General features: G+C 33.2%; 8 protein-coding genes, 3 long non-coding RNA genes, 1 other non-coding gene and 1 pseudogene across 15 annotated transcripts; 7 read left to right on the top strand and 6 right to left on the bottom strand.

Moving 5' to 3' along the window:
- LOC106426992 overlaps nt 1-2,167 on the bottom strand; it is a 4,070-nt pseudogene extending 1,903 nt beyond the window's left edge.
- A 1,670-nt stretch (nt 2,168-3,837) lies between these two features.
- On the bottom strand, nt 3,838-6,897 carry LOC106426982 (GDSL esterase/lipase At2g03980-like). Its single transcript, XM_013867713.3, has 4 exons — nt 6,532-6,897; nt 6,041-6,171; nt 5,723-5,947; nt 3,838-5,375 (listed from the first exon to the last, which is right to left on the bottom strand). The coding sequence occupies exons 1-4, from the start codon at nt 6,812-6,814 to the stop codon at nt 4,917-4,919; spliced, it is 1,098 nt and encodes a 365-aa protein (XP_013723167.2). The 5' UTR covers nt 6,815-6,897; the 3' UTR covers nt 3,838-4,916.
- An 11,636-nt stretch (nt 6,898-18,533) lies between these two features.
- LOC106428772 (putative auxin response factor 14) lies at nt 18,534-22,846 on the bottom strand. Its single transcript, XM_013869527.2, has 13 exons — nt 22,804-22,846; nt 22,631-22,719; nt 22,409-22,504; nt 22,244-22,300; nt 22,014-22,157; nt 21,858-21,942; nt 21,453-21,615; nt 21,256-21,369; nt 21,110-21,182; nt 20,880-21,018; nt 20,515-20,810; nt 20,073-20,257; nt 18,534-19,998 (listed from the first exon to the last, which is right to left on the bottom strand). Exons 1-13 carry the CDS (start codon nt 22,844-22,846, stop codon nt 19,860-19,862), a joined length of 1,623 nt encoding a protein of 540 aa, XP_013724981.2. The 3' UTR covers nt 18,534-19,859.
- A 4,066-nt stretch (nt 22,847-26,912) lies between these two features.
- LOC125578307 lies at nt 26,913-27,483 on the top strand. Its single transcript, XR_007316395.1, has 2 exons — nt 26,913-26,963; nt 27,221-27,483. It is a non-coding gene; the product is annotated as an uncharacterized LOC125578307 (long non-coding RNA).
- Nucleotides 27,331-33,273, bottom strand: LOC106426989 (protein GOLVEN 6). Its single transcript, XM_013867718.3, has 4 exons — nt 31,428-33,273; nt 31,245-31,315; nt 31,083-31,143; nt 27,331-30,673 (listed from the first exon to the last, which is right to left on the bottom strand). Exons 1-4 carry the CDS (start codon nt 31,534-31,536, stop codon nt 30,555-30,557), a joined length of 360 nt encoding a protein of 119 aa, XP_013723172.1. The 5' UTR covers nt 31,537-33,273; the 3' UTR covers nt 27,331-30,554.
- Nucleotides 33,274-33,506: 233 nt separating this feature from the next.
- LOC106426955 lies at nt 33,507-36,840 on the bottom strand. Of its 2 annotated transcripts, XM_013867690.3 has the most exons (7): nt 36,608-36,840; nt 36,275-36,332; nt 36,009-36,057; nt 35,080-35,172; nt 34,278-34,978; nt 33,904-34,187; nt 33,507-33,818 (listed from the first exon to the last, which is right to left on the bottom strand). In XM_013867690.3, exons 4-7 carry the CDS (start codon nt 35,087-35,089, stop codon nt 33,716-33,718), a joined length of 1,098 nt encoding a protein of 365 aa, XP_013723144.1. In that variant the 5' UTR covers nt 35,090-35,172; nt 36,009-36,057; nt 36,275-36,332; nt 36,608-36,840; the 3' UTR covers nt 33,507-33,715. The 2 variants fall into 2 exon arrangements, with proteins under 2 accessions (XP_013723144.1, XP_013723145.1); XM_013867691.3 differs by lacking the exon at nt 36,275-36,332 and having other exon boundaries at nt 36,608-36,780.
- Nucleotides 36,261-37,103, top strand: LOC111200988. Its single transcript, XR_002654471.2, has 2 exons — nt 36,261-36,489; nt 36,671-37,103. It is a non-coding gene; the product is annotated as an uncharacterized LOC111200988 (long non-coding RNA).
- A 1,562-nt stretch (nt 37,104-38,665) lies between these two features.
- LOC106426967 lies at nt 38,666-39,783 on the top strand. Its single transcript, XM_013867701.1, has 3 exons — nt 38,666-39,048; nt 39,097-39,148; nt 39,250-39,783. Exons 1-3 carry the CDS (start codon nt 38,666-38,668, stop codon nt 39,781-39,783), a joined length of 969 nt encoding a protein of 322 aa, XP_013723155.1.
- Nucleotides 39,784-41,105: 1,322 nt separating this feature from the next.
- TRNAV-UAC lies at nt 41,106-41,178 on the bottom strand. Its single transcript has one exon. It is a non-coding gene; the product is annotated as a tRNA-Val (tRNA).
- A 12-nt stretch (nt 41,179-41,190) lies between these two features.
- Nucleotides 41,191-42,999, top strand: LOC106427009 (translin-associated protein X-like). Of its 2 annotated transcripts, none has more exons than XM_013867740.2 (7): nt 41,191-41,368; nt 41,435-41,541; nt 41,767-41,846; nt 41,915-42,056; nt 42,128-42,277; nt 42,355-42,556; nt 42,634-42,999. In XM_013867740.2, exons 1-7 carry the CDS (start codon nt 41,284-41,286, stop codon nt 42,729-42,731), a joined length of 864 nt encoding a protein of 287 aa, XP_013723194.1. In that variant the 5' UTR covers nt 41,191-41,283; the 3' UTR covers nt 42,732-42,999. The 2 variants fall into 2 exon arrangements, with proteins under 2 accessions (XP_013723194.1, XP_013723196.1); XM_013867742.3 differs by having other exon boundaries at nt 41,205-41,368; nt 41,441-41,541.
- Nucleotides 43,000-43,234: 235 nt separating this feature from the next.
- Nucleotides 43,235-44,602, top strand: LOC106427008 (cytosolic sulfotransferase 12-like). Its single transcript, XM_013867739.3, has one exon. The coding sequence runs from the start codon at nt 43,488-43,490 to the stop codon at nt 44,466-44,468; it is 981 nt and encodes a 326-aa protein (XP_013723193.2). The 5' UTR covers nt 43,235-43,487; the 3' UTR covers nt 44,469-44,602.
- Nucleotides 44,603-47,014: 2,412 nt separating this feature from the next.
- Nucleotides 47,015-49,213, top strand: LOC125578305. Its single transcript, XR_007316394.1, has 2 exons — nt 47,015-48,051; nt 48,393-49,213. It is a non-coding gene; the product is annotated as an uncharacterized LOC125578305 (long non-coding RNA).
- A 10,052-nt stretch (nt 49,214-59,265) lies between these two features.
- Nucleotides 59,266-60,599, top strand: LOC106426979 (cytosolic sulfotransferase 12-like). 2 transcript variants are annotated; one of them, XM_013867710.3, is made up of 2 exons: nt 59,266-59,658; nt 59,779-60,599. In XM_013867710.3, exons 1-2 carry the CDS (start codon nt 59,433-59,435, stop codon nt 60,402-60,404), a joined length of 852 nt encoding a protein of 283 aa, XP_013723164.1. In that variant the 5' UTR covers nt 59,266-59,432; the 3' UTR covers nt 60,405-60,599. The 2 variants fall into 2 exon arrangements, with proteins under 2 accessions (XP_013723164.1, XP_013723165.1); XM_013867711.3 differs by having other exon boundaries at nt 59,271-60,599.
- The last annotated feature ends 9,487 nt before the right edge of the window (nt 60,600-70,086 follow it).

Raw genomic sequence — 70,086 nt, 5'->3', positions numbered from 1 at the left:
CCCAAGCTCTCCATCAAAGTCATCAGAGATAAACACGCGCTTCACGTGGAGACGAATGTTCTTTGTTTTCGGGTTTGTAACGTCCTCATTGTTAAGTGGACCCATCCCAGGGATGTATAGAATGCTCCTGAACTCAACCTCACCCTTAAAAGTTACAAACGATAAGCATCATCAAGACAAAGGAGTGATTAAGCGATATGCATAACTTCAAAAGTATAAGCACCTCGGTTGTGAAGTGTGTATGAGCGAGTGGATCCAAGAACTCATTGAAAGCTTTCTTGTAAAACTCATTGTACTCCTCCTTTGACACTTCCTTCGAATTGCGCATCTACTCAGAGACAAAACAATAACCAAGTGAGTATATCAAACATTATAAAGGATGAAGAACAAAACACACGTTGAAAGCCCTCAACTCACCCATAACGGTTTTGTTTCGTTGGCTAGTTCCCAATCCCAGTACTTCTCAGTTTTAGTAGTCTTCTTCGTCTTCTTTGGCTCACCCTGGATTCAAACAAGTGACAAGGTCTTGTCACTCAACAGGAGAAGTATTTGGTTTCACACGAAAAAAAATTAAAAAACACAAGAGTTTACCTCTTTCTCTTCTTCTCCTTCCTTAGCTGGTTCTTCCTCTTCAACCTACAACGAGTTAACAATGATAACACACTCTTTCTAATTGCAATCATATGCACAAAATGCTATCCTCACCTCAACAGTCCTTGATTTCTCCTGCCATGTGTAGATGGGAAACCCAACGAACTGAGAGTAGTTCTTAACAAGGTTCTTGATTCTTGTAGACTCCGCAAATTCGTATTTATCATCCTCCTGCAGCCAGGAATAAGCAGTCAAATAAACCATAAGAGATCTCAAAAGGGTTGACTATAGAAACATACCCTTAGATACAAAGTTATTTGCGTTCCACGGCGAAGAAAGTTCTCAGGGTCTGTTTCTTCTCTGATCACATATGAGCTACTGTCAGCTACAGATTCCCAAACGTACTGCTTGTCAGATTTTGGGCTCTTGGTGGAGACAACAACCTGGAAAGCAGAGACAACTATAAGGCCACACTCCTCTTCAGAGATAAGAGTAAGTAGAAGACGCTAAATGACTTCACCTTTTCAGCAACTAAGAAGGCAGAGTAGAACCCAACACCAAACTGTCCTATCAAACCGTTGTCAGCACCAAGGTCCTTGTTTTCCTGAAATAAAGATACATAAACAATGAAGCTTAACATTGAGATTGATTTTCTAACAACAAAGTTCAAGAGAGGAGAAAGTAAAAAACCTTAAGAGCCTTAAGGAATTTAGAAGTACCACTCTGAGCAATAGTTCCAAGGCAGTCTATAAGTTCTTCCTTTGTCATCCCAATTCCAGTATCACTGCAAATTCACATCAATCTCTTTAAGTAATCATTTTTAAAAACTGTCAACACTCAACTTAGAAAAGAATTTGAGTATTTATCGTTACGTAATGGTGATAGTGCCGTTATCAGGATCAGGCTTGATCCGAATCTCAAGCTCACCACCATCTCCAAGCAAAGCAGGCTCTGTCACACTCAAGAACCTCAGCTTATCGAGCGCATCACTCGCATTACTAGAACATAAAAACACACAAACTCAAATCAGTTTTTCACCAAATCAAACCGATTCGTATCATAAACATACCTTACAAGCTCCCTGAGGAAAACCTCCTTGTGACTGTACAAGCTATGAACAATCAAATCCAACAATCTGCTAACCTGCCAACGAAAGGCTCAAACTTTCACCAAATTGAGAAGTACCCAGAAATAAAAATCGAAACTTTTTTGAAGAGGAACGAACCTCGGCTTGGTACTCGAACTTCTCGCCGGACCCTTCCTCAGCCGTCTCCTTCTCCGCCACGGCGGCGTCGCACTTCACGGCGAAGCGGCTGCATCTCTTCTCGAGGCTCCAGCTACATGAAACGCTGGTTCTTAGTCCAGCGTCGGCGCGAGGGAGAAACGCGGTTCTGAGAGGAGAGAGACGGGTGGGGGTGAGTGGAAGTGAAGTCAAAGGAGTCGTGTGGAGGCTTCGACTCAAAGCAGGAGCCATTTTAGATGATTACAGAGAAAACCCTTTTCGAGGTTTAAGGAGAGTGAGGAGAGAGGTTTCTAGAAGAAGGCGCAAAGAGAGCTTCTTTGAGATTGTGAGGTCCGTGAATCTCCCATTATCCCTTTGTTTCACACGCGCCTCAGGTGCGACTATGTGTAGTTACGCAGCCTATTGGGCCATGTTTTGTTACAGATGGGCTAAGAAACAAATTTGATTTTATTAGAGAACCAGGGGCATTCAGCGTCAATGGAGTTTTCGGTTCGGATTCGATGGTGAATTCGATTCCGGTTCAGGTTTATGAATTTCTTAATAGATGCACGACTTTATAATATATAGAGCGATTTGCAAGTAAAATATAGAAAGATTTAATAATTTGCACATATGAAAAAACTGGTGGCCCAAACCCCAGATCCATTTCTTGCCAGTGAAAAAATACTGTGATACCCCGATACCTTCTTTCTTTAACTTTACGAAGTGAGAGGAGGGAGGGAGTTGCATAATGATTACATTCATGTAATCATGAGTAAAGCTATACACACACGACCCATTTGTATGTGTAGCATCTCTCTCTCTCTCTCTCTCTCTCTCTCTCTCTCTCTCTCTCTCTCTCTCTCTCTCTCTCTCTCTCTCTCTCTCTCTCTCTCTCTCTCTCTCACTCACTCTCTCTCTCATTGTATTCTTTATCTTTTACACATTCTTGTTTATCTCTTTCTTCTTTGCATGTTCAATTCTAAGTTTTTTTGTAAAAGAAATTCAATTCAATCCAAAAACTTTTGTTTTTCTTCAAAGTGTTCACATTCGTGGTACGGCAGCTTGTGTGTGAACTCGTCTTTGGAAGAAGCGGGTGAACCATTTTTGTTTCCACATACAAGAGCTGTTACCAAAAGGAACAATCAAGGATCGCTTGGGATCATGAACTTAGAACCTGTCGTCTCTTCCATTGCTCTCCATCAGTTTCTTAGGTTTATGGTAAAACAAAGCCCTTTTTCACTTCATGCTCCAATAAATGCTTACTTTCTAACCATCACCATCCATCTGTATTACCGTCGTCAAGTACCATCTCCGGTGGGTCAGTTTAGAAGACAGAGTTGGTTAAAGGTAAAGTACTGGAGTCGTGTTCTTCTTCTTAGTTGTTACCATAGTTACTGAAACAAATTCCACTTTTCTTTAATGATGTAATTTGTGAAATAACCGGCTAATAGATTTTATTTATCATTTTTTGTTATAGTTAGCCGGTTACGCAAACAAACACATGAAGTATCATAATTCCAAATGCATTGTATTTATTTGGCTACATTGTATACCAAACTTATAATGTATACCAGTTATCTGGTTATCTCAAGTAGTTGCTGGTTATTTAAGTTAGTAGTCGGTTATCTTTTGTCTCCAGTAATATAACACATATGTGTCTATTGATATAATCTATAAACATACAATTATTCGGTTATTTCCAATAGTTTCTGGTTATTTAAGTTAGTAGTCGGTTAATTCTAATAGTGGATGGTTATTTAAGTTAGTGGTCGGTTATCTTTTACTTATAATAATATGACATGTATGTGTCTCTATTGATATAACACATGTGTGTTTGTAATAGTTGTAGTTATCTATAATGGTTGTTGGTTGTTATTCAATTATCTCAGTTAACATATGTATTGGACGGTCACTATTAAATTATACTTAGGAAGTATACACTAATTATCTGGATATCAATACTCTTAGCTAGTGTTTGTAATCAATGGCCGGTTAACACTATAAACCCAAAACAAAAGATCTTTCGAGTAATTAATGTAGTGTTTATTGCTTCACTCAAAAGAAAAAAATACATTCAGCGCAATATAGTTATCCGGCTATAATCATATATCAAACAGAAAGACCAACTACAGTTTTGTCCACATATGATTTTTCATATAGTAAACAGACAGGCCATTCGTCTGTCGTCATCTCCGGAAGCCTCTGTTCTTCTGTTCTTCCTCTTCATCCTCTCTCATCTTTTTATTTCTTCTCTCTCCTCTTTTTTTTCTTCCTCCTATATAGCATCCTATATCATTCCTCACCATATTGAATGAAGACGAGCTGTTGCAAGCGTGAGGTGACGGCGTGACGGTGAGCTCGAGCAGAGTAGAGGTAATTCTGTGACAGCAAGCTTGAACAGATGTAATGGTGTGATGGCGTGACGATGTGACGGTGAGATGGTGCAACGGTGTGACGGCAATAGCAAAGAAGAGAACTTGATAAATTTGAAAAGAGGAAGAGATGAGAGATTAAGAAACATAGAAAATTTAAGAATTTTAAAGAAAGAGTTAAAATGAGAGAGGTGAAATATGTCGACATAGTAGAAAGAGATAAGAGAGGAGAAAGGAAAGAGGAGAGAAGAGAGATGGGATATTGGTTTTAGGTTGTAGTATTCGAAGAATAGGGGTAGAAGGGTGATTAAAAAAAACACATAAGCAAAAAAGACAAAAGTATATGCATGCAAATTAAGCAGTTATGTTTGTATATAAGTCCCAATTTCTCTAATATAAAAGGGAAATATGTTTGCTTTGTTGCTTAATTTGCTTTTGTAGTTTCTTTTACGCTGCAACGCCTTTTAATTAATCGTTACATGTTTACCCTTATTTCGAAATTTTGAAGCTTTGTATGTACTTTATATGATTTTCCTAATACATTAAACGGGGCCATAAAAATGGTGTTGATTTTTGGAGCGATTTCATTAAGCGATTTGATCAAAAACGAATACATATGCATTGATATGGTGTTCAAAAACAAAAAAAAAGGTGAGTGGCATTGATACAATCATCATGGAGACATTAGTTTTTTTTCAATTTAAAAAAGGGTAATCAGACACTGAATCTCACACAACCTTACAAACTCTTCTCTCCTGGAAACACCCAATCGCGTACATGAAATTCGCCATCTGAGTCGGATGAAATGGATCAAAGAAAATATGTGAATCTGGCACCTTACATGCTATCGAATCTGGCGTGCAGCTTGTGTATTGCCCTCCATCATAAACGCTGGGGCAACATGGGCTCGTCGAGTCCATAAGATTTGAACTAGCTTGATTGCTTGAAGGTCCTCTAAGTCCCAACATGAATTTGAAGTAATCTGAGTACAAGAAGGAAGTGTAGGCTAACTTTTCCTTGAAATGAGCCAGGGCTTTCCTTAGCTTGGTGTTGAAAATGGAAATCAGAAGGTTTGCACCTTCGTTGCAGCTTCCACTTGGCACGTTACGAGCTAAAGTGTTTGGGTAACATCCTAGTGGCTTAAGGTTGTTGATGAAGAACTTCCTTGCTCCTAATCTTTGCAATCTCTGCACGCAAAAATCAAAATCTTCAGTAGAATGCACCTAAACTAATTAAACATGAAAACAGCTTTAAGCTGAAAACAGACTAATCCATTGAATTATTCAACCAAGTTCTGGTCTAGGCTCGTTTCTGTAGTTGCCAATGTAAATAAAACTAAAAGTTTATCAAAAATAGGTTTGATAGTTTTAATTTTAGTTTAATATTAAACTATATCTTCAGCATTTAAAGGATATATTATATTGATTTAGTTTTGTCTGAAGTTTGAAAAAATAACAATTTTAAGATTAGTTAATATGTTTGATTAATTTAGTGGTCAAGGAAAAAAATGGTGGGAACCTAAAAAATGTTTTACCTGAATTTGCGTCATATATTCATGAAGAAGCTTGTCTGCGAATTCATTTGGATCGATTGTCTTATTATATAAGAAAACGTAATCGTTAATTCCGATAGCAATCATGAACAACGATTTGGCCAAGTGTTTACTGAGCTCTTGCTTCGTCTTAAACCTTTTCTTCAAATTCTTGTCGATGGTTTCTTTGAAATAATTGACTTGGACATCCATTGAGAGACATTCTCCCTTGTTCATAGAAGGAAACAAATAAAAATCATTAGATTTTTTTTCCGAAACCTCTAAGAGCCTAAGGTCATTTTGTAGGATACTGAAACTTACGAGTTGCTTTCCTGTGGCTGGGAAAACCCCACAGCTAGCAGAAGCATAGTTAATACCAGTTGATATATTGTTCTTTTGTCCTTCTGATAATCCCATGTAAGCAGGAGCCAGAGGAAGCCCATAATAAATAGCTGAAAAACATAACAAGACAATTAGACAATGTTTAATCTCAATATTTAAATGTTGGCAGCTAATTGTTTAGTTGTTTTGTATACTTAACATATAATTAGAACAAGTAACCACATTCATTTTTTAAATCCCTATTTAAAATAATTTACCTTTCTTAACTTTTACTATTTTCTTTTTTTATATAGATTATAATTTTCGCAAACTACTAGTCATATATACCTTTTAACCCGATTATCTAAAAGCAAAAAAAAAAAAAACAATTACTAACTAATATTATGTTATTTGCATAATTCATTACACGACCTGTAAAACATTTAAACACACAAAATCAGGAGAGAAATGCAACATTTGCAAGTTCTTACCAATGTAATCAGCAATAGTTTTGCCATTGCTAAAACGGCCGGTAGGTTTGCCTCCTTCAAAGTCAGAACCATAAGGTGCGAAATTCGATTTGACTTTCGTCGAAAGATAATTGTTGTTCCCTGAATCAACCAATGAATCTCCTATAACGTACAAAGCCTGAAAGTTCCCTCCAAAAAGCACATCTTCTTGTTTTAATGACTGCGAGATAATGGTGGAAACATTGAGAAGACAGGAGACAAAGAGCAAAAGAAAGCATGGCTTTAGAGAAGAAGGCAACTCCATTTCTATCTTCTTCTTTTCTCTTGATCAGAGAACTAAAGAAGAAGATAGAAAATGAATCTTGCAAATTGGAAACCTCAACAATGGGAGGTTATATATAAGCGGTTTGGAAAGCATCATACAGCTTTCATACTAAAACGAACGGTAAAAACTATCATTAACTATTGTTAACTAATTAAGCCTATATATGACCTGCAAAATAAACTTTATCGACCACTTAAAATAACTAAGCCTATGTATAGAAACTAAAATTCATTTTTAGTTTTATGTAACTATATTCTTTTTTTTAACTGTATGTATACTATATTCTTTATTTATTTTTTAAAGTAACTATATTTTTTTTTGCTAAAAACTAACTATATTCTTAGACTTGAATTTAAATGTATTTCTCTGTTTGCAGTTTTGAATGTTTACTAAATATGATTAGTTAACATTATATTTTCACATTACTTGTTTATTATATCATTGGTATAGAAAAATATATAATCAGTCATAAATTTTATTATACATTATCTATTTTTATTTAATTAAAATTTTGAAAACCTGGTGAGACTAGTTGAATTATTTAACCGCTGATTCTATTATACTATCGAATCACGATTTGGTCTGTTTTAAAAAAAAAACATTAGTACTAAATAAATAAAATAATCAAAGGATAATGAAGCAGGATATATAAAAATAATTTGCTAAAGTAGAAACTCGAGTCAGTATATGACCTTAATTGGTGTTCGAAACATATATTTTAATGTAAATGTTAAATTTTATATTAATTTTACTAAACAGTAACTAATAGCATACTAAGAACTAAAATACAGAAAAAAAAAAGAAAAAAAAAGAGTAACTTCTAGAGTTTTAGCACACAATATAAACAAATTAACTAAAGAGTTATTTTTGACTTCACCCCAATAACCAATAAAAATTTGACAAGTCACTTGACATTTCTAAAAAAACAAAAGTTATTAATAATTACCAAAGGAAATGAATTTTTTTCTAATGTTACTAACATAATCAATCAATTAAACTCTAAATCTTAAATCCTAAATATTAAACATTAAACCTTAATTTTTAGATAAACCATAAACCTTTTGAAAAACCATAAACTCTTGGATAAACTTTAAACCCTAGAAAACACTTACATTCTAAATCATAAACACTAAACATTAAATCCTAAACACTAAACACTACATCTTTGGATAAATCCTAAATCTTTACGTAAATCTTAAACCCTAAAAAACACATTAGAATTTATCCAAAAGTTTTATCTAAAGGTTTAGGGTTTAAGATTTAAGGTTTAGAGTTTAGTGTTTAGGATTGAGAGTTTAACTGATGGTGTTAACAACATTTAAAAAATCGTTTCTTTTGGCAATTACTACTATTTTTTATTTTCTTTTATTTTACTTCAAAAATACTATGTGATTTGACATTTTTTTATTGGTCACTAGATTATAGGTGAATTTCTAGAGCGATGAATCCAAGAATAAGTCTTAACTAAATAGAAAAAAAAGAAAAACAGCTTCGCCTAGAGGTAAGTATAAGACCATACGAAGCTATAATACACTTAGAAATGATTCCCGTGATAAGGATCATCATATTGTTGATAAAATTGGTGATACTAGGAGGTCCCTCTGGTTGTGTTCACTGGTTATAATTGTAGTCAGAGTTGAAACCTCTGCTGTAATGATCAACCGGCCAAGTCAGTCTTTGATTCAGGGAAAAAGCCATGTTAAGGAAAGTGATTGCTTGCGTATGAAGCAACATGTACTGAGCTCTGACTGCGTTTTTGTCCTCTGGAAGCAGGTTTGCTCGCAGAGGAGGAAACAGCTTCCGTTGAAGGTTCCAAACGTGTGATGTTGCTGCTCCTGACAGGAACCAACCTCTGCTAATAAACTTGGTGGTTCTGCCGTATCAGACACGTGTTTTCTAAGATTCAAAAGTGACTTGATCCTCTCCTCTAGATCTCCAATATGGAACACTCTGATTCTAGTTTGTGACAAGATAACGCATCTAATGCCGGCTCTTAGGTATCTAATCTGTCTGTATGTCTGTCTATGGCAGCAACCTGTAAAGTCTGCGTTCTCTGCAGACTCCTTTGTAATACTCAATGAGTCGTTTATAATAGCGGAAACAGGATGGACCTTATAGACCATAGCAAAAGAGTATATGTAGTTAACTGCCTTGAGACGATGGCCAGTCTTTAAGTAAGAGTTTTTGAATGAAACCTGTTCATAAAAGTTCAATACTATGCTTAGAGAGATTCACAATAGTGGGACAGAGTAAAGAAGAAGGAATCACCACCTGTCCAGCCCTAGAAACTGGCAAAGATCAGGACATACAATTTGCCAATAAGGGTTTTCTAGTAAACCTAGAAGGTCACTGGGTCTCTAGCCAACAGTGAAACCAGTGGCTCAAGTTCACCTATCAGCTTAATGCTGTATTCTCTCCCTCTCTCCTTCTCCATTATTGACTTGATTCTCTTTGTAAAGCCCTCAAACTCTTCGAAATGCCTTTGGATCTCCTTAATTCAAAACACAAGTTTGGGAGGTGAATCACTATAATGTGTTTTTGCAGATGAAACTATAAGTATTAAATAATAGAAAATCTTTTATCAAAAAAAAAAAAAAAACTTAACTTTCTAAACTTTTGTTCATTATCGTTTTAACATTTTTACAATAGTGATAATAATACCTTATTTCATGTTTAGGTGGAAAGATTCATTCTTCTTGCAAAAGAAATCAGATTTATTGTCTCCAGCGTAATCTCCCTATTGGAGAATGGATGAGATACATTTAAAAATTTAAGGTTACTGGAACTTCTGGAAAATATCATCCGACTGTAGCACCTTACAAAGTGACTTTCACAAGTGACACAGTGATAACTTCATCGGAGTTTCAGGACGACAACCCCTTTCTTAGCTTTGCGAGTTTTGAAAGTCTTGGTAAATTGAATAACTATATCCTAACAGGTATGATCCTAATTTTATTTGTGAATCTATATATTACTTTATATTGTTAATTTAACAGAAAATGTTTATTTTTATATGATATTTACCTCGATTTTTTTACAGATGCATGTCATTGGTGAAGTATTGACCTTCAAGGAATACAAACAGTGCAAGTTCATCAAAAGAACAGAAAGAAAATTCAGTTCCGTTTCGTGACACAAAGTAAGCCTAATATGTTTTTGATCTTTTATTATTAATTTATTGTATGACTTTAGACATATTTTTCACACTTGCGTATATGACTGTATGCAGTGGTCATGTTGTTGCATATTGCTTGTGGGAAAAGTATGCCTAACCATTTGAATCTCATATTGAAGATAAAAAAGATGAAACCATAATCTGTGTGATAAGGTTTGCGAAAATCAGATCATATCGAGGTTTTAACATGTAAATAAAATTTGATCTTGAAAATGAATTTGTGTTGAGCAAAGCGTGCATTAAATTAACTCTGAATGTGAACATAGGTGTTATCAGGGCCGGATCTGGGGACAGCCGAATGAAACATTGGCCTCAGCCTCCAAAATTTTTAGAGGTTTTTTTGCATAGGTTTAAGTCCCCAAACATTGACTCTGGCCTCCAAATTTTTTAGAGTTCTTAAGAAATGTTTTAAGCCCCCCCAAATTCTCAGATCCGGCCCTGAATGTTATACAAATCACAAATGCATTTGATGCTTCAGTTGTTACTCTCAATCTAAAGCTGAAGGAAGCAGTCAACTTTAGGAACAAGTAAGTGTTGATTTTACATATTATCTAATAAGAAGAATCATATGATTTTCATTGTCTTGGTTATTGATAAATGTTAATTTTGTTTTCACACTACAAGAAAACGTAGTTTAACGAGGATAATTAACGAGGAAAAATAATCTTCGTAAAAGTACGTTGATTTTGCGAGGAAAGTACGTGGAAAAAGAGAAGCATCGTTATTTCGTCGTAAGGTAACGACAAAACAATTTCGTCGTAAAGACGATGTAAATTGACGTGGCTTTTACGAGGAAACACTATTTCCTCGTAAATACCAAGTAAACTTCGCGAGTTCTTTACGACGAAATACTTTACATGTACTTAACGAGGAAGTTTTGAATCCACCAACTTGGTAGGTAGCTCACGTTTTTTTTGGCCATCCAATTAATTTTCGTCGTAATTTCACACGAGGCTATACTTTTCACACATATGAGTATGGTAGACAGCGGGCGACCAGTAACTATGGAATATGTGTGAAAGGGGAAATAGATTTCTACGGGATCTTGACGGAGATTATTGAAGTCGAATTTCCAGGAATATTGAAGCTGAAATGCGTCCTCTTCAAATGTGAATGGTTCGATCCCGTCGTCAACAGAGGTGTTCGGTCTAACAAATTCGGTGTAGTTGATGTCAACGGTGGACGAAGGTACAACAAATTCGAGCCTTTCATCTTAGCTTCACAAGCAGACCAAGTTAGCTTCCTTCCATACCCTCGAATGAGAGATTCAGGTATAAATTGGTTAGCTGTGATCAAAGTTACACCTCGAGGACGAATTATCAGTGGAGAAGAACCACCATTGCAAGAAGAACAGATAAATGAAGTCGAGGAACCTGAACAAGAAATTGATGACATCCTTCTCATTGATCCGTATAATCACGAGTACGAAGATCTTACCGACGATGCCACAGACGAAGCTGTTGAAGACGAGTTTAATGAAAATGATGATGTTTCTAGTGATGACGAGAATGTTGATGTATCCGATTGATGTATTTGATTTTATGTAGTTTGTTTTATGAATAAGATAATGTGGGAGTTTGATTTATGAATAAGGTAATGTGAAAGTTTATTTTAATTATGAATAAGGACTTGTGGTTTGGGGTTTGGAATATATTATAAATAAGGTTTGAGGTGAAAGAATAGATTGAGGTTCAAGGGTAGATGGGTTTGGGGTTTGGAATATATGAAATAGAAGATAAAGAAGATGGGGTTTGGGGTTTCGGATTTTAGGGATTTAAACGTAATACTAGTTAATTCCTCGTAAGCCAAAATCGTCGTAAGGTTGTCGTAAGGCCACGAGGAGTTTACGACGAAATTAAAAAAAATAAAGAAAGCGGGGCACGCTAATTCCACGCAAGCCAAAATCGTCGTAAGGTTGTCGTAAGGCCACAAGGAGTTTACGACGAAATTAAAAAAAAAAAAGAAAGCGGGGCACGCTAATTCCACGTAAGACTCTCTGAGTGAATGAAAATAAGGAATTGTGGTTTGGAATGAAAATAAAGATAGGGTTTGGAATATATGAAGTAGAAGATAAGGAATATGGAGTTTGGGGTTTGGGGTTTCGGATTTTAGGGATTTAAACGGAATACTCGTTAATTCCTCGTATGTTAACGTCGAACTTACGACGAATTCCTCGTAAATACCACGTAGGACAGATTCGTCGTAAATACCACGTAGGAGAGATTCGTCGTAAATACCACGTAGAGTAAATGATGAACGCGGCCCACTTTAATTCCACGTAGGACGGAATCGTCGTAAACACCTCGGAACCAAAATCGTCGTAAACACCTCGTACCGTAAAAACTAAAAAAAAAAAGAAAAAGAAGAAATATACTGGATTTACATGTGGCAAGACTTCCAGCAATTATATTACTTAAGTCTCACCAACATAAATTCCAATATCTTATTCTCTTCCTTTTTCTCAAATTTTTATAATTTGAATAGGATTGGATTTGAGAGTATGAAGTGAGATAGGGTGTGATTTGGGAGTTTGGGTGTGGGTTGAGAAGGAGAGTTACGGGTATATTTATAGGGAAGCTTTCCTCGGTAATTCCACGTAAGCAAAATCGTCGTAACGTCCTCGTACCTAAAAAACACGGGCCTTTGTAATTCCTCGTAACTTTCTCGTATAATAAAACGCGGGCCTTTGTAATCTTTCGCTGTTTCGTCGTAAAAAAAACACGGGCCTCTGTAATTCGTCGTAAAATTACGAGGAATTTGCGACGTAATGTAATCTTATATATACACCCCGAGCGCTCACTCTTTCTTTCCTCTCTACTTCCTCTCCACTTCCTCCCTGTTTCGTTGCAATGGTAAGCCTCTCTAATTCCTCTCTAATTTGGTTAGTTTAGGTAGATTAGGTGGTTAGTATAGGGAATTTAGATAAGTTTGCGGATCTTATGTTATTTAGTGTTGATTAGGTGGATAATGTTAGAAAATATACTGTTGACGGAAATTTAAAAAATTAATTTTTTTTCTCAGGTTCGAAAAGGTAGACTTACTGCCCATTACAGAGAGATGTTCAGTGAGCCGGGTAGTCACCAACCGACGACTCACATGCCGAGGCGGATGTAATGGCGAGGAGTGATGAATTCTACCGGGCGATTAACGATCCTTAGTTCTTTTTAATTTTGATTCTTGTATTATGAATTCAAAACTTATTTATATATAAAATATTTTGGTTTTGATTTTTTTAGAATTTTAATTTTATTAATAATTTAAATTATTTAAATTATTTTTTTAATTATAATTTTTTTTATTTCTGTAAAATAACGAAACTAAGTAAATTCGTAGCTATTTTGCGACTTCTTTACGTGGAAGCTTAACGAGGTTTTTACGAGGAAATGTTTACAAGGAAATAACGTGGAAAATTCACGTGGTCTTTACGAGGAAAGCTATCAAGGTATTTATGTTTACTTTACGAGTATTTACTTTCGAGTTATTTACGTGGCTTTAACGAGGAATAGCTTTCGAGGTATTTACAAGGAAATTTAGCGACGTCCTTACGTGGAAGCTTTACGTGGTCTTTACGACGAAATATTCTTCTTCGCTTTTACGACGAAATTATTTCCTCGCTACGTTACAACGAATTAGCGAGGATATATGCGTTACGACAAACGTATAACGACGAAACGGGTTTCCTCGCTAATTCCTCGTAACACTGCTTTTACGACGAAGTCACGAGAAAAATTGTCCTCGTAAAACTTGTGTTTTCTTGTAGTGTCAGACTCCATCAAAATGATCTTCCTCTTGCTATTATCGACCAAAAGAATGATTAAAAATTAATTGACCAAGCAGCAACACGAAGATTGGAATGATGTCGAATTCAGATCCATTACTGAGATTTTAACCGCAATAAATGTTATATTTTTGTTTTTATATCTCACTAACATCTATTTTTAGTGATAATTAGTGATAATGTGGCCATGTATTGCAGGTTCATAGTTGCAAAATTATATATGTTCAACTGAATCAATTGACACAGACTGGGTTGTTTCTTCTTTGAATGTAATGCGTGTAATAGACTAGGATTGGTAGGAATGTCACTACTTTGGAGAAACCACTGTGGCGTTGTGAGAAATGTCACTAATGTGTCCCCAAATAAGTGTGCATGCATGTTTTTTATAGATATAATAGTCGATTTTTGGTTATTATTGTTGACACCAGTATTTGTTTTTTCACTATTAATCAGGTACAAACTGCATTTATTTGTGAAAGATGATAGTGACTCATGCAAATTGATGATGCTTGACACTGTTTCCAAAACCATTATTTGGAATACTGCTATTGAACTTTGGGATAGTTCATATGATGAGGCAAGCCTATTTCTTAATAATCAAATGCATTTTATTAGTTTGATATAAATTGACTGTTTTAAAATTTATGTCAAACTAATAAAATGCATTTGATTATTATGAAATACTGCAATTAAACCATTATTGGGAATACTGCAATTAAAATTTTCAATATGTTGTTAAATTTTGAAAAAAATGAACAAAAAAACAAGTGGTTAATATATGATTAGTACAATTTCATTGAAAACAAAAACTGCACAAGTTATAAAATTTTTGAAACAAACTTCACAAGTTATAAAATATTTTATATAATATTACGTACAAATATTTTTTTTTTGAAATAATCTAATAATAATGTTTCATTTGTGACAAAAAATAATTTAATTTTCTTTAATTACAAAATCAGATGACAAGTACATCAAAGTATCCGTCCGAATATGATTCATTTTTTTGGATATTGTGTTTAAGGATTTAAAATTAAACAAATATAATTTGAATAATATAAATTTTTGAGGAGATTCGAGTCGGATCATCCTCGGTATTGGTAGGTTTGTAGGAAACTAAAAATATGTAAATAATATATGTGTTTAAAATCTTATTAAATAATTTATAAAACGAAAAAATATTCAAAACTCGCGCGGACGCCAAAATCTAGTAATATATTATAGTATATGTTTTATAAACAGTTTATTTGTCTAATTTATAATAAAATTTATTTGAAATATAAAATTGTGTATACTGTCATGTGTACTCCATAATTTATATATATATATATATATATATTCGCTTATTGATCTTTTAGATGATTGTAAGGTTTCCTAAAATATTAAATTTTAAAAATTATATTACTTATAAAGTAACCCACACATCATGTATGATCTAAATAAAATTATAATAATTTTTTCATAAATCTATTTAAAGTGTTTTATACATTTATTTTAAATTTAATTTTAGTTACAAATTTTTTTAATAATTAAATCCATTTTATTTTACTAATTTGTATATATTATTTATTTATTTATGCACAAATAAATAAAATTTTATAATAAATATAGAATCTGTTAAAATCCGTGAATTCAGCTTAGTAATATATTTTATGATGATTATAAATGGTGATACAATTAGTAATTGTAAATACAATGATATATTATATGACGAATTTTAACAGTGGAGGTAATGAATTACATCATAGCCCATTTTAATAATATATGATTTGATGATGATTTGTTTATATGTTGTACTAGTTATACTAATTATACTATTTTTGGAAAAAAAAACCATCTTCATTTTTTTCCCAAAGCCAAAGAAACTATGCGGAGCTGAAAGAAGTTGCAGCAGAAGAGGATCTAGAAGATTATATTGCATAAAATTGTGTAGAGGCCATCATGAGTTCGAGAGGATGCACAAGCATTCGTATTTGGTATTTGGATAACGACAACAATAGCCTAAGTGGCACAACTGGTTTAACTACGGTGGTAATTTTACTAGTTTAATTGTGGCAACAATTGAGTTGTCTTATTTTAATATTGGGTGGTAGGCTTCTCGCCTCAAAGTCCATTATCTTGATATACACATGAAAATAATATAAGAGATATACCATTGTAAACACATATATAAGAATAACATGGTGAAACTTGCATGTTTCAATATATTTGCATAAAAAGCAGTGAAAAGTGATGATATATATGATTTTTTTTTTGTGCACCAAATATAATATGATTTTCTATGAGATGTTGCACATGTATTTTAAGATTATCTATAGAAATATACTTCCATCAAGAGAATGAAAGCCTATAAGACACACTATTAGAAAATATAAATTATGTATGACACGTATAACTGGTACAACTTGCACAACAAAGAAAAATATAAGCATGATTAGTAACTGGTACAACAAAGTTATTTTAATAATATGTAGTTGTACCAATTTTGAGTTTTACCAGGTAAAACGTTACTTTGGTTGTGAAATTAAAAAAACTTAGTTGTACCATACATAAATTATATGTGCATCAATTGTACCACTTAATTATGTGTACATACTATGTCTAACATAGATGAAATCATAATTTAAAAAAACAAATTTGGTGTATAATATTTCAAAATAATGTGACTAAACACGTAAACAAAATATTTAAAGTATAAGGTAGATCATGTAAACTTATGGGGTTCTATAATAATTTTTTTTTAAAATTGTAAAACTTCAAATAAATTAGCAGAAAACTTTCTAATCACATACCAATTTGGATATTTGATTATTTTTCTCATATGAAATACCAAATTGGCTATGTTAATTTCTCAAACGTCAAATTTGTACCAGTTGTACCAGTAACACCAGTCTAATATACAAAGAAAAGTTATACAAATTATACTAGTTGTTTATCTTTTTTAGCTTTTAGGGGTTGTATCAATATCTTTCACAAAATAACTTTCGTAAAAATATGTTCTATGTTTTCTTTTCGTAATAATATGGTTAATCTAGTAAACAAACATTACAAGTATGAAGTATATATGTAAATTTAAGAGTTTAATGTAATAATTTAACCAAGATTTGAAAACATCAAATAAAATAGAAGAAAATTTGTCACCATAGATCAGTTAGGATATTTATTTGTCTAGTCATGCTAGTTGTTGTAGTTCGATATTGTACATGAAATATACCATTTATATACTAGTTATACCACTTGTTATCATGTTTAGTTGTATGAGGTATACTACTTGTACCTAGTCGAAAGAAATACGAGAGAAGAGAAATAGTGTGCCTGTAATTGAACAAGAGAATAGATGATCATGTGGTTAAAAGTAAAGATGAAACTAGATTCAGACCCGCACTGTTGTGCGGGATTACTTATATTTGTATTTATAATTTACGTTTTAAAACTAAAATTGTATGAAGATTTGATGATATTTTATAAATTTTGATTCACGTTAATTTATTGTTTTAGTTTTCGGTTTAGTTACAGTTCGGTTATGGGTTTTGATTTTGGTTCAAAATATATAGTAATAGTTCGGTTATTTATGAATTTGAGTTTTGTTATTTTAGTTTTTGGTTTGGTTAATCTAATTTTGCAGTTATACTTTATCTATAGTGTCTGTGGGATTGCACGGATTATTTTTTTTATTTTGAATTTATATGTATAATATATGATGTTTGTTGTGTATTAATTACATAATAGTGGTCTTAATTTGGTGTCGATGTATAGAACCACAAAATTTTGAAAATAGAAGCTATTATCAAAATTACCGAATATTCATTCCAACCCGCGATTATAGCATAAATTTGAAATATTATAATATATTGTTTTGATATTGTTACTAATATCAAATATTTGGTATCAATGGAAGCTGGTAAATTAAAATTAAAAATGACCTAACAAGTGATCTACTCGACATGAAAACAATAACACAAATCACAGTCTGAACAGAATTCATAGATGAATCAAAACATGAGTTCAGAGAAGACTCTGAATGAGTTATTTATAATCTCTCCACATCTAAAAAAAGCTTTGCTTTCAACAATGGGTTAAAATTAGTACAAATAGGTTAAAACATATTCAAGGACTCTTGTGCAATACAAGAAACATTGTGCCAACTTTCAATTCTTGAAACTTCATTAAATCACTAGTCGGGTGTTAATAGTTTGGGTGTCGTTCGGCATCCATGTATTTTTGCTCAACACCACACCAGAATTTCAGCAGCTTCCTCTCGCGAGTCAGACAGACCACTCTTCAGTAATATGCGCATAAATTTTGATCTAACCGATGGATCAACCTCAAACAGGCGGAATTTAAAAGCTAAATAAGTTTTATATCTTTTGTAAAATTATGAGCTTCATCCATTGGTGAGAAGACCTCCATCTGATGCCAAACCTCTGACACATCTACACAGTTCTGCATTTCAAATTGCTCCATAATCTCCAAAATGACCCAAAGTATACATGAACCTGGAAAGATCATAAAATGACTCCAAAACACATAATATATACTTTAAAACCGGTCTTATGCCATGGTTAAAATTCATAAAAACCAAGGTATATCAACTGTTTACTTTGTCTGGGAAGGAATAAGGAAGAAAACAAGATAATGAAAGATTTCTGAAAGAGATAAACTCATATCTCGACAAATAAAGAAAGATGGGAGAAAATTGAAGATATGGGTATACAGGAAAATTGCAACACGTGCGACCTTGAAGGTGTATATAAACAAGGCCGGGACAGAGAAGAAAGGGGTAAGAAACTTAGCTATCAAAACTCTCTGCAATTAGAAACCTTAGGCTTTATTTTCGTCTTTTGCTAAATGAGTTGCGACTCATATAGATTTTCTTGACATAGGTGGTTACTCTATTGAACCTAGATTATTTTTCTGCCTTTGTTATTAGATTTATGTTGTAATCTCGCTTCCATACAAACTTCATGTACGATTCTGTCTCTAGAACGCTCATACGAAAACTCAAAATAAAAGTCTTTTGTTTTGAAGATTGTTTTTCGTATTATATTTTTTTTTCGTTTCCGCATCTTTTTGATTACTTGTCATTGGCTTTGCAGAAATTCTGAACCCCCATAAAAGCTTTGTTTTCTTCCCTATTTGATTGTGCAAATTTTGACTCCCCTAGTTAACTCTTTGCCTCAACTAGATTAACTTGCTTAATTGTTTGGTATAATTCTAAGTTGTTGATATAGTGAGCTCTGTGCTATTCTGAGTAGATTGTCATTGCTTGTGATAGGTGTTTAGTTTAATCACCTAACTGCTAACTTATTTCCTTGTTTCCTTCTTTAGAGTGTGCAGACAAGCAAGGGAACAATTTATAGGCTCGGTGGAGTTCATTACAAAGACTGCACTCCTTCTCAATCTGTTCCTCTCTCCCTAAAGGACAATCTGGAAATGTAGATGCACCTTACCGGCTTGGATAACAGCACTAATGGAGTTTGGACGAGAAGAAAGACCAAACCTCAAAGGAATATGAGCAACCGGAAAGATGTGCTGTATGTTCTCTTGGTGGCTTGCGCAAAGAAGAATATCCGAGGGAACATTGAGACCCCAACCCCTAGCCTATCCATGCTTGGCATTGAGCTTTTGAACGAAACTGACTGATGCCATTTAACACAGGAAGCTGAACCTGAAGATGACTCCAAGTCTCTGAAGCTGTGAAAGTAGTTTTGGGAGTAGCATTTCCAATTTTTCTCATATAAGTCATATTCACCGATTTATTTATTCATGTTACCTTGTCAGAGAGTTCTTGAGAAGAGTGATTACACGCCACTATCAAATGCCAAAACATGCCATAATATATGTAATACCAAAAAGACATACACGCACAATACTAAAAAAGTGAACAAAAGATTAAAAACAAAAAAAAGAAGAAGATATTTTCTTCATTTATAACTTCAACTGCTAGACAAGACACCAATCATCAAATACCAAACACTCCATAATATATTTTTAAGTTACACAAGATTCAAACCCTTTTATTTAATATATAATAAAAATAAGCAACATTTAATTTTTAAAACCAAAACTCTCTAATTGTTGTTGACATCTGGTGGTAAGATTGTTGTTGTTAATGTTGGATCACCTTCAGAGAATCTATTATCTGCTATCCCTATCTTGACATCCTTTTTTGAACATATGAATATTTCCTTCGCCATATAACAAAATTTGCTGCACAGAAATAAAATTACTCACTAAATTTTGCAACTAATAAGAAAAATAAAATAAAAGAAAGCAAAACTTACGTCCAAGGATCATCTCCAAGAATCATCACATCTCCATCATCATATATGAAAAACATTTTCCATTTATTGTGCATATGCAACTCGCCTTTGATATCAAAAAGTCTTTCTAGTTCATCGATCAACTGATTGTATCCATCAAATATAGTTAAATCTACAGTCCTTTCTATGACACCTTCCATATGAACCTGGGAAAAAACCATATCAAGAGCATATGAACTTTATAGTCATCTCAGTCTATTAAAAACTAGGCAATTTTAATCAAAATCTAATATTCGAATAAAACTGTGGATGAAAGCATATATATATATTAAATTTACCTTATGTACAAGATAACCTTTTACTAAAACCTACGTCTTCTAATTTTTTAGTTGTACATAATAAATCGTTTTAAACTTGAATAATAGGTAAAAAAAAGAAAGAAGATGGTGATCTTTTTTCTTACCTTAGTATGACTTCTAGCTTGGACATGGTCAATCTTTTCATCCTCAAAGATTTTAGAAATCTTCAATTTTTTGTTTGAGTCAATAGGTTCCACTGGATCCTTTGTTGTAGCGGGATTCACTAGATCAACTCCAAACAGTCTGCAGCTAGTAGTTGCGGTTGTGGTTGACGTTTCTTTCATTGCTTGAGCCATTTGCTCATTGTACATGGTAGAGAATGAGTATCTCATGGAAGATTGTATGCTTGGCTGTCCCGATTCTTGGCCTTTGGACAAGGTAGGAGACCACATTTTTGAACCTATACACATAATTAGAATGATAACTGATTCACATAGAAGTTTTAACTTATTGAGAAATGTTTACTTACCAAATTCATATACGTCGATTTGACGTTTATTTTTTAGATAATCTGACTTGGAAATGTTTGATGACTGTGTTAGCATCTCAATCTCCCATGGAGATACCTTATCAGGTCGTGGAATTGTTGCAGTTCCATCCCATTGCACCTATAAAATAAAGTTATTGGATATTATATATTACTCTTTTTACAATATATTCTAAAATAATATATGTAAATGGAACTAATACTATTCTTACTTTTAGACTTCGCCATTCTGAATCCTTCCAATGAGTGGAGAAATCTCCCACTCCTACTATTGTTCCATTGTATCTATTGTAGTATAATCATTTGTGTAAGTAATCATATTTTGGAAAATAAAGTAAAATAAATGTTTAATATTTACCTTGTTTCATTTAAATCTTTTCCTTCGAACTTCATCGAAAATTTGGAGCCTATACTAAACTTATTATTCACTCTATCTACAAATTTATCGAAGTTGACAAGGAATTGGCTCGATCTGATATCATCACATCAAACAAATAAAATTATATTTTCAATACACTATTTACATAAGGTTTAATTAGAGTAAAAAATTATTACCTTGGCTTATAGAACACAACAAACATACATTTGTTTTTAATAGTATTCAGTGCAGTAGCAACTACACCATGGTGCATACTCTGTTTTGAAATTGAAGATGTTGGTATGTTGCGTTCCTGATGAGCTGCTCTACTGATACCAACTCGTGATTCCCCATTCTCTCCTCTAGGATAACAAATAGTTAAAATACAAAATTCAAGGAACAAAAGAGATCTAAAATGGCAAAAGATATATATACCGAAGGAATACAAAAGAGTCTCCAGCAACCAATTTTTTTCCTTTTGCAAACTCATTCCAACCACATGTGAAAAGATGTCTTTTTGGTGTACCTAGTTGATTGTTTTTAAGAACTATAGATCAGTAATAAATACTCACAAATTTTGAAATGAAATATAGAATTGTCACCTCTTAAAGTGTGTTTAAAACTCCATTCGTGACCATGAATATCTTTAGCAATTATCTCTTGACTTGGGGTTAGCTGAGACATATCCTAAGAACATTAAATACAAAATGTTATATAAAGATTTACAGTTTGAGTTAATGTAATCCTAGGTTAATTACCAGCAGGGGAAGACATTCCATGGCATGTCGTTTATACAAAACAAAACCACCAGTTTTGCAGGTATCAGAAGCACTTAACACCTTGGTGAAATAGTTAATGTTTTGTATGTTGTTTTTGTTTTTAGGAATAGGAATTTCAACATCCTGAACATAAAATTAATTAAATTATTTAAAAGAGATTGTAAGAAGAGCTTATATTAAAATAAATAAAATCTTATTTTGCTACTCACAGATGTATCAGGCAACAAAGCAACCTCTGCATAAATGTCATTAGTATTGTTCTCTACCTAAGAACATACATAAAATATACCCAAAACAATATCAGTTATAGTCTAAGTCATTTTAGATAATGTGTATTTTATAAATAAGAAACATATATAATCAAACAGACATACCTTAAGGTTGATACTAAAAACAGTACAACAAATTTTTGAAGAAATATCAAAAATTGGTTTTAGTTGACAAAGTTCGTCGTTGATAGAAGTAACTAGCTGGTATTACAATCAAATTTATGAGTAAGTCTTACCAATCAAAACATAAGTGAAACAATATAAAAGTGTACAAGAAGATTAAAAAAATATTGCCTGCTCTATATGCCCTTGAGGAAAGTAATATACTTTCTCTCCAACTTTTGGAGTATCAAACAGAGGTCCAGCACATAACTTCAATAATTGACCGTTCAAATAGTTATTGGTTTCATCAATATCTAGAAACAAAGAAAAATTATTAGGGATATATGTTTTTCATCAATCGAAAACCAAACTCGTATCCAATAATTTCTCACTTATACCTAAAACTTCAGGTTGCACATGCATGATTTGATCACTCGCCATCAGCTATTTTTCCAAACACTTGGTGAAGACTTTGATCTTTATTTTCGTTTGAACTAGTTTGTTTTTCTTAACTTGTAACCCTTATATGTATAAAGTATATATTTATAAGTGAAAATATTCAAATCCTTCATTAATATTTTTACGGATATGAGTTTTGACTAATAACTTTTACTAGGTGCCAAAGTATCTGGTCAAAGATGTATCTTTAGAAATATCGAATGATCTTTAATATCAATAAATTATGTTTCTAGATATATAATAATAGTGCAATTGAGTACATGCGCCAGTCAGGACCAACTTAGAGGGAGGGACAATGAGTGCACCGCCCCGGGGCCCACAAGGTAAAGGGTCCATCAAACAAATTTTAGTTAACCATGTAATTATTTAAAGTGTTGACATATTTTTTTTGGACTCATATGCATTGTGCGTGTGTTTAAAAAGAATATACATAGCCACGGGGTCTACAAGGTAAGGGCCTATTTAAAATATCAGTCACCTTGTAAAGTGTCGACATATTATTTAGGTTTTTTTTTTTTCGATTAACTTGTTCTTACAAACCTTTCATCTTCCTTCCCTAAATCTCAGAAATTTCTTTTTACATCAAATACATGAATTTTATCAACCAAGTCTCTCTGATAAGATTTCGTTTTTAGATATTGATCTATGGTATGTCATATATTTTTGTGTTCACATGATTTTCATTTGAAAAGTATCTGAGAAAAAATCATGTTTTTATGATACAATTGAGTAAATTAGCTCAATATACTAACAAAGGTGGGATATCATTGAATGGGGGGAAAATGGTAAAGATGGGGAGAAGAAAATTGGAGGGATATAGAGTATGGAGTGCAAATAGGAGAAAAGTGGTGTGTAGAGAGTACAAATTCTCTGCAATTTATACTTTGTCTCCATTTATTTGTATCCACATCCACCGTTCCTATATATCATTTCAATCATTGACGAAATATATAATTTAGTGTGTGAAATGTGAATGGTCTAACTGAATTTTCAAGGTTTTTTCTAATTTCAGGCTCACTCATTTTTCTAGGAAATTCATAATATAAGGTGGAATAATCTTGATGATAAAATGAAAGATTTGTTGGTTGAAAAATGTTTAAAAATAAAGGAATCTTGTGTTTTCCTTAGGTAAGAGTTCTAGACGTTTTTAAGCTTATTATTATAGGAAAATGAGTAATTGGGAAAAAGAAATGAAAGATTTGTTAGTTGTTAGTATATTAGTTGTAGTAACAGTTTTATAAGTATCATGTTTTTATATGTTGGAGGGGCCTACTTAAATTTTTTCCCCAGGGTCTATCAAGTGTCTAATAAGATGGATTTTCTTTTGGAAAAAGGCCAAGACAATGTTCTTCCGTAAAAGATGTCAAAGATAAAAGTTTATGGATCCTCGTCTTGAGAACCAATGCATTTTATCAGCCTTATCATTAACTGAATAATCACAAAGCGTGCATTACAAGGGATTATGGAGAAGTCCTTTCTCACATCACTTACATATTTGATTAAAAATAACTAAAAAAAGTCATATGTTTCTACGACCTACACAAGTGTATATGCAGTGACCAACAGATCCACAATTTACCTCATCACTGCCGCCCGGTCTCTTCGAAACACCACTGTAAGCTACTAAGCTCCTTACACAAATCACTGGCATCAATTAAATCAAAGACAACATACATCCACCTTAGAAGAACAAAAAAAAATTCTCTAGCCAACCACTGAAAGGAAACTTCATGGAATCCTCTCTAGGAAATCTTGTCAAGGTAATAATGGGTATCAAAGAACTACTCCCACAAAAAAAAAAAAAGGTCAATCTCAGTGAAATAGAAAGAGGACAGACTATATGCAGCCAGAACTTGATTCATATAAACATGTGGAAAAGAAAGAGAGAAAATATTTGATTATAAGTAAAGAAACTAAGTCAGTAGTACCCCCTAAATATTATTTGATAAGTGATTTGCCACATGTCTTCTCTAAAATCATTTTCATTAAGAAATATGACATGGTCACAAAAATTGATGACATGTATTATGGCTAAATATGACATGAACAATTTCTTAGACATTATTTGGGAAGTGATCTGACACATGTCTTCTCTAAAATCATTTTCATAAAGAAATATGACATGGTTACAAAAATTGATGACATGTCTTATGACTAAATATGACATGGACAATTTCCTAGACATTATTTGGGAAGTGATCTACCACATGTCTTCTCTAAAATCATTTTCATAAAGAAATATGACATGGCTACAAAAATTGATGACATGCCTTATGTATAAATATGACATGAAAAATTTCCTAGACATTATTTGAGAAGTAATCCGTCACATGTCTTTTTTACAATCATTTTTCTTAAAAAAAATGTGACATGGCTACTAAAATTGATGACATACCTTATGAATAAATATGACATGGACAATTACATTAATTGTTGATGTATATTTCTTTGATTATTACCAAATCAACATGCTTTAGAATTATGTATAAGTAGGGAAACTAGAGTTAAATTCCTTTTTTATAAATAGAAAAAAATAATATCTTAACAAACAAAATTCATGATTGATATTTTACATCAGTGTGCTCTAATGATATTAGAATTTTACTAATACTAGGTAAATACCCGCGCTACGCCGCATACTTTTCTACATTGAAGTTTTATTAAAATGAGTTTAGTTTAGTAATTGTTATTTGTTTAAATTTAATATTATTAATATTTTGTAAAAATTTGTGATTAGTTGATATATAGAGTTTGGTTTTGAATTTTAGTTTTTAGTCATTTTATTTTAATATTAAGGATTTTTATATATTTGTTAATTTATAGTTTTGTTGTGTAGGGGATTTTTTGTAATATATATTTTTGTTTTGGGCATGATATAAAAGTTTGTTTTAGTTTTGATTTTTTACTATCATATTTTATTTTGGAAAATACTTTTGTTCACATAATCCGACTTTAGAAATAATAGTGTACTAAAAGGGAAGAATGAACAAAAGTGGATCACATTTTATTGGACGTCTTTGGTTGTCCCAACAGTTTTAAGAGAATTGATGGTTTTCTTTGTTCTTGTTGCCTTGGTCCCCTATTTTTATGAAATTCAATTGTTATTAGGTAATAATGAAGAGAATGATATGTATATGTTTCTCTGTATCGGAGATTGCTGAAGATTCTTTTGTAAACGACGTTCTTTGACTGTTGATGTTGTTCTTTTTGCTGGGGCTTCACTCCAAATGTTTAATTTTTATTTTTGAGGTGACTCGAGATAAAGCAACTTAGAACTGTTTATGAATGAAAACAGGTCTTGGTAGATAAATTTCAACATTTTTCAAGCTTTTGTTTATTGTCATACCATAACAAAGTCTTATTGGAAATTGTCTTCTTTTCATCTTGAGTCTGTTGTTGTCATGTTGATCTTTGTATTAGGATTTTCTTGTCAAAGATTTTACCAACCAAAATCTCTGCTTCCAGTACTCTTTCACCTAAACAAGTAATCACCAGTTTTGTGCCGTTGCATAAACCCTCTTACTAATTTATGTTTCTCAGAAGTATGACCATTACGTTTTCCTTTAAGTCAAGAATGATGATTTGGTAGCCAAAGTGTTTATAAAAAGCTACACTTTAAAGAAAAAGAAATCATTGTTACTGGTCATTTAATCAAAGCGTTGCTGGTTTATGTTAGTTTATGTTTTGGCGTCTGGCAGATGTTAATTTTTTTTCCGTTTTGCTATGTCCGGCAAAATTTATATAGGTTCTGATTTTATTTATTATTCATGTTTACATAAGATTATGCTTGATTTATTTTTCTTTTTTTCCTTTTTAAATATAGAGATGTTAATGAAGAACCAAAAGGAACACGAGAGCTACTGGAGCCATGCAAACAAGAAGATTCATGGAGTTTAGCTTTTCTCTTCAAAACAATTTTAAATATTTCTCAGCAACAGTCTTTAAAATATTCCAACTTTTGAAACATAGAACTTTGACAAGACCATTTCGGTGACAGTGCAGCCATGTCTGACCCTTCAGAAGAATGCAAAATCCCTTGAAGCACCGATTTAAGTGCTCTCGCAGCTGTGGCTGCAATGCACATAAGGAATCCAAACAGGTGAAACCTTAGCTCACCCTAGAGACAACAAGTCATTAAGAAACATCAAACAGACAATTAAACACAGGGCCGGATCTGGGGACAGCCGAATGAAACATTGGCCTCGGCCTCCAAAATTTTTAGAGGTTTTTTGCATAGGTTTATGCCCCTAAAAATTTACTCTGACCCCCCAAATTTTTTAGAGTTCTTAAGAAATGTTTCAAGCCCCCAAATTCTCAGATCTGGCCCTGATTAAACACAGATGTATGACATCACAGCTAACAATGAAGATCGAGAGGAAGCAAACACAACACAAAGAGAGAAAATATCTCCGGTAATCAAAACTCTTGGAGCAACATAAGAGTTCATATGGTGAACAGGATGAAAAAAACACAGCCGAACACAAAATAATGCCTTAACTTAACAATGCGAAATGTAATTTTAGGAATGTATGAGCTTGTTCATAAAACTACATATATGTGAGAACAAAATAATATACGCACTCAAGCATTGGATTGAAGCAAGAAGATTATAGCTCCCATTTTATCAATCGACTACCTCGTTGATCTTGACCACAGATGGCATCACCAGCTTTCTGACACACCACTTCTCTGTCATGTGACTTTATCACTCCTGCTGCTTGCTTCCTGTGGTCCAACGGAACCTTGAGGACTGACTCGTTCGTGGCACTTGTTGACTCCACTTGCAACAAAATCACATTTTACACGTAATAAGTTAGAATTTGAACTCAAAAGTTCAGACTAAAACTCTTAAAAGACTTGTTTGGGTCTTTGACATGAACCCAAGTGACCGTCTAGCTTGATAAAGAATTATAGGAAACAAAACTCCCTAAAATTCTGGTTATAGAGTAAACAATCACAGTCGACCATTGATACAACACATTTGAGGATACTTTTTCTTATACCATGTCCAAGATACGCGCGATGCAAGCTGTAAGTAAGATAAAGATGTATATATAGCAATATCTATGTATCATGTCTCTCTGAAAATCAGCAACCTTATAAGAAATTTACATAGCTGTGGTTTCTAAACTTAAAGAAATCATGAGGGAAACATACCTCAAAGAAACGATGCCGAAGAATGAAGAATGATGCCGAAGAAACGAAGCATCTTCTTTGGTAACTCCACATCAGAGGAAGCGTCAGCGGCTGATTCGGTGACCATACAACTTAGACGAGTGACTAAGTCGATGATTGATCCCACCCCTATTCGTCGCTCTAGCCATAGCCAGATTCTTCTTCAGTAGGTTTCAGTAACGGCTCCTTGACAAAGCCGAGACTATAAACGTTGAGCAGACGGGATATGATCCGGCGGCGGCTGTGGATGGTGTTGATTTCAATTTGATAGAGGAGGAGGAGTATCAAAGTCCAGTTACCTATGGTAACCATCGTGTCTGATGTCGTTAAGCGGATTGGACTTTGGGTTAAGGCTCCGGTCATGGACCCGGTCATGGACGCAGACCACCTTGACTTTTTGTCCCTTCGCCATTGTTATATTTACTTGTCTAGAGAGGCTGGGGTTTAGAGAAATTAAGGTTTTGGCGGAATTGATCACTGCTACTGCTTACTCTTTTTGATTAGGACAATGGGGGACTGACTTAAAGATGATCATGAAGGTGGTTATGTATCTTCTTTTGTAGGGAATTAAAGGTTAAGAAATCAATCATTATATGCTTTACAGAGCAGCCAGGTTCATAGCATTTTTTTTTGTTTGTTCAATTTATAGTTGTCTAATGGATTGTTATTTTATTGATCTCGCTGCAGGTTGATTGCCATTCTCAGGGTCCAGACAAATCAGCTGAAATGGAGCTTTAATGTGCTAAACATCAACGAAGACAAATATGTTCGACATCAAGAAAATGACGTGGAGAAACCAAATGTTTTAACTGGTTTTCAATGTTTTTTCAGTTAATGACATGTCGATTTCTCAGTACTCTAAAAGTCTGATCTGTCAACAACAGGAGAGACATTTGCTTCATTATTGTGTTGATTTGTAGCCAAAATTAGAAGAAATCTTGAGAGTTGGAGTCCAGATGGATTTTTCATACTATAATTAGAGGTAAATACATTCCAGTGTAGACAGTTTTGTATTTTATTTTATTTTTTGACAATAGACGGTTTTGTATTTATAAAGAAAATATATATATCAATTATATGATGGAGCTATGGAGCTAAATATCCAGTTATTTTTTCATTTCTTTTTGTTTAAATTGAATATCGAGTTTAGTTTGATTTAAGCAACATCTGTCACGAGTGTGTATAAATAATTACATTAATGTGTTGGCTTCTGTATATATAAGCATAATGATCTCCACATACCTTGCAACCAAGTAACCGTATTAAAAGTGTAAAGTGAATTTGAGTAGAATATTATTAATCAATTTGTCCATCCAAAAAGAAGCAGAGGAGGATGTTATATATTAAGCATGAATCAGGCAATAAAAATTGCTACAAATCATATTCGTTTAACATACTAAATTAATCATTTTCTTTTCCCGTATGCACAGTATGGGTAAGAATACTACTCCCTCCGTTTTTTTATATTTGACGTTTTAGAAAAAAAAATTTGTTCCAAATTATTTGATGTTTTCAATTTTCTATGTAAAATTTATTATTAATTAATGCTAGATGACCAATGATATTATAATTTCTATTTTATTATTGGTTAAATTGTGATTAGATAAACAACTAATAAGTTTTTGTTTAAAAAATTAAATATTTTTTAATATGTGTGCACAATCCTAAAGCGTCATGCTCTCTTTGTTCCATATTGTAAATAGTTTTAGTTAAAAGCACTAATATTAAGAAATTGTTGCTTTTGTAAAAAAAATATTATTTAATTTTAAATTCATCCTAATATAAAAAAACTAGCATTATTTGATTGATTACACAATATCCAATAAAGAATAAATGTGCATTAAAATATGAAAACTACTTATATTGTGAAACAAACATTTTCTGCTAACTATTTACAATATAAAACGGAGAGAGTATATAAAAAAACAGGAATAGTTAACAACTGAATCAGCCACCATGTTACAGTGCGTGCAACGACGAGCAGTTAATTAGCTCAACCCCCAACCCAGAATTTTAAGGGTTTGCTCATTTCTTGTCGGTCATTAATCATTAATTAACTAAAAGTAAATCTATGAAGAGAAAGAATAAACACCAACAATTCCGTTACAACAATCTCCCTAAAACTTGTTCCTTAATATTCCCAAAGAAACTAACTAGTACTCCCTCCGTTTTTAAATATAAGTCGTTGTAGAGAAATTTTTTTGTTCCAAATTATATGTCGTTTTCTATGTAAAATTTATTAGTAATTAATGTTGTATGACCAATGTTAATATATCCTTTATTTTTCTATTGGTTGAATTGTGGTTAAGTAAATAATTAATGATGTTTTTATTTAGAAAATATAAGAAATTAATGGTTTTCTTAATCTACGTGCATAGCTGTAAAACGACTTATATAAAAAAACGGAGGGAGTATGTTATACCAACTACTAAACTATCCTACACGGCTACACTATCTTAACTAATTAATTAATCTAGCTGAAATTAAAAGTTGTATTGAAAAATGCATATTGGACTTAGAGGTTGTGAACTGGCCGTCTTCTTCTAAATTTTGGATAATCCATTGATAGATATTTCGATAGAGCATTCTCCTCTTCCTTTTCACCTATTTTCTTCTCTTCACTCTTAGATTTTCCTGAGAACCAAATAAACATAAACGTAAATAACTACATTTTCATTTTTTAAAAACATAATCAAAGATTTGTCGAATCTTTGTGTTTTTCCTTTATGTTTTTAGGCTTTTAGCTAGATGCTCATGCAAATTACTTTTTTTATATCTCTGGAACTAAAAGCAAAGCTCTGAAGAAGAAAGCAAAAAAGTATTAACGACCTACCATTTTTCACTGACATGGTCAAAGATTCACATGTTTGACAAAAATATGTATTTAAGGGATTCGTTTGGCATAACTGTGCTCATGTGTTTTTCTAGCTATCTATTTGTTTTTAGAAAACGAAATGGCTGATTAACTTCTTTTGTTTGGGCGGAAAATGGCTGATTAATTTATTTACGAGAAGAGCTTATCATTTCTAAATGATTGACTTACCAGAGGAAGAAGTGACTTGAAGTTGTTCGCTTGAACCTTCAGGAGCACCTGACTTCATCACCTGTTTTGCAAAAGAGATAGACATATGAAATTTGATTAGAAACTTTCCATATAATTAAAACTGAATATCTAAAGTGATAAATCGATGCACCAATCTCTTACATTTACATGTTCACTAGAGATGATCATGAGTTTCCTTGGCGCCATTGTAATAAAAATCTTTTCACTTTCACCTGCTGAATCATTGTAACTGAAGTTCGTCAATCCATGAGAAGAAAAGTATGTTTCCGCTCTAAAAGAAGCAAGAATACTACATCTAAAAAATTTACAAATATGTTCGAGTACCTTGGCTAGGAGATGAGTAGCGAGGGTGGAGTTGTAGAGAAGATGTTGGAGTTAGAAGCAATAACAAAACCAATGCACAAAGCAAGAAGGTGATACTAATTAGCTTCATTGTCTTGAAGTGATTTTTTTTGTGCGCTAAATTTGTCTTGAAATGATTTTAGCTATGAGAAGGTTTTTTGGTGCTGTGCTTTCTTTTTCTTCTTCTCTTATATATATATATAACCAAAAGGAACTTACAAACACATATGTATATCTATCTATATAGTATAATATCAGTGTGTGTATGTGAGATAGAGTGTGCACGAAACACAAAAGTGAGAGTTCCAAAACGAGTTAAACAAACTAGTTATTAAAAAAACAAATAAATTTGTCAAGGTTTGAAAAGGAGGCCACGCCATTGAGGCTCGTTCTCGGGGTTGTCTGTCTTGGGACAAACACAAGTTTCAAACCCAATTTGTCGAGTCTTCACCTTTCTGTCTTTGTTTTGTCTCTTTTCTTTCGCACATCCCACACGTTCTGTATCTATTTATCTACCATTCTCCATTTAAGTTTTTTCATATATATTATCATCTTATACAAAATGTATGTATAAGTGTAATGAAAAAAAAAAAACAAAATGTATGTATATAAAGAGCTCATAGTGGATCATCGTTCAGAACCCTTCTTTACACATGTAATTTATCTTCATTTTTTGTGTTACAAAAATTGGTTCTACTTTTACTATATGGAAGATCAGAAGAAGATCACATCCTATTGAAGTGCTAGATGACTATCACAATCAATTTTTGTTAAGATCCCAATAAAAATTAGAATAGACATAAAGCCATATTCTTTTACTCTTTATTGAAATGCTAGATGACTATCACAAACCCAACAAAATTAATTTTCTATAGAATTTGATGTTCTTTTCTATAGCTTGTCAACAGTTGATATTCTTTTCTATAGAATTTTCTTCACATCTATAATATCTTCTTAAAAAAATATTATTTTGTTCAAAGATTCAGATTAAAGTTGATGACATATGGTCTATACTTTATATTATTTTATGCTTGCTTCTCTATGCGAGTAGGTGCAAGTGGTTGAGATTATCACATCATAATTGCCTAGAACATTTGCGCTCTCATCACACATTTTTTTGACATGCACACGCATAAGTTACTTAAAAGCTCTACCCACATGAGGTGAAGATGAGAACATCACTTTCATGTTTGTTACAAAACACCTTTGGTAGCATCATTGATCTTGTCACGTTCCGAAAGCATTTCAAGTCAAAACACTAGTCAATTACAAATAAATACATATGTGTTAGGACCAAAAGATTGTAAATCAACAGGCCTTGTCTGTACCGTGTCACGTTTTATGTTTTGAAAAAACAAGTCCACTCTCAGATAGACTCTGATTTGTATAGGACTAAAATATAGCATGACCAGAACAGGCCACGTAAAACCTGTTAATTTTGTTTTCGATTTTGTGATTTAACAATGAGCTGGCTAGAATGAGTATCTCCAACGTTAATTAGCTTGTACTTTTATTATATATTAAGATCAATCTGCTGCAATCAAATCAATCTATTAGGATCAGATTGGCATTATTCCATCATGACATCTCTAATCACAATCATCATCCTCGAGAAAATATTATATGTTTTATAGCATATGATAATTTTATTAACGGATGATTAACCCCTAATTCAAATTCTCCTAAATAGCCAATAATTCAGATTCAAAAAGATCCAAGAAATAAGTCATCAACATATAGCATTTTATAAATGATCTGCTGTGGATTAATTATATATTCAACACACTTACATCACATATAACAAAATTAATTTCAAACATAAAAACGTACGAACTCTATAAAAACATAATTTTAATCACATTTCCAAAACATGAATAGCAACCAAGCAACACCGAGACAACGGTCTTGAAATCGCCAAGAATCCGAGACAAAGGTCTTGGAAACAAGAAAAGGTAGATTAACCCAAGTCGCTGATACGTTTGACCAAAGAGGCAATGACCATTGAAATGTGGGAAGCTGGAAAACTCTTAAAATAATCAATTCACTAAAAGCTAAACCAAAGAATGAACATGCATGAATAAAATCAAATAATAATAATAAACTCATCCGTTCCACAACCCCCACCATTTTGCATCTGTGACCAAACTCAAAAGCCCTAAACTGTTAAACCCAAAAAATAACACTACCAAAATGCCAATTACACACCAAAACTATAAATCATTCTTCTTCCGCTTCTATGCTTCAAATTGAAAAGCTTTTGGACTGGTTGATTAAGAGAATCTACAGCAGAGAAGGATCTCTCTCCATCCCTTGAGTCTTCTCTTCTCAGCTTTAGCCATTCTTTCCGGACTACTGTTCCATTCTGACTGCAATCTGCAAAACAAAACCATCAGGAAGATTTCTCTTTTCAAGTCTCACAAAGTGATAGATATGATGAGATGAGACAAAAGCAAAATACATTGGGAAAGCAAAGGATCTTCCACTAGTTGTGCTTGCGTCAGAACGAACAGAGAGGCGTCCAGAGACTACAACTGGTCCTGAGTATGATATATGACCTGATATTGAAACTGCTTCTGCTGCTGAGAAACTTGTCTCTCCAAATCCGCTAGAGAAAAGTTTGCCATCTTCAAAAGAGTCTGGTTGTTGCTGCTGATCGGTTCCAGGCCTTTCAGGTTCATGAGAGGTTGCTATAGAAACAGAGGAAAGCTTCTCCTCTGTTTCTAAGCTTCTTTGTTCATTCTCCTGTAGTCCAGTCACACACATCAGCAAGTTAGGACACTTTTGGATTGAAAAATTGAAACTTTACTAACAAAATGATAAAATGTATATTGCCTGAAGTTGAGATGGAGATTGTTCTTCACTTCTATGGCTTTTGTTAAGAGGTTTTTGTTCATCTTCACTTGATTGAATACCTCCCAAAGTTAAGACATTCTCTGATGTAATAGCCACTTCATTCTTGGCTTCTTTTGTCACAATCAAATCCTCTTGATTGCAACTTCTAGCATCAGCCAAACCTTCTCTTGAAGACTCTTCCACATCTTGGTTTGTCTTAGGATCATTACAAAGCTCAGAACCATCAAGCTTACCGTTTCTGTCTTCAGGGGACTTGGTTCCCACCAAATCCTCTGAGTTACACCTCACAGAATCTGTCTCATCGAATAAAAACTTCTCTTGGACCGGCACACCTTCATCAACACATATATCCTTCACGACATGATAAGTACTCTTCTTGTAACAAACTACAATCTCAGGCGAGTCACAAGCCGTGACGTTCTTGTCCATATAAAACAAACCACCCTTAGCAGCAGTATCTTGACTCTTACCTCGTATCATCTTTCCAGCCTCATCAGAATCTCCACAATAATGATGTTTCAAAGCGTCGCCGCTTCTTGTATCATAAAACAACTCACACACATTGTTCTTGTTTTTAGGAATCATTAACTCTGCATCTTCTCTAATCTCTTCAGGGCACTTATGAGGCTTAGACTCATCTTTGAAACTCTCTACTAAAAGTCCAACAACGTGATCTTTATCTGAATTTTGAAAAATCTACTTAGTGGTTTGTACAAAACATTCAAAGAACATCAAAAACATCTTAAGGTTATACAATGCAGAAAGACTCTTTTTTTATTACCTGCTATCATCGTTTTAAGAGAGTAAATCTTGTATCAAGAGAAGATATTCTTCAATAGACCAGAGCTTTATATCTTCAAGCACCAAAACCAATCTACATCAACAATAAAGAAGTTGCAAAGAGTAGACAAGTATAAGGAAACTTGGTTCTAGAGGATGGAATAAATGAAATTTAATCTAATCTAATCTAGAAGCAATCTATCTCCATGCAAGAGTTGTTCATCCAAGCAATGGTACAGGACAGAAACAAAACAATGCTTTGAGGAGAAATTATTCCAAAGATAAAGAACATAAATATGAATGGTTCTTTTTCTTTTCTTTCCTCTCCTCAAGTCCAAAACAAATAATCGTGAGGTCTAAAACAGATAACTTGTAAAGATTGTAATAAAAGCTGTGATGCCATGATGATATGCAAGAAAGTTTGATCTGGATAACTTGTAACGATTGTGATAAGATTGATTGCAATGAATTACATAGGTTACATGAGTGTGGCAAAGTATTAGAAAGAATGAATCATTTCCACTGTCATACAAACAAGAAAGATAAAGTTTTGAACTTTTTTGCAAAGCTTTTGTTCAAAACAGCTACAATGCAATCAATCAGTCCCATTATTAAAAATAAAATAAAATGGATAAATATCAATAAGCAAATTCCATTTGCAGGACAGAAGAATCCAGAACTGAAAAGCCCAGGAAAAGTTTCAATTATTAAAAAAATACAATTGGATCTATTGTAAGAAAAAAAAGAACTAATACTCTAATACAAATAAAAAAATCAAAACTGGTGGAGTATATACAGATCTAATAACTAGAATCCAAATGAAAAGCCTAAACATGAATCAAAGATCAAGACTTTTTCAAGAGGAATCTTCCACAACAGTGAAACACACAGAGCAGAAACTAAAAACCCAAATTTAAAAAAGAAACTTACTTGATCAGCAGAAAAACAGAGAGACTCACTCAACCTTTCTTCCTCCAACCTAAAAATCAACCATTAAATAAAACAATTACAAACAATAGAATGAAGAAGAAAATCTCAGAACCGTTTGGAGAAGGAAAGCCAGATACTTTCTGGTTGTTAATTTTTTTAAGATAAAAAAAAAAATCTTGAAAACACGTAAAAGGAAGTTAAAAGGTCAAATCAAAAATCACAATCTCAGCATTTAATATGAGAACAGAGAGAGAGATAAGAGATACCAAAAGAGTAGAAACAAACTCTCTTTCTTCTTTGCTGCCCCTTTGATTTTGCATTAAACTACAAACCAAACCCATAAAATCAAAATTCTCATCTATTCAAACCAACATTTAATGCCACCGTTTATTAGAATGACAAAATGGGTTTTTATTTTTGGTGTGATTAAGCAAAAACAGAGTATTTTCTCTGCTAAATTGATTCACTTTCCCGGAAAAAGGTAAAAACTTTCTTGAATCATTCAAAGATCTTAACAGTTTTCGAGAAATGATTGAAAGTAGGAACTTAAGTAAAATCTAAGACTTTCTTGAATCATTCAAAGACTTTCTTGAACTTACCGATACTCTCTAGTATCTTCACTTTACTTTGGAAACTGAAACTTTATCAGGAAATCATGACAGGAATCGTAAAGAATCGAGCAACCCTTTTTTCTCTCTAGCTGTCTTTTTACTAGTGTGTCTGAACTAAACTGGAAAGATTGAAACTTCTTCCTCGGAGAAAGTGGAAATGATCAAAGTTCGTTGTATCATCAAATGGGGAGAGAAAGACCTCACAGGTTTGGAGAAGTCGGATCTATGAAGCGGTGCCCTCTAGAGAGTATTTTTCTCTCGTTGATTTGACTTCTTTACTCGGAGGATTCAGATTAAATAACATAATTTTCGGTATTTACAAAAAAGTCAACTATCTTCATTTTTCAGTATTTAAACTTACAGAAAGTTCATGTTTTGTCCTAATGAGAATGGTTGTCTAATTTTTTTTGTAGTGCTAATTAGTTGATTTCACTTTATCCTTGTTAATTGTTCATTATCTTAACTTTAATTATTTAGTTATGTATATTAGTGGTTCATATAGTATCGATGAAAATGATATAGACGTGAGTTCTAAGTTTCCCCCAACCTTTAGTTTCATAAAAATAATCTTCCACATGTTTCTTATGATTTCGTATAACAGCAAACACTATAAAAAAACTACACTAAGTAGCCTATTTTCAAAAATTTAAAATGAAAATTAAACGGGAGGCTTGTAGTAGATTAATCTTTGTTACGGTACGTCGCGTTACAACCGATAAACCAACTCGTAATTTCAAACATATTGTTTAGGGATCGGAGACAAATAAAAGGATGATTTTTTAGCAAAAAAAAAAAAAAAGACAAATAAAAGGATGATTCTCGATAAACAACCACGCAATAAGTGACATGTGTGCACCGAATATTACCTGTGCAGCGCCTGCTAAACTAAAGAAGTCGAGGAATGAGAAGGAAAGTTCTCGTCGCTATGTTATGTCGAGTAGAAAAAGTCGAAACAGAGAAAAGAAAAAGGACAAAGCTGCTTGCGTTCGTGGTGGTGTTTCTGTATTAACATGGTCCAGCTAATGAGTATTGTACGATATCAGCGCGCGTCTGCTTGTGACAGCGAGTTACTAACTGTTCCTACTTTATCCACGGCTATGTTTGGTTAGAGACGTACGTTTCTACATCTCCAGTTAATGTTAGCCTTTTAAGTTGGTATCAATTCTTAGTATACATTTTAATTATTCAACCTGCGTGTATTTTTTTGACAAGCAACTATTAACTAGGTATATTGCTATGTTTATAGTTGAATACGTCCTTTCAGTAGTGTTTTTGGTCAATAACTGATTTCTTCGAAAACACTCATGACCAATAACAAATCTATTTTTTATCAAGAACATTATATTTTATATCTTAGATATAGTGGGATTAATATACTCAAAATTTATCAATTATGAATAAGTAACATATGTAGTGTGACAACAGATCAAAACATAACTTCCAAATATATTTAAGATTTGACATATGACTTATCTAAAGGCATTCTCTAACCCAACTGATTTACTGCAAAACAGAGTGAAAAATATTATCATGAACAAACAAAAAATTATTACTCTAATAAATATTATTAGAGTAATGTTTTTTTGTTTGTTCATAACCGCATTTTTCACTCTATTTTATAGTAAATTATGCAATTGGGTTGGAGATATTCTAATATACAAATCCGTTGCTACCTATTATCCCATTTTTTGGTGTTAGACATGTATGAGGACAAACAAAGATCCCAATTTTAATAAATGAATGTTAGATATAATTTTCCATAACATGCATGGTATACATAATTAAGTAAACCATATATACGAAGTTTTCCTTTTTTTGGCTCTCACGTCTCTCCTCTAAAATAATGGTTTGTTTTCTAGAGATAGAGTTTTAGCAAGTGGAAGTCTCTTTTCCCAAAGTTATCTTATCGGTTTTATCATTTCTCATCCTTATCTGCTTTCGATTCTCTGGATTTCTAGGGTTTGTTCATTAAATTCTCAGATCCTTAAAATAGAAAACAGAGTTTTCATCAGAATAAAAAAAGAAAAAGTGATCATTTCGTCGACCATGGATAAAGCAATGATGACGGTGTCTCTAGAAGAAGAAAATGAACCTTTTGATATGCCAAACTTGCCTCAATTCAGATCTTCAGTAAGGAACTCGATGAGCTTGGTTGGAAGACTTCTAAACCCTAGTTGTCAGAAGATGGCAAGCTTAATCTTGGATATGCCCAGAAAATGGAAGAAGTATGATAAAGTTCATACTCATAACAAGTGGGCATTGTCGCTTGAAATATGGGTAAAGAGCCTGCCTGTGGATTTCTTGCAACATATTCCGTTGTGGGTTCAGATTAGTAACTTACCGATTAATCGTTACACGGCTGAAGCCATTTCAGCTTTAGTTGATCTGGTGGGTAAGGTGACAGATGTAGCGTTTGATCCCACGAAGCCGTAAGTTCAAAAATTTGTAAGAGTAAAGATTTTGTTTGATGTATCTAGATCTCTCAGTAGTTTCAAGATTATAAATCAACCGGAAGGTGGAAGTACGAAGGTGTTGTATGCATATGAGAAAGTCCAGAAGAGATGCTATAATTGCCACAGAGTTACACATGAACAGAATGATTGTTCGTTTTCAATCAGAGCTGGTTCTAGATTATAGTTGCTAAAGAGCTTGTCTTGAAAGAACCAGACCCCCTGTTTGGAGTGCTTAGAGAAGATCAGGTTGGTATTAATCCGGCTACGGGTAGATTAAGGATCGTTAAGGAAGTTTTGGAAAGTATGCGTCAGTACTTACTTATGGCAAGTGATACTGAAAGGAACATTAGGGAGGATAGAGTGAAGAGTTCTGTAGCAGCAGCTGAAAAAGATCTAGTTACAAAAAAGATAGCTCTTAGCTTGGAGCTGAATCCTATTGTCTCCTCAGATCTTAACAAAGGGAAAGGTCTCGTGTTTTGCTATACACCACAAGTTCCTACCAATGTTAGGGAAGCTTCTGAAGGTCAAAGCCAGAAGATGTTAGCATCTGCTATTAGAACTGAAAATATTTTGTCATTATCTCAAGAAAAATCATCGAGTAGAGCGGTCTCTATTTCTGATTATGAAGAGGTTAATTCTTACTTATTTCAAACTGGTACTACAGTTTGTGGCTCTGGCTTCTTGAACCAGACCATTCCGGTAGTAGTATGAGAAAATGATTATCTAGAAGGAGACTTTTCAAGGGTAAGAGAGTTAAAGATCAAAAGAATCTACATTTGATGGGGGCTCGTTAAAATGTGAGTACTGGAAAGGAAACACAGATTAGGGAGAGAAGATGAAGCAAGTGGAAGAAAATCGAAAGAAAGAAAAAGTCGCTAAGCGCGCAAAACCAAGGATGGTCCCGAATGAGGGACCACCGAACATCCAATGAGCATACTGGCTTGGAATTGTCAAGGATTGGGGGTCCTCAAGAATTGACAATTCCGTGACTCATGGAGATGCATAGGTCGCATTTTCCTGAGATGACCTTTTTGATGGAAACTATAAACTGTAGAAATGTGGTTGTAGAGATGTAATACGTTAACTTTTTAACAACGATGATATATTTAAGAGACCAACATTTGTATTGATCATTTTATAATCGATAAAAATTGTAGTGTTGCAAAATGTAAAAATCATTTCATAAACAAACATTATTATAAAAACTGATGTGCGCGGCTTATCATTTAGTACAAATAGTATTCAGTGGAAAAGAAATCAAGTAAACCTTCATCACTTGTGTTAAGAGCATTTCTTATACTCGTTAGGTGTATAGTGTGAATGCTTGTTGTCCTTCACACAACAAAATATATATTATCCACTCAAATGGAAGTCGGAATGACTTTGAAGATTACTAAATATATTATATGATAATATAAATATTAATAGATGCATGCATATTAGATTATGTCATCTATTCTATAAAATGTGCAGAAGCCACGTTGTTTACAATTCCCCTGATTCTACGTGATTTAGCTTTAAAGAAACTAACGGAATTTTATATAACTCTTGAATGGATTGTTTTATAAGTTCTTAAGCCAAATTCATACACAAACACAAGCAGTAAAATAGAAAATCATAAGAAAACTATAGTTATGATAACATAATATTAGTTTACCAAAAAAGCAGTAACATAGTGGTCCTTTGTCTGATTTTCACAACACCAAATGATAAAATTGATAAACACTAACGAAAGTGCGAAAATGACATAATGAAAATGACCAGCAGCATAGTTTAAATGGATGATCAAATGATGATTATTAAAAGGCTAAAACTTCAATTGCTTATGTAAATAAACATGCATTTCTAGTTTTTTTGTACTAAATATTCAATCACACATCTCCACTTTAAAAGTTCTAGATGACAAAATAATCAAGTACACACTTCAGTTAACTCTATGCATAGAAATAGTTTTAAAAGTTTAAAATCTAAAACAAATCATATCTGTTTGTGCGACCAAATAAAAACCAACAACAGTTAAAAAATATATATATTGGTGCTGCGCAGGATCGAACTGGAGACCTTTTGCGTGTAAGGCAAACGTGATAACCTCTACACCACAGCACCTGTTGTATTCTTATTCTCGTTTAGCTATATAAATAGATCGTTCTGAATCACAAGTAACCAACCACTAGGGGGACTTGAAGCGAGAGGATCGGAGTAAACAGACAGATGTGGAGTTGTTCGTCGGCGTTCCAAAGAGTAGCCTCCTTAATGTTCATGGCTCCCAAGCTAAAACCTCAGCGACCCCATCAAAGTATGTAAATCCTACGCTTATCTCTCGTCTTTCTCAACACCATATTATGATTTGAGGTTTGTGTAGTTGCAGAGACTGGTGCTGAGCAACTGGTTAAGAAAGCTAGGACGATGACTACCGAATCCTCAATGAAAGATGCTTTCTCTCAATACGCTGATTATCTCAACAACTTTGTAAGTCTTCTTTCCTCTCTTCCCTGTAGAAAAGCTCGATGCTTTCTGGGTTTTTGTTTCCTGCCAAGAAAGATTGAACCTTTGCGTCTAGGGATTGATTCATATAAGTAGAGATTCATGAGGTAGAAGGCTAAAGGAATGACCTTTCACTATGGAAACTTGGATTCTTCTTCTGCTGAGAGTGGGTTTGTGTAGTAAATCTCACAATGTTTCTCTCTTTTGTAGAATGAGAAACGAGAGAGAGTGGTGAAGGCAAGTCGTGACATCACTATGAACAGCAAAAAAGTCATCTTTCAAGTTCACAGGTAACATCATCAAACTCTTATGCTCTGTTTTGTTTTAGGTGATAATGTTTTTTTTTGTTATGTGGCAGACTCAGTAAAGACAACAAAGATGAGGTTTTGGAGAAAGCAGGGAAAGATTTAGAAGCAGTGAGGGAACAACACTTTGCCCGGCTGATGAAAGAGCTTCAAGGCACTGATTTTTGGAAGCTCCGGCGAGCTTACTCCCCAGGGGTCTGTGAGAGTCATTCATCTTTCTAAAACCATTATGGTTTAACTGAAACATGTTTGTGTATAACTTACAGGTGCAGGAATATGTTGAAGCTGCAACGTTTTATAAGTTCTGTGTGTCCGGAACACTCTCTACTCTCGATGAGATTAACTCTACACTTTTACCGCTAAGTGACCCTTCTTTGGAGGCACTGCAGATCAACATCCTTGACTATATTCTCGGGGTATGTTGTAGACTCTCTTGATTTGTATGTTTAACTCTGTTTAAAAGATCTCAGTTTATGTTTGCTTACTTGTGCAGCTTGCGGATTTGACTGGAGAGCTAATGAGGATGGCGATTGGTAGAATATCAGATGGTGAAGTCGAGTTCGCGCAGAGGATTTGTCAGTTTGTTAGACAGATTCACAGGGAACTGTTGCTGGTCGTGCCTCAGATGGATGACAGTTACGACATGAAGTCAAAGATGGAAGTGATGCTTCAAAGTGTGATCAAAATAGAGAATGGTACGTTATCTTAGCAGTATTCTTCTTAGCTTTATGTTGTTATATGTAATTCTTGATTTTGTTTGTTTGTGTATTAGCTTGCTTTAGCGTTCATGTGCGTGGATCAGAGTATATTCCGCTGCTTGGAGATGATGCACCAACGTCGTTCTTATTGGGAGGTGCTGATGTTGAATGATTGAGAAGTGAGCTCTTTTATCGTGAGAACTATGATCACTTTAGTATGGATGCTGCGGAGGAACTTTCAAAGCACTGGACTCTGAGATCTCTTTGTTGCAAGACTTTTTGAGTATGAATGGCAAAACAAAATGTAGAAGTTTTTTTTTCCTTGTCACAATCTTTTCTTTATCCCCAGCCAGTAGCTTACATTTGGAACTAAAGTCTATGGACTCTGACGATTGCTTTCTTGTTCTAGTTAAAAAAAGGTTTTGGCCTTTCTTCTTTTTCTTTATTCTGTTCTTTCAGAATCGAAGCGGCTCTATATAAAGTTAGCTTATAGCATTTTTGTTAGACTAGCTGACAATTTATGTGAAAATCCTAAATCACTCTTCTAAAGTTGCTGGTATAATCCAAATTTTGCCAAGAATTAAAATGTCATCATATTAATATTTTTCTTATATCACTATCTAAATGGGGTTATGACGCATATTTGACTTTCTGACACTAGAGCCGTGAGAGAAGTCTCCACTCATGGTTTTTTTTTTCTCTTTAGAATATTATCTCTACGTGATCTTCAAGTAGGGGCGTGTTGACCACTCAATCAAAAATAATTCTTAGAACTAAAAGACAGATCCAAGTATAGTATTGGAGCAAACTTCTCATTCAACGCAACACTCTTATTATAAGAGGCACACAAGCATTACGCTCATAGCTTAAGAAAACACATATCATAGTTTCAAACATTTTTTTTTAAGATTGCTCTTTACTCTCAGCAATGTCATCATCAGCATCATCTGTTCCTGACTACTTGAGAGATGAAAAACTGACACAAGAAACAAGAGATCTGATATCTTCTCTTCCAAGCGAGAAAGGTTGGCTAGTGAGCCAAATATATCAGTTCCAAGGACGTTGGCACACAGAAGCTTTGTTACAAGGAATCTTGACGTGCCAGAAACACTTTGAGGCCAAAGATTCCGACATTATCCTCGTCACCAATCCTAAATCAGGTACCACTTGGTTAAAATCTCTTCTCTTTGCTCTCATTAACCGACACAAGTTTCCAGTTTCTTCTGGTGATCATCCTCTTCTTGTTACCAATCCACACCTTCTCGTGCCCTTCATGGAAGGAGTTTACTACGAATCTCCAGATTTTGATTTCTCCCTCTTGCCTTTTCCAAGACTCATGAACACGCACATATCGCATCTTTCTCTGCCCGAGTCCGTCAAGAGCTCGTCTTGTAAGATTGTGTATTGTTGTAGGAACCCTAAAGACATGTTTGTGTCCTTATGGCATTTTGGGAAGAAACTTGCTCCTCAAGAAACCGCTGATTATCCTATTGAAAAAGCTGTTGAAGCGTTTTGTCAAGGCAAGTTTATTGGTGGACCCTTTTGGGATCATGTGTTGGAGTACTGGTATGAAAGCCGCAAGAATCCGAACAAGGTCTTGTTTGTTACATACGAGGAGCTCAAGAAGCAGACCGGAGATATGGTCAAGAGAATGGCAGAGTTCTTGGGATGTGGTTTTACTGCAGAGGAAGAAGTGAGTGAGATTGTGAAGTTGTGTAGCTTTGAGAGTTTGAGTAGTTTGGAAGTTAATAGACAAGGGAAACTGCCAAATGGAATAGAGATTAATGCTTTCTTTAGAAAGGGAGAGACTGGAGGATGGAGAGATACTTTGAGTGAGTCCTTGGCAGATGCAATAGATAGAACCACTGAAGAGAAGTTTGGAAGTTCTGGTCTCAAATTTGCTTGTTGAATCAATTTTTAAGATTTGTTGTTCTGCTTTTTTTTTTTCTTTTGCTTTAATGATGTTTCTTCAATCTTGCGACTTTGCTGTTTTTATGTTAGGGTTGAGTTGTTGTTGTACGAATAAAATGGATTGTTTGTGTTTTCTAATTTTTGCCACTATTAAAATGTCAAATGATAATAACTTCAACATTGATGAAACTATTTGGATCAACATGTTTTGTTTGTTTTTTATATGATGCATAGAGAAGTTTGGAAGTTAATAGAGAAGGGAAATTGCCAAGTCCTCAAAATAAAATGGATTATGCTTGTTTTTTCTAACTTCCACTAGTGAGAAACATGATCACTTTAGTATAGACAATGTTCAGAAAATTAAACATGTTCTTGCTGGGGAGGAACTTTCAAAGCAGAGGACTCTCAGATCTCTCTGTTGCAAGACTCGTAAGTATGAATGGCAAATGTTTTTCTTTTTGTCACAATCTTATATGAGAAATTTCCTATGATAGCATTAAATTTTTTTTTGTCACAAATATAAACTCGTAAGATCAAAATGACCAAAATGTTTGTATTAAGGGGTGTGTTTTCGGGTATAGGGTTTAGGGTTTATGATTTAGAGTTTAGGGTTTAGATTTAAGGGGTGGAGTTTTGGGGATAAGATTTTAAATTTTAAAAACTAAAAAAATATTAAAATTTTCAAAATGAAAAAGTCTATTTTGGTCATTTTGTTTTTGAAGTCTATTTTTCTGACAAAAACTTAAAAATGTCTATTTGGGAGAATTGCCCATCTTAGATTTATCGCCAATAGTTTACATTTGGAACTAAAGTCTATGATATCATCCTCGTAAACAGTCCTAAATCAGTTACAACTTGGTTAAAAGCACTTGTGTTTGCTTTAGTTTACAGACAAGAACTCCAAACTCTAGAATCTCATCCTCTGCTCGATAACAACTCGCAGTCCCACTGCCCTTTTCCCTCACACTCGTCAAGATACTTCTGCTAGGATCTTCCTACACACATTTCTCTTAGGTTACTCCCCGAGTCTACTAAAAAGTCGTCTTGTAAAGTTGTGTGTTGCTGTAGGAACCCGAAGGATGTGTTCGTCTCGCTTTGGTATTTCATGAAGAGTTTGATTCTTAAGGAGATGTTGGGTGTACAATGGATGAAATGGTTAGTGGGTTTTGCAGAAAGTCGACTGTTTATGGACCCTTTTGGTTTGGAATCATGCCTTAATATCGGAAAAGAGAGGTTATTTTTATGTTTTGAAACATTTGTTGATGTTAAAATATTGTATTCACTAGTTGATTAATAAAAGTTAATGTTGAGCAGTAACAAATGGATTTAGGTTTTTAATATAAAAGGTACGCTGTAATCCTCACGAGGATCCAAGGCAAATTCTTTAGATTCTAAATACATATTTATTTATTTTTAATATTTAAATTATTTAAATACATATATAAAATTGTAAAATCTAAATTATTAAAAAAGAGACATCATATAAAAATAACTTATATATGTTTTTTACACTTTTTGCCATATTATAGCTACTAGAGATATTGCCTCCGCGCAATCGCGAGGTTCTGGACATAATTCTTGTTTTATCTCAATATTTGCTAAGGTTGTTGTAGTTATGAATTTTGTGTTTTGAGTTGTTTTTCAAGTTTTTTTTATTGTTATACGATTATAATTGTGATGATGAACTGTATATGCATTGTTCTCCATTTATGAAGGATTAAACTGTGTTAGAAATATGATTGATATAGTTCGTGTTGTTGTTTGCTGTGTCACTAAGACTTATTGTTTGTTTGTCTTTTTAATTTGTTTCTTGTACTGTTGAGAGTACATAAATTATATTAAAGTTGTTGAATATTTTTTCTCCAGTTTAGTTGTGTAAGTTCTGTGTATTAAGTAATAATTTTTATTATCTTTATTATGTTTGTTATATGTTTTTATTTTATTTTTAAACTTGTTGCTCTTACCGGACCTTTAAAACAAATACATGAAGACTTGTAGAAATAACTATAAAATGAGTGACAGTTCTGAGTATTTGGGCTTTAATGAGTTTTAAACGAATTTATGTATTTCTCATAAGAAGACAATAGCATTGGCATGTTGACATTGGACATGTAAGCTATTTTTATAAGACAAGAAGAGTGAGCAGGTGGAGCTGTTGTTGCCGCCTTTTTGTCTTTCGAGATTGTCTTTTGTATCTTCTATTGTGGTTGTGTTTGTTTATCTTTTATTTGATGGGTAATATGTAAACAAAAACATTTGTTAGTTGCATTTATCAGAGTTCATAACTTACTCTGCTTTTTTTTGTTTAGGTAATTTCACTGATCTTGGTTGTCGTTTTCATCTTCTTCGTATATCTTTTTTAAAGTTTATTTCTAAGATTAGATAAAAAGAGAGGTGATCATTAATGATTAGTCCTTTTTGGAATTTTAGATTTTGGTGTTTTGATTGTTTGGATTGCTTTGATTTTTTTTAAGCTGTAAAATAAAAGTTTGTGTAAAATTAGTTTGATAAGTAAGGGAGATAAATAGACGACCACAAAATTTGGGTAGGAAATATTTTTGATTATTGATGTTAGCACAATATAGATAATAATATAAAGGAAATTGTGTGTTGATTGTTTCTTACGGATCAATGCAGAGAGGGATAACGACTCGAGTTGTTTCTTTGCTAAGGTCAGAGCCTTGAACATAACAGATTTTCCAATGGTTTCTTTGCTAAGGTCGAGTTGTTTCTTTGCTAAGAAGCAAAGGTTTGTGACTTTCATAAATATATATTAGTTTCGGCCATCAATGTACAAGGTATAATTTAGTTTGATGGTATAAATGTTGGTTTTAATATCTTAGTAACCCAAGTTCGAACCACATGCTTGACACTTTTTCACACTTTTTAAAAGTGGGACCCACTTACCTGCTGACGTGGCGGCTCAGGAATGAGGCAACTGCCTCATTATATTATAGCTACTAGGATCGGCCCGCCCTACGGGCGGAAAGATAATAATAAAAACTGTTTTATATAAATTATATTAATTTTATGAAGCATTTAAAAATTATGGTGGATTGAAAACTATATTATAAAAAACAATAATGAATAGAATTGGGGAATTGCCACTAATACCACTTTCCTAATACCACTTTTCAACTTTACACTTTTCAAATTTACCATTAAAATTTTAATGGCTAAAGTACCATTATACCCCTCATTTCATTAATTTAACCTAGATCTATTCTTCTCCAAATGTCTGTCACGAGATGAAACTGAGATCAAATTGAGACGAGCTCCAACGAGATCTCCGGCAAACTCGGCGATCTCCGGCGAATTCGGCGATCTCCGGCGAACTTGGCGATCTCCGGTGAACTCGACGATCTCCGACGAACTCGACCGGATTGGGAGAGCGTGGCGGCGAGTGGACATCCCGCCGTTCCTCCGCCGGCATTATGTAGTCGTAGTAATCATCCGATGCTAAATCGGTCACGTTCGTCACGAATCGCATGCCGAGAAGTTCTCCGGCAAAGCTGACAGACTCGACAAGCTCAGACGAACGAGACGATCTCTCTCCCAACGCCTAAGAAATACTAACAAAGGTAAGATGATAGTATATGGTGATTTTTGCCTCTTTCTGTAATCTTAGCTTGATTTATCAAAATCGATATGTTTCTAAGAAAGAAGACGAAGTTTTTCAAGTGAAGTTTTCAGATCTCAAATTTATAAGATCTTATAAATTGGGTCATTTCAAATCTTACTGTTGATCTGTTAGCAATCAAAAGACACAAAGCTTAACGTAAGAGTACAATTATTGATTTTGTTGATTTATTGTAATAGTTTTCAGATTTATATAATTATTTAATTCATGAGAAGGTACTAACCTAAGAGTATAATTATTCTATGATTACTTCTTCTCTTGGTTGATTTGGTGATGTTGCAGAGAATTACAAATGTGTGTTGTCAGCTTTTGGATTTAAAGGATGTTGTGGAGAATATGTGTGGTGATATGCATATCTAAGTATCTCACTTCCTTAAAGTAATACAATGCTACTATTTGTAGTTTGACTAGCAATGTTTTAGTATGTGCAGTATATGAGGTGGAACGTTGGTGTTTTGGTAGTGTAACGTTCTATTTATACTTTGTGAGTTTATTTTTTATGTCTTGTTTTGTGTATAATATCTACAGAAGCAGTGGAGATGAATGATGAGTTTGTTGAGTTACGAAAGCATACTATTTTTGAATCTTATTTTTGGAAGTGAATGCTGATGCGTAGAAATAATATGTGACTGGCTTTTGTTCAGATTTTGAAAATTTACGAGGTTGGTGAGCTGTTTGAAGAGGCAAGAGAGACTCTGAAGAAGAATGTGGTTTGTGCTATCAAAGAATTACGTATTTATAACGCTTTATAAAAGTTGCAGAGTTGGCTTCTTAGTACATTCTTCTCTCTCATCTTATTTAGACATCTCTTATACTAAAACAATTGTATCTCTCTTTTAGTAGTTACATAGTTGAAGATATTAGTTGGACATGTAAGTGAGTTTGGTTTCAATTGTTTCTTTTATAGAAGAGTGAGATATGGAGAAGCCTTGATGTTCTCAGACTATGTTAAAGCAATATATCCCTTGTTGAAGGACGTGGCTCTTTCACCAGATATGTCTTTTTTGTGTTGATTGTCTTTTGGAGGGATTTTAGAAAAATTACCTTATAAGCCATTGTAAATAAATTTATAAACGCTTATAAATCACTTTGAGTTTCTTACACTCATTCTGCCTAGCATTCCTCACAAGACTTCTCAAGTTCAAACATTTATGTGTTTTGTATAGACATATACAATCAACTCTTGTTTAAAAACTTCTTAATAAAAACTTATAAATCGTCAAGTTGTACTTTTAACAATAGACTTATAAATAGCTTATATGTTCTTGTAAATAGTTTAATACACCCTTTTAAATAGTTTTATAAACCTGTATAAATAGTTATATACTTTTGTAAAGAGATGATGATACGTGGCAGATTGTGAGGCACATGAGGACAGCAAGCAAGACTCCACCGCTTCAGAAATTTTACATACTTTTATAAATTATTTTATAATCTTTTATTATGGTGTATAAACTTTATAAATTATTTTTATAAACCCTTATAAAATATTTACATACTCTTGTAAACCCTTATATATTATTATACAAACCATTATAAGTTATTTTATAAGGCTTTCATAAAGTTTTTATAAACCCTTATTAATAGTATACATACCTCTTATAAATTATTTATAAACTTTCATAACTTTCTTATAAACATTTATAAATGATTTATAGATCTTATAACTTGTTTTATATGTCTTTATTAATGGTTTATATACTCTTACAAATAATTTTACATACCCTTATAAGGCTTTGTAAAGAGATGATGATACGTGACAGATTCTAAGGCACATGTGGACAGCAAGCACGGCTCCACCGCTTCAGAAATTTTACATATCCTTATAAATTGTTTTATTATAATCCTTTATAATGGTGTATAAACTTTATAAATTATTTTTATAAACCCGTATACATTATTATACAAACCATTATAAATTATTTTATAAGGCTTTCTAAATGGTTATAGACTCTTTTAGTTGATTTATAAACCTATACAACTCTTATAATACCCCTTATAAATTGAATATAATGTTTCATAAAGTTTTTATAAACTCTTATTAATAGTATACATACCCCTTATAAATTATTTATAAACTTTCATAACTTTCTTATAAACATTTATAAATGGTTTATAGATTTTATAACTTGTTTTATATGCATTTATTAATGGTTTATAAACTCTTACAAATAATTTTACATATCCTTATAAGGATTTGTAAGGAGATGATGATACGTGGCAGATTCTGAGATACATGTAGACAGCAATCAAGACTCCACCGCTTCAGAAATTTTAAATTCCCTTATAAATCATTTTATAATTTTTTATAATGGTGTATAAACTTAATAAATTATTTTTATAAACCCGTATAAATTATTTACATACCCTTATAAATCCTTATAAATTATTATACAAACCATTATAAATTGTTTTATAAGGCTTTCTAAATGGTTTTAGACTCTTTTAGTTGATTTATAAACCTATACAACTCTTATAATACCTCTTATAAATTGAATATAATCTTTTATACAGTTTTTATAAACTCTTATTAATAGTATACATACCCCTTATAAATTATTTATAAACTTTCATAACTTTCTTATAAACATTTATAAATGGTTTATAGATTTTATAACTTGTTTTATATGCATTTATTAATAGTTTATAAACTCTTACAAATAATTTTACATATCCTTATAAGGATTTGTAAGGAGATGATGATACGTGGCAGATTCTGAGGTACATGTGGACAACAATCAAGACTCCACCGCTTCAGAAATTTTAAATTCCCTTATAAATCATTTTATAATATTTTATAGTGGTGTATAAACTTAATAAATTATTTTTATAAACCCGTATACATTATTTACATACCCTTATAAACCCTTATAAATTATTATACAAACCATTATAAATTGTTTTATAAGGCTTTCTAAATGGTTTTAGACTCTTTTAGTTGATTTATAAACCTATACAACTCTTATAATACCTCTTATAAATTGAATATAATCTTTCATACAGTTTTTATAAACTCTTATTAATAGTATACATACCCCTTATAAATTATTTATAAACTTTCATAACTTTCTTATAAACATTTATAAATGGTTTATAGATTTTATAACTTGTTTTATATGCATTTATTAATAGTTTATAAACTCTTACAAATAATTTTACATATCCTTATAAGGCTTTGTAAAGAGATGATGATACATGGCAGATTCTGAGGTACATGTGGACAGCAATCAAGACTCTACCGCTTCAGAAATTTTAAATTCCCATATAAATTATTTTATAATATTTATAATGGTGTATAAACTTAATAAATTATTTTTATAAACCCATATACATTATTTACGTACCCTTATAAACCCTTATAAATTATTGTACAAACCATTATAAATTGTTTTATAAGGCTTTCTAAATTGTTATAGACTCTTTTAGTTGATTTATAAACCTATGGAACTCATATAATACCCTTATAAATTGAATGTATGCTTTCATAACGTTTTTTATAAACTTTTATAAATTATTTACATTCATCAATAATCATAGATCTAACCCCATTGGTTGATATGAGAAAGTGAACCATAGATCTACCCCCATTCATCAATAATCTTATTTGCTCTGTTGAAGTATCACAATACCTCGTAGTTAACTTCAAAATTGTGCAGAATTTATAAACCTTATAAATTATTTAACAAACTTTATAAACTGTCTTATAACTTCAAATGTTGAATCCTCAGCAAGAATCACAACCTGTAAGTATTTTTTCGGATTTTGTTGTTTTGATCTAAGAGAAAGAGTTATCTATTAATATTCTGATCTAAGAGAAAGATTTCTAATAGTGAACATTGAGTTTTTGAAAATTTATAACTCTTTATAAATCGAAGTTATTTAGTAATGTAATTGACATGTTCAGTTCCCGACACTCATAAAAGAAGCATATGTTCAAGCTTATATGAGAGCCACAACTCTGCCATCACACATTTTCTTTGATCTACAATGTTAATCATCAAATTCATCATTGTCTCTTGTTTTTTTTCTAAAGTCTTATTGACCAACCATTGACATTTTTTAGTTTCTTCTTGTGTCTTAGATTGCAGAGTCTGTTTCTTTTAGCAGCGATAAAAAGTATGATATAACGCAAGTGAAGGCTTCACCTCAGCTGCAGAAAACGATGTGTTAAGTAACTCAATCAACTAAAAGACAATTTAGAAAGGCTTATAAAACAGTTTATAAAGTTTGTTAAATAATCAACTGCGCCTCGCCTCACCGTCCTCTCCATCTCCTCCACGACCCTCCACGGAAACAGAGCATCATCAAGATGCGCAGTAAATGCGAAATCAAACGCACCGTCGAAAAATGAAGGTTATGAGGATCAGCTCTTCTCTCGAGAGGAAGCGAATCCACCAACTCCACGGCGGTAACGTCAGATAACTCGATCTGGGCCATCGCCATCGGAGCGTGTCCGGCGCCGGCGGAGAGGCAGAGAGCTTTGGTGTGGTTGCGAAGCAATCCGAGATCGCAGAATCGGAGGAAGTAAGAGGAGAAGGAGGAGAGACGCGATATCCAAGCCTTGGTTAGGGACGGAGGAGAAGGAGGAGAGACGGTGGATCTCCGGTGAATCGGAGACAGAGAAGAAGAAAAAAGATCGAGAGAAAGAGAGAGGAAGAAAAGAGGATCGCGAGAGAGAGAGAGAGATAAAGTTAGGGCTAATATGGTCTTTTGGTCATTAATGAAAAGTGTATTTGTGAAAATGTCCCCATACTAGTGGTATACTTGAAATGTGGTACTAAAGAAAGTGTAGAAGTAAAATTTCCCCAATAGAATTCTGAGATCACATTGTTAGAGCATCATTAGTGGTAAAACAGCAAGTAGAGTACCTCACTAATATTTTTATTATTATTTTTGTACATAATTTAGTTATTAATAATTTTAAAAATTAAAAAAAAAACCTGTAAAATGATGGCACATGTATTCACCGATTCTTTAGAAATGTATGAAAATTCTTCCCACAAGTACCACTCTTGCTCTCTTTTTTTATCCTTTCTCTTTCTTCTTTTTCATCTTTTAATATTTTTAAATTTGTTAGAGACTGGTGAATTTCAACCGGTGCGAGTGCCTTTATTTTTAATAAACATTTTTGGTTTGGGATTAAAATGACAATATCCTTCATTATTCTATTTTTTCAGAGAATACAAAATTGGCAAAAAACAATTCAGAATAATATGATTATATATATATATATATATATATATATATATATATATATATATATATATATATATATATATATATCTTCTTATTATTCTTAGTTCAATTTGACATAATAAAAGAAATATTAACTTTAAATTGATAATAAGTGAAATTTCATGTTTACCACATTCATGGTACCATTATTGATCTTTACCATCACTAAAAGAGCATTTAAAAAAAAGAAAAATTACATGTTTACCACTTTCATGGTACCACTTTTCATTTTTACCACCACTAAGGAGACATTTTCAAAAATACCTTATTCATTAAGTGGCAAAAGACTCTTATGCCCTTGTTATTTATATATATATATATATAATAAATCATTATTTAAATAAAAATAATAATAAAAAATAAAAAAAAATTTCGAATTATACTTTTTCAAATTTGAACTTTTTTATAAATTTTTTTTTGAATTTATTTTTTTCGAATTTTTTTTTTTATTTTTTTTCAAATTATTTTTTGAAAACGAAAATTATGTTTGAAATTATTTTTAAAAATTTTTTAAAATTTTTTTAAGTATTTATTTATATATTTATTAGAATCCTAAATTTCACATTCCAAAAACCATACCCCACCCCTCAACTCTAAACCCTAAGTCTAGATTAGTTAACTCTAAGGGTATAATTGTCTTTTACCCTTCATTAAAAGTGAAGGTAAAAGTGGTTAGTGTAAACATAAAAAGTGGTACTATGAATGTGCTATTTGTGGCAATTTCTCTTTAAAAAATATATTTTCAATAAGTGGCAAAAGACTCTTATATCATTGTTCTTGATACATATATAACAAATAATTATTTAAATAAAATATATATTTGTTTTATGTTTTCGAATTATACTTTTTTAAAATTTAAGCTTTTTTATAATTATTTTTTTGGAATTTGTTTGGTTTATTTTATTTTATTTTTTAATTCTACAGATATAAGATATGTTCAGTTATTTATAAAATTTGATTCAATTCTCGTTCAGATATTTTGTTTTTTTGGTTCAGTTTGGACAACAAAGTGGAGAACCAGCTAATATCAAAAACAAAATCGGGTCTCTTTCGGTTACGGGCGTTTCAGATTATTTTGGTTAATTTGAGTAAATTTTATTGATAAATTGTTTTTTGCCAGGAAAAAAACAGGTGATTTAAGTTTTTTGGATAAATTATCAGGTAGTTTATATAATTTTAAATAATTTAGGGAAATGGTATTCATATAATTCATTTTGGATAGTTCAGTTTATAAATAATAAGTTTATGATATTTGTTACTGTAAAACTAAGTTTATTTTATATTTTAGATTTGTAAATTATATTTCAAATTGAGATACTTATTGATTTTGGTTCGGTTCTGGTTTGTTTTTGATATTTTAGTTTCAGAAAAATATAGAATACATGATATATAGAAATATACCTGATTTATGAAATTTGATTTTGTTTCGATTTTGTTACGGGTAAACACATGACTAATTTCATGTGTGCAGAGCTTTGTAGTACTGGTTAACGGCACATCGATTTTAATGTTTGATCTCAAACCTCTCGTCATTCTATTTATTTATAAATTAAAGTTGGGATACAATTATTGACCATATATTAACTTTTTTTTTGTCAACGACCATATATTAACTTAGAAAAACAAATTGGCGGATGAATCAAATCTATTTTTCATTTGCTAGTTGACTATAGTAAGAATAATGTTATTGTATAGACCCAAATCAAAGTTTAGAGTCATAAATAATAGAGCCTAAAGAGACCGACAAATAATTTAAGTGGTAAAGTAGTTTACGATACCGTGGATTTTTATTTGTTATCTATCTATATATAATTGATTACGGCTGCTGGTTCAGAGGTGGACTTTGTGTGTTACCGGGCTTGAAAAATTAGAGTTGAATAAGGTCCAAAATTTATAAGTCTGAAGCCCAAATAATGTTGTGACGGACATGTGTCGCCTCTGCAGCAAACGACTTTCCACGTGGCAAAGCAGAAGAGATATCAACATATTTATATATATATATATATATATATATATAGATTCCTAAGGTTCTCGACTTCTCATTATTAGCTTTTAAGTTATTTTGATTTATTAACTAGTATTGCACACACTTTTCTTCACAAAAAAAACTAATAATGCATAAATAAAAATAATTAATTCATTATTATATAAAAATATTTAAATTTTAGTAAGATTTTATTTGAAATTTTGTCAACAGATTTTTTATAATTAAAAATAATATTAAAACAACTTAATAGGTCAAAATTTTATATGTGTTGATTATATACAATGTGATATCTTAATGATATCAAAATGTTAATTAGAAATAAATAAAATGTGATTTTCTAATAAAAGTCCATTTAAAAAAAATCACACATGAATCAAAGTTGTGACTTCTATTTTAATAGAATAGATACTTTAGCATCTATAGTTTTAGTATAGCAGAATTTTATAAGTAAATTTTATAACGCTTTACAAATTTTAACCTGTTTTAATGGTCAATAATATTTTAAATATGTTTTTTAAAAAGTAAATAAGTTAATTTATTAATTTAATATTTAATTCATACAGTACTTCTATTTTAATATAATATAGGATATAATTAAAATAATTTATGAAAATACTATACAATTTTTTATAATAAATTTTAATTAACATTGATTTGAATAATATTATACTTCTAATTACAATGTCATATCGGAAAATAAATGAAACTGAAAACCATAATTTAGATGGTTTGGAGCATTCAGTAACTACATGCGTACAGGATGTCTAAATGGTAGTGGATCATTCAGTCATTTATATTTTCGTGGAGCAGTCAGTAAATACATATTTTATTTAGGATGCACGCGAGTTTGTAATTTATTATTATAAATGGAAAATAAGCCTCGCGAGCATGCAAGTCCAATTAACTTTAGATTCTAAATACATATTAAATTTGATTTTTTTTCAAATTATTAAATTATTTTAATACAAATATAAAATATTTAAATAATTTTCTGAAACAAAACATAGTTTGATAATCTCTTTTTCATCTTTTCTTTAGATAATTTTATTTTTTCTACTAAACTTTTTATTAGATATGATCTCCTTTGCTCTTCAAGTAAAATGTTGTCCAAACAAAAACTCTTTCAGCAAAGATGTATCTACGTCAGTAAAGATTCAAGATATATGTGGATCCAACATTAGTAAGAGATATCTCAAAAGAGCTGTTAGAATCCTTTTTTTTTCAAAGACAAATACCGATAGGTCTTAAAATTGGTTAGCTCTGTTCGGTTTCGGTGGCTTTCTCAGCACTGGAACCGAGTATCCTTAGTAGCTTACCTTCATATGCTTCTCTAACATGTTTTGGTCTAGATGAAGAGATGAAGTCATCTAAGGGGAGATGCATGTTAGCGCGTGAAGATCTTTTGCTTAGAGCTTTGGTGATGGAGACCTCGGATGTAGGTGGTGGTGGCTTGTCGCTGATTTCTTCTGGCAGCCGTATGTGTTCGTATTTTCAAATTCCTATATCTGCATCTCTTTGCTAGCAAGGTTTTTTTCTGGCTCAGCGAAAGGTTCTTCATGCTAGGGTCTCTCCATGTTGCTCTTGTCTCTCCTCTGGTAGTTTATGTTGTCAAGATTTGTGATTTTGTTCGTTTCGGGTTTATCACTGGCTTGTGTGGATGAGCAACACTTTGGTCAGCCTGAACGGAGGAGGGGGTTTGATGGGCATTTGGATTTTGATTTTGTGGTTCGTCTACTGATAGACCATTGATTTTACTCACTTTTAGCCATGGTTGATAAGTGTTTTAATAACTAATTATTATATTCTAGAGTCTATTTAGTATATTTATAGAATCATGAGTGATCTGAAAGAAAGTGATGTTTTGAAGCATTTTGGAGATATTTGGAGAAAGCATCCGAGCTGACCATCGAACAAGACCATTGGTCGACATTCAGAAACAATAATCGATCGATGCACACCCTGTGACATCGATCACGGCGAAGCGTGCAGAAGCCCGTTTGGTTCCAGCCGACTTATAGCCCAAAACTTCACCAATTTACAAGATTACCCCTGACGAGTTTTAACCTAATTATATATAGCTTACCAACATGTTAGAGGCAAAGTGTGCTTTCTTGTTTTCTTATTTTTCACAGCAAAGGTTTTCTAGGATTTTTAGTAGATTAGAGAGAAGATCCAAAGAGATTTGTGATTGAAACTCCATTGATATCTATCTATTTATCTATGCAGTTTTTACACCTAATTGATGTTATGAATTGCTTAGCCTTGTCTGCGTAGTTCTCTTGTTAGGTTTAGGGTTTAAATAGGTTATGAGGGATTAGCTCCAACTATAGATTGCTAAATTGTAATATTCATCATTAGGATTGTCATTAAAGCATGTTTCTAGTTTAGCTAGCTAGAACTTGATCTAGGAGTTGTAGACTCAAGTCATCACTTGCATGAATCCATCTTAGTTGAGCTAGGATTGCTAGAGTAAGGCGAGAGCTGCTCTAGGAAGCCTAGTGAGCACAATTGAACCCACACGTAAAGCTTGACTAAACGCGTCGATTGATATTCCAATCGAATAATCGATCGACAGTTCGACAAGTGTATCTATCGATATTTCTATAGAATCATCGATCGACACTTATATCTGGTTAATAGACAAACCTAGAAAACGAGAGCCGATCGGTCTGTTTATAAGTGTTGAACTCTATAATATCATGCATACAACTTATTAGGCATTTGTAGGATTATAATCCTGAATACCTGAATAGAAACCCTAAGTCTAGCTATTTCATCTAAGTACCGAAAACCCAAATCAAATCAATCCAGTAACTGCCTTGTTCACAAACCTGCTATTTACATTTAATCATAATTAACTTAGCTTAATTAATCACTGCGATTAGATTTATCAGGTTTCTTAGATCCCTGTGAATTCGATCCCTAAGTATTACAACTAGAACTTAATTCACTCCTTATGGTAATTTGAGTGAAATCATCTACCTTTTCATCTTTGCAGCGTTTACGTCGGTTGTAGTCTGCTGAGAGTGAAGTTTTGGCGGTGCTCAGGGAGCTTCTCCGGGGTTTGTTGATTGGGCTTTGCTTAGTCGTGTGCTACTTTGGAGGCAATCATTGCATCCTCTTCACAACTCAACCCGTCAAATAGTCTGAGTTTCTGTGTTTGCCGTGAGTTTCCTTTTCCTTTGGTTTGTTCAACGATCAGTCTTGGTTCATAGAGTTGGGATCTGTGGCGTGTTTGGCGCTAGATGTATATATCAAGGATTTGTTTGACGGAGCGGTGCAGCTGCTTGGTTTGATGCAGTGTAGGTGTGACGTCTCCTCATGTCTTTGTTTAGTTCTAACTCTCCTGTTGTTCAACTGTTCTCCTTTTGGTGTTTGGTTCTGTAGTGTCGTCGTTGCTACTTGTTCCCTTTATAGACTTATGTATTTGGAGATATTTTCATTTTTTCCTATTTTAATTTTGTTCATTGTTCTTGAATCCAGGGGTGAATGTAGAGAAAAATTCTAATGGATGCATGATGTATATAAACCATATATTATACATACACATATTAAAAGATGTGAAAGTGGGTGTATGGAACTCCTAACGAAAGAATTTACTGGTGCATTCATTCTCATCCGATCTAATTTGGTCATATAACATAAGAATTATTAAAAAAAAATGGGTCATCAATGATATTATTTTAAGACCAAAAATAGTATCGAAATATACAAAAGCAGTGATTCGTAATAAAAATATATAAAAGCTACCTTCCATCAGTGGGTTCTAGATGAGCATCTTATTTATTTTTATTTTTTGGTCAACAAGCATCATATTTACTAAAAATAAAATAATGAAAAACGAGACAGGCAAGAATCGTATTCCCTTTTTTGTCGTTATGTGTTTGTGTCTTTAGATCATGGCCATTTTGGTATCTATCATTAGAAAATTCAAATGGGCATCTTAACTGATGACCATGCTCTGAAGACACAAACACAACACGAAATAGAAAAAAAGAGAAGTATATAAAGACACAAACATAACTTCAGTGATAACTTAAGAAAAGACATCTCATAGTTTCTACATTTTCAGGATTGATCTATACTCTTGAGTCTTGACAATGACATCATCATCTGTTCCCATTTACTTGGGAGATGAAGATCTGACACAAGAAACAAGAGATCTGCTTTCTTCTCTTCCAAGCGAGAAAGGTTGGTTGGTCAGTCAAATCTATCAATTCGAAGGAAGTTGGCACACACAAGGTCTGGTACAAGGAATCTTGAACTGCCAGAAAAACTTTAAAGCCAAAGATTCAGACATAATCCTCGCCACCACTCCTAAATCAGGTACGACTTGGTTAAAAGCTCTTCTCTTTGCTCTCATTCACCGAGACAAGTTTCCTGTTTCTAGTAAGCATCCTCTTCTAGCTACCAATCCGCACCCCCTTGTGCCCTACTTGGAAGCAGATTACCGCGTATCTCCAGACGTCGATTTCTCCGAGTTGCCTTCTCCAAGACTCATGCAAACGCACTTACAGCATCATTCTCTGCCGGTATCCATTAAGAGCTCGTCTTGTAAGATTGTATATTGTTGCAGAGACCCTAAGGACGTGTTTGTTTCCTTATGGCATTTCGGGAGGAAACTTTCTCCTGAAGAAACCGCGGAGTATCCGATTGAAAAAGTGGTTGAAGCGTTTTGTCAAGGGAAGTTTATTGGTGGACCCTTTTGGGATCATGTGTTGGAGTACTGGTACGAAAGCCGCAAGAATCCGAACAAGGTCTTGTTTGTTACATACGAGAAGCTCAAGAAGCAGACCGAAGTTGAGGTTAAGCGAATCGCTGACTTCATTGGATGTGGTTTTACTGCTGAGGAAGAAGTGAGTGAGATTGTGAAGTTGTGTAGTTTTGAGAGTTTGAGTAAACTGGAAGTTAATAGACAAGGGAAATTGCCAAATGGAATAGAGTCTAACTCTTACTTTAGAAAGGGAGAGATTGGAGGTTGGAGAGATACTTTGAGTGAGTCGTTGGCAGAAGTAATAGATAGAACCACTGAAGAGAAGTTTAGAGGTTCTGGTCTGAAATTTTCTTGTTGAATCAATCTTTAAAACTTGTTGTTATGTTTCTGTTTTGCTTTAATGGTGTTTCTGTAACCTTGTGCACTTGTTGTTGTTGTTGTTGTTTTCTTGTATTTTCTTGTGAATTGTTGTTGTTGTTTTCGTTTTTTATGAGAGCTGGGGTTGAGTTGTTATTGTTCTTCTTGTATGAATAAAATGGAGTATGTTTGTGTTTTCTTATTTTCACCATGTCGTTGTTTGAGTAAAAGAATGATGTCACGAGACTGTAATTTTCAGGTGAAATCAAGGGTACTTTAATATTGATGATTACTATTTGGATATAAACATGGGAAATTTTATGTTTATTACTTTCATGTTACCACTTTTCATTTTTACCACTACTAAAAGTACATTTTCAAAAATACATTCTTTATTAAGTGGCAAAAGATCCTTATATCATTGTTATATATATATAATAAATCATTATTTTAATAAATTAAAAATATTAAAAACTTTTTTTTATTTTTTCGAATTCGAACTTTTTTATAATTTTTTTTTCTGAATATTTTTTTCGAATTTTTTTTTTATTATTTTTTTCAAAATTTCTTTTTGAAAATCAAAAATTATGTTTGAAACTATTTTTAAATTTTTTTAAATATTTTTAATTATTTATTTATATATTTATTAGAATCATAAATTTCACATTCTAAAAAACCTTAGACCACCACCACCCCTCAACTCTAAATCTTAAATCTAGTTTAGCTAATCTTAAGGGTGTAAATGTCTTTTACCATTTATTAAAAGTGATGGTAAAAGTGATTAAAAGTGATGGTAAAAGTGATTAGTGTAAACACAAAAAGTGGTTTTTATGAATGTGGTAGCAATTTCCCTATAAACATGTTGTGTTTGATTTTTTCTTAAATATTGAAAAGGTCTTTACGGCATGTGCAATGTGAATTGTTTAAGGGAAGTATCTCACAATTTATATCATAACTAATTAGAGAATCTTTTAATAAAGTTGAGAAATAAGAGACTCGCATGGATTTTCAACGTTATGCAGAGACATATTTATTTATTGATATAAATGGTGAGATACTACTCTTGAAAAATTCCCATTGTTGATGTCTTAGTCGACCTAAAATTCTATAAAAGCACCATTAAAGTTTTAGTTATGACCTAGTTTAAGTGGTGGGTTTATTAACATATCTTATCCGATACCCAAAATGCTTACTTTTTTGGAGAAGTCATTTACGTCTTCGATCTGTTTTTTGTGTGACATTAGGGTTTCTAAACCTTTTTAAATAATGTAATTACATTTGAAATGAAGTGAATGTATTTAATGAATGGTTAATGAATTGGGAAACCTTAAAATATTGGTCTCATGGCCAAAAATACATGGATGGAAGCAAGTAACAAAAAGAGTAATTTCTGACGGTCAAATCTCTGAGAAATCGGTCGGAAATGGCTATTTCCAACCGGAATTGATGGTCAGTTCTATATAGTCGGAAATCTTCTTTTCGAAAGATATAAGTATGTCCAATATTAGTAAGATATCTCGAAATTGCTGTCAGAAAAGAAAATAGGAGAAGGTTGATTGGAAACTGCCCTCAATGCCTAAACCACGACTCTCAACCCACAACACTAAAATCAAGAACTAACGCCAACAAAACACTATAATCTGCAAAAAAATTACATTCTATGAAAATTAAATCCCGTACCTTATGTAGAAGTCTTTACAATATGCATATGCATATAAATTGAATTTTAGTTGGTTCTTATTTTCTTTATAAATTTTGATGATAAGAAGTTTGTCTTGTTTTCACCCCCTCTTATAATTAAGACATGGGAAGCAAAAGGTGAAATCAATAAGAGAAATAATGAACAATCATTTTTCTTCTTCTTGTTTTTACCGAAATATATTTTTATTGCACATAAACATTTAAAGATTACAAAATGATACACCAAAGCGACACAACAGATTTTTTTTTGGAGTGAAAGCCCTAACCAACAACAAGAGAAAAAACTAACTAACTTTGGTCGGCACTCGGCAGCAAACGGACCAAAGTTATATCATCCAAAAGACAACTACCAAGCTTAAAACCTCCAACAAGAGAAAAAAACCCAAAAGTCCTAAACCTAGAGTCAGAGCTTATGTCATAATATATATACTAAAATATAATACCTAAATAAATATACATATATTATAATATACAAATAATACGAATTTCATCTTATATATTTTATAACACTATTTAAATTGTTAAGACTTTCCGACATTAAAAACGTGTCTCATTCTCTCATGTTTTTATTTTCAATTATAAATAATATTTCTACGTGCTCTTCAAGTAAAGGACGCTTTGACTATTCCACCTAGGCCTGAGCAAAATAACCGGAACCGAAGAACCGAACTGGAACAGAACCGAAATACCTGAAACCGGAATCGGACCAATACCCGAATGATTCCTATATTTTTATATCTGAAATAACCGAACCGAACCGAGAACCTAACGGGTACTCGAATATATAAAAATATTAATTATATATACATATAACATAACTAAATATATATTTTAATTTAAAATTCTATTAAAATTATCTGAAAAATAGTTGAGGATAAATAAATTATTATAAAGTATCCAAAACTATACAGATAGTTTTATCTGAAATATCCAAAAAACAATCTAAATCATCCTAATTATTTGATATTTTACCTTAAATAACTGATATTTTATCCAAATTATCCGAACTACCCGAATTATCCGAACCCGAACCAGATTCAAATGAGAACCAATTTTTTTCTTGGTATTTTCTGGTTCCTACATTTACTATCCGAACCGAACCCGAAACTATCCAAACCGAACCGAAACAAAAACATGTCAAGTACTAAATGGATCCTCTAGCCCCTTATCCGAAATTCCCGAACCGAACCGAACCGATATCCGAAATTCCCGGGCCTGTTCCACCCAAAGATTGATCAAGTTTTCGTTTCCCCCTATTTACTTTCAGAGGAAACTTTTCACTCAACATAACAATATTATTATAAAATCACACAACCATTACCCTTACAGATGCAAACATAGCTTAAGACAAACATCTAATAGTTTCTAACACTTTTTTAAAGATTGCTCTTTACTCTTAGCAATGTCATCATGCTACCAGGAGTGAACCCTATCACCCCTTTGATATCTTAGAACACAAGTTTGCTTTGATGTCAATGAAGGCCCCTCCTCAAAGATAAAAGACTAATAAAACACGTAACACAAGTTTCTTTTGACAAATTCAATCTGCCTTTTTATTTCTTTTTGGCTTTTCTTATATAGAAACAAACGGAATTTACGTTCCCAACAAAACATGAATCACAAAGATAATGGAAGAGAATCTAGGATCCTATAACCTAGGAGCAGAGAGACTAGTTAATTAAATAACTGAAATAAGAAAAGGAAGTAAAGATATGATATGTCGGTAAACTTGAGGTTTAGTTTCTTTCTTGTTGACTTCCAGTTCATCACCACTTTATCACGTATCAATACTCCCATTCCCAAATAGAACCTTGTCCTCAAGGTTCGTGTGGTGATTCTTCCTCTCGTCTTACTTCTTTTGGTGGAAGCGTTTGTTATATGTTTCGGAGGTGATGTAGAACAAAATCCAGACCCAAACTTGGACGAATTAAATAGTTTATGCTCTACTGGTTGCTTGAATCGAAAAGTGCGATGCTTGTGTCTCATTGGAGAAGATCGTGCTCGTACACGTTTTGGTGGTACAGTCTTGTGAGCCATGTTTTCTTGTACACATCGTGGTGCATTGCCACCATCAGATCTTCTTCCGCTAAGTTTGATCTTTTTCACTATCTCCATCATATGATTCATGGTTGCCTTGGGACTCCTAAAATCTTCAGTTATACTAACCTTGATCTTTTGGAACTCGGCATGAACTTTATGGAGCAATTCAGTTTTCACTTCATGGAAGCCCACCGCCCCATCTGTTGGAACTATTTTTTACGAGTCGGATAAGTAAAAAATGAGTATATGTGAATAGAGTTTTCCAAGCCTATTGAATTGAGTAAAAATATAATCTAATGTGAAGTAAATGTTGTATTTTATATGAAGAAAATTCACCACATTTGTAAGCCCATAGGACGAGTAAAGTGATAGAATTTTTTTTTACTAAGTTGATGACTAAGTTAAGTCTATTTGGTGATAAATCTAACTTAGTGACCAAGTTATGAAACTTAGTAACAAATGGCTAATACTAAAGTTTACTTGGTGTCTAACCATGGTAACTGATATCATTTAAATTACTCTAACGAGTGATTTGTACTTTCTCAAATTAGAGGTCGAGTTGTAGTATTTAGGGATCTAATTCACATGGAGCTAAGACACACCTAATATCTAATAGTTATGTAGTTAAGCTAGGCAAATAGGTTTAAATGTAAATAGCAGTGGTTTGAAAAAAAGTAATTGCTCGGTTGATTGATTGGGTTTTGAAACATATATGAAAAGAACCAAGCTTTCGCTTTCACGCTAATATCTATAGGCAATGTCCTAATTAGCTATTTTAGAACAAAAGCATTAAGAACATTTTGATTGATAGATATCATAACACTTAGCAATTCTATATTTTGGACTAATCTCTCATGAATATATGAACCCTAAATCTAACAAAGAGAACTACTCAGACATAGCTAAACAATTCATAACAAAGAAATATGAAAACTACATAAATAGATAAGAGTAGAAAAACTTGGAGTTCCAATCACAAATCTCTAAAGGAGTTCTTGGATCTTCTCTCCAAACCTAAGACTCTAAGTATTTTGCTGTAAGAAAGTATGAAAGTGTAGAAAGCGTGTGTTGCCTAGAACAATGTCAGATCACATAAATATTAGGTTAAAACTCGTCATAGAGAATCCGGTAATTCTTGTGGGACTTGGGCTTAAAGTCGGTTGGAACCAAATCTGGCCTTTGCGCGCTTCGATGTCGATCGACAACACAGTGTGTGTCGATTGATTATCGTCTTCAATAATCGATCGTTAGGCTGTTCGATGGTCAGCTACAAGTTCTTTATCATTTTATCTCCAAAAAACACCAAAATCACCGCTTTCCTCCAAATCACTCCAAAGCCTGAAAATATACTAAAAAGACTCAAAAAAAAAACATAATGTATTTAAAAGCATCATATAATAAAACCACTTAATTATAAATAAAAGGGTGAAATTATTAAAAATAATATAAAAATGTAAACTATATTCTTCATTTAAAATAAATAATATAAATTAAAATTTATTATATATAGTAATGGCGTCAAAAAGTTTCTAGTTGTGATTACATATGCATGTTGGGGAAAATGAGCATTTAAATCTTCAACTATTTAAAGTCAACAAATTTAATACCGAACTATTACTTGCACGATTTTATTCTCCAACTAATAGTTGACTTGACAAATTGGTGACTAAAATAGTCAATTGGTTAAATTATAATTGATTTTTGTTAACTTTTTATCAATTATCTTCGTCACTGATCTTTTAAAACTCGAAATCTTCAAATTCAAATCCTAATTTAAATTGAAGTCGATTTCCGACGACGATAAAGGAGATTTCCGGTGATAAAATAGCAAATTCGACCCAATTACGGAAACAAATATCATAGAAAATTACCTTTCCCATTGGCGGAAATCTTTTCCACTCAAAGTTAAAATTTGTGTTTGGGGATTTCAAATTTTTCAGATTTAATGGCGAGGATAATTGATATAAAACTAACGAGATTCGTTTATGATTTAACAGTTGATTTTTTTAATCACTAATTTATCAAGTCAACTTTAAATTAGGTAATAAAATCATGCAAGTGATACTTCAGTATTAAATTTGCTGATTTCAAATAGTTGAGGATTTAAATGATCATTTCCCCTTGCATGTTGTGGGTAAAACTTGCACACGCACCAACCTATGTTCTAAACACGTTTTATCTATGCGCATAGGTCCCATGTCTGATCGAGATGTCAAAGCAATAAAACAAAAAACAAAATTGTGGTTTGAAATGAAGCATACCTATATTAAATTTGTGGTTTAAGATATGGGTTTGAAGTAATTTTGCAATATCAAAATCTGTGTGACAATACAAATAAAGAGTCAGCACTACAAGAAAACACAACATTAACGACGGCGAAATTCGTCGTAAGTTCGTCGTAAAATAGACTTTACGAGGAATTAGCGAGGAAACAAGTTTCGTCATTATCCGTTCGTCGTAACGCATTTTTCATTGTCAATTCGTCGTAAATTAGCGAAAAACACATTTCGTCGTAAAAACGAAGAAAAGATTTCGTCGCAAAAACCACGTTACCTTTCCACGTAAGGAGGACGCTACATTTCCTCGTAAATACCTCGAAAGGAATTCCTCGTAAATTACACGTAAACCCTTCCACGTAAAATACTATTAAGCTTTCCTCGTAGTGTTGACGTAAAAGTTTTCCTCGTAACTTCCTCGTAAACTTTCCACGTAATGTAGTCGTAATTTAACTACGAATTTACTTTGATTTTTTATTTTCCAGAACTAAAAAAAATAAAAATTATTTAATTTATTAATAAAAATATAATTTAAAAATAAACGTAAATACGAAAAATATTTTATACATAAATAAGTTTTTTTTGTCATTTCAAACGATAACTTGAATATTTGAACCAAATACAAGGTGTCCAAAAGAAACCAACACCAGAAAAAGGCATAAAGTATAAAGCTACCAATAGAAACATAAACCACTCAAAACAGAGTGTAGAAAGATAACACGGCACAGGGAAGATAAGCCGATGTAAAGCCTGGAGGCTTCAAGCAATCTTCCTCGCTTCAGGCTTAGGCTAAAGCTTCCTGCCGAATTCTAGACTCCAACCATGCTGGACCCTTGTTTGCCACGTAAGACTGTTATCTATGATCCCTTGTGACACTTCCTGCAATCTCCAAGGCTACATAATTACATGTCATGGGGACAGTACACAGACAGCAAGTTTCCAATCTGATTAATGCATTATGTGTTTTTTGCACCCATTCAGACAAATAAGGATAAGAACTCGGCTGACTAAGTATTTGTTGAATATTTCCAGATGAAACTTCCATGAAAACTCGATCTATTTTCAAATCCACCATAGCCTCTGCAGCCCAACCAAATGCGACCAATGAAGCTTGGTGCTCAGAGTGTATCCCAGGGAAAGCACGTCGACTGTGTGAGAGAGCTACCTCATCTGAGTCTCGCACCAACCAGGAGGCTCCAGCCAGCTGTGTATTAGAAGACCAAGAGAACCCAACATTACATTTCACAAAACCCGTAGGAGGTTTCCTCCAAACCTCTGTGGTATTTGCCGCTAAACTCCGACTTGAAATCTCCATAATCCTTGGAACATTCACAGTCAGCCACATCGATGCTTCATCCATGGCCTTCGAAATGATTTCCGCAGCACTGAGGTTAATTTTTTCAAAACACAAAAGGTTCCTTGCTTTCCAAATATGCCAGAGAATCCATGGAAACGCTAATTGTAGTTTAGGGTCTAGACCTCTTTTGTGACTGCAGGAGATCAAGTAATGCATGTTCAAGAACACCGAGTTGTTGGAGAAACCTGCGGGAGGTAAGGGTAGCTTGGACAACTTCCACACCTCCGAGGCTCGAGGGCACTGAAACAACATATGACAAATGCTTTCTCTAGCCAAGCCACACACAGAGCACATTGGATCAATATGAATGCCCCTTGAACGCAACTGTTGTTTAACTGCAAGAGCTTCTGCCATAGCCTTCCACAAAAAGTGTCTCAACTTTGGTGATGTCTTTGACTTCCACAGGCTACGCCATAGCTGTTTCTCCACCGGTGGTAAGTCATTCAATCCAGGGAACTGAAATTCCTGCATCTTCTGTAGTAGGTTATAACCCGATTTGGTGTTGTAAACACCATTCGACGCAAACCCCCATCTCAAGGAATCATCTTTACCTCTGAAAATTTTTGTAGCTAGAACCCGTTCAACGTCATCATCAGCGATTGTTTCTCGGACTCTCCTAACATTCCAACTCCCCGTTTGTTGATCTATAAGGGTATCCACCGTAAGTGTGAGATCCACAACAGAGTCATGTCTATAGTTGGGAGGTCTTGGAACAGTGTCTATAACCCAGTTATCCAACCAGACACGGGACTCCTCGCCATTTCCAATTTCCTTGACAAGACCCTGTTTCATTAGGTCCCGTCCGAACATAATGCTTCTCCACGCATACGAAGGTCTCCTACCAATGCAACCATCCAAGACAAAAGCTCGAGGAAAGTACCTTGCTTTGAGGATTTTTGCAACTAAGGAATCAGGAGACTTCCAAATCCTCCATGCTTGATTAAACTTTTCCAGATCATAAAATCCTAAACCACCTTTTTCTTTATCTTTGCAAAGGTTTTGCCAAGCCACCCATGGAATCTTCTTCTTATTATTTCCACTACTCCACCAAAACTCAGTCATTGTGCTAGTAAGTTTAGCACATGTTTCCTTAGGTAGTTTGAAGCAAGACATGGCGTACACCGGCAAGGCTAACTCAATCGATTTCAACAGGATCTCCTTACCACCATGAGATAAGGATTTCGCAAACCAACCCTTTAGCCTGCCCTGAAGTCTTTCTCTGATGAAACTCATTAATTTCCTTTTAGAACCGCTAAAGCACTCTGGTAATCCGAGATAGGAACCTTCGCCACCCTCCTTGTAGATTCCCAGAACATTTGCACCTCCGTTTTGACCATGTCCGAAATTTTCGAGCCAAATATCACTGAAGACTTATCTAAATTCACTACCTGGCCGGAAGCTTCACCATATAGTCTCAGACAGTCTAGAATTTCCTGAGCTTCCTCAAGGTTGGCTTTACACAGGAGGAGACTGTCGTCAGCAAACAACAGGTGATGCACAGAGGGGCATGACGCAGACAGCTTGATACCATTTAACCTTCCAGCTACTTCAGAAGAGTTCAGACAACTCACTAAAGCTTCAGCACACATGATAAACAAGAAAGGGGACAGAGGATCTCCTTGCCTTATGCCTCGCTCAGGTCTAATGTACCCATGAGAGTTCCCATTTAGCAGAACAGAGAAAGAAACCGTAGTGACGCAAGCCATTATCCATCTGATCCATACTCTGTCAAAGCCCATCTTCTCCATAAGAACCTCCAAGAAATTCCACTCTACTCGATCATATGCCTTTGACATATCAGTTTTTATCGCCATCCATTCCTCTACGATTTTCTCACTCGTACGTGGGCCATGGATCATCTCATGGGCAATGATAATGTTATCAGAAATTAGACGGCCTGAAACAAAAGCCCCTTGCGTGTCTGAGATAACTTTAGGCAGTACTGGCTTCAGACGATTACAGAGGATTTTTGACACAATCTTATATTGTACAGAGCATAGACGGATCGGACGCATATCCTGAACCTTAGTAGGGTTGACTATCTTCGGTAACAGGCTGAGTTGAGTATGATTCCAGCCATCTGGAATGATGGATGTCTGAAAGAACTCACTAATCTCTTCGATCAAGCTTGGGCCGACGATATGCCAGAATTTTTGGTAAAAGATTCCCGTTAGACAATCCTCTCCAGGTGCACTGCTACCATTGACGCTAAAGGCAGCACACTTAATCTCATCTGCCGACACTGGTCTCGTCAGGGAGTTATTCATAGCTGGAGTTACACTCGATTGAAAACCCTGGAACAATGCTTC

This window comes from Brassica napus, chromosome A9 (genome assembly GCF_020379485.1).
Source record: "Brassica napus cultivar Da-Ae chromosome A9, Da-Ae, whole genome shotgun sequence".
Classification (NCBI taxonomy): domain Eukaryota; kingdom Viridiplantae; phylum Streptophyta; class Magnoliopsida; order Brassicales; family Brassicaceae; genus Brassica; species Brassica napus.
The sequence above is the reverse complement of the archived record's forward strand: the minus strand, read 5'-3'. Positions and strand labels throughout refer to the sequence as shown.

Excerpts from the sequence above, each read along its gene's own strand:
- LOC106427008 (XM_013867739.3), top strand. The coding sequence starts at position 43,488 with ATGTCATCATCAGCATCATCTGTTCCTGACTACTTGAGAGATGAAAAA.
- LOC106427009 (XM_013867740.2), top strand. The coding sequence starts at position 41,284 with ATGTGGAGTTGTTCGTCGGCGTTCCAAAGAGTAGCCTCCTTAATGTTC. Across the intron at positions 41,369-41,434 it reads ACCTCAGCGACCCCATCAAA|TTGCAGAGACTGGTGCTGAG; the intron begins GTATGTAAATCC and ends AGGTTTGTGTAG. Across the intron at positions 42,278-42,354 it reads TCCTTGACTATATTCTCGGG|CTTGCGGATTTGACTGGAGA; the intron begins GTATGTTGTAGA and ends TTACTTGTGCAG.
- LOC106426989 (XM_013867718.3), bottom strand. The coding sequence starts at position 31,536 with ATGAAGCTAATTAGTATCACCTTCTTGCTTTGTGCATTGGTTTTGTTA. Across the intron at positions 31,144-31,244 it reads TCTCTAGTGAACATGTAAAT|GTGATGAAGTCAGGTGCTCC; the intron begins GTAAGAGATTGG and ends TTTGCAAAACAG. Across the intron at positions 30,674-31,082 it reads TCAAGTCACTTCTTCCTCTG|GAAAATCTAAGAGTGAAGAG; the intron begins GTAAGTCAATCA and ends TTTGGTTCTCAG.
- LOC106426955 (XM_013867690.3), bottom strand. Across the intron at positions 34,188-34,277 it reads AATCTCCATCTCAACTTCAG|GAGAATGAACAAAGAAGCTT; the intron begins GCAATATACATT and ends ACTGGACTACAG. Across the intron at positions 33,819-33,903 it reads AGATCCTTTGCTTTCCCAAT|ATTGCAGTCAGAATGGAACA; the intron begins GTATTTTGCTTT and ends TTTGTTTTGCAG.
- LOC106426967 (XM_013867701.1), top strand. The coding sequence starts at position 38,666 with ATGGATAAAGCAATGATGACGGTGTCTCTAGAAGAAGAAAATGAACCT. Across the intron at positions 39,049-39,096 it reads GCGTTTGATCCCACGAAGCC|ATCTCTCAGTAGTTTCAAGA; the intron begins GTAAGTTCAAAA and ends TGATGTATCTAG. Across the intron at positions 39,149-39,249 it reads CGGAAGGTGGAAGTACGAAG|ATTATAGTTGCTAAAGAGCT; the intron begins GTGTTGTATGCA and ends AGCTGGTTCTAG.
- LOC106428772 (XM_013869527.2), bottom strand. The coding sequence starts at position 22,846 with ATGGCGAGTGATCAAATCATGCATGTGCAACCTGAAGTTTTAG. Across the intron at positions 22,301-22,408 it reads TTTTTAGTATCAACCTTAAG|GTAGAGAACAATACTAATGA; the intron begins GTATGTCTGTTT and ends GTATGTTCTTAG. Across the intron at positions 19,999-20,072 it reads CTTGGAGATGATCCTTGGAC|CAAATTTTGTTATATGGCGA; the intron begins GTAAGTTTTGCT and ends ATTTCTGTGCAG.
- LOC106426982 (XM_013867713.3), bottom strand. The coding sequence starts at position 6,814 with ATGGAGTTGCCTTCTTCTCTAAAGCCATGCTTTCTTTTGCTCTTTGTC. Across the intron at positions 6,172-6,531 it reads AACTATTGCTGATTACATTG|CTATTTATTATGGGCTTCCT; the intron begins GTAAGAACTTGC and ends TATGTTTTTCAG. Across the intron at positions 5,948-6,040 it reads CAGCCACAGGAAAGCAACTC|GGAGAATGTCTCTCAATGGA; the intron begins GTAAGTTTCAGT and ends TCTATGAACAAG.
- LOC106426979 (XM_013867711.3), top strand. The coding sequence starts at position 59,433 with ATGACATCATCATCTGTTCCCATTTACTTGGGAGATGAAGATCTGACA.